This window comes from Nematolebias whitei, chromosome 1, assembly GCF_014905685.2.
Source record: "Nematolebias whitei isolate Nwh7 chromosome 1, NemWhi1, whole genome shotgun sequence".
NCBI classification, from domain to species: Eukaryota; Metazoa; Chordata; class Actinopteri; order Cyprinodontiformes; family Rivulidae; genus Nematolebias; species Nematolebias whitei.
Window position 1 is genome coordinate 61,685,945 of NC_056498.1, and position 53,143 is coordinate 61,739,087.

General features: G+C 39.2%; 5 protein-coding genes across 5 annotated transcripts in view; 2 read left to right on the top strand and 3 right to left on the bottom strand.

Annotated features, from left to right (window-relative positions):
- dachc (dachshund c) overlaps positions 1-4,070 on the bottom strand; it is a gene marked incomplete in the record, with an annotated part of 37,057 nt that extends 32,987 nt beyond the window's left edge. Inside the window, 1 exon segment of the mRNA XM_037697588.1 lies at positions 3,511-4,070. Coding sequence (XP_037553516.1) covers positions 3,511-4,070 — 560 coding nt within the window.
- A 14,622-nt stretch (positions 4,071-18,692) lies between these two features.
- mzt1 (mitotic spindle organizing protein 1) lies at positions 18,693-20,197 on the bottom strand. Its single transcript, XM_037679796.1, has 3 exons — positions 19,904-20,197; positions 19,504-19,649; positions 18,693-18,783 (listed from the first exon to the last, which is right to left on the bottom strand). Exons 1-3 carry the CDS (start codon positions 19,953-19,955, stop codon positions 18,760-18,762), a joined length of 222 nt encoding a protein of 73 aa, XP_037535724.1. The 5' UTR covers positions 19,956-20,197; the 3' UTR covers positions 18,693-18,759.
- A 394-nt stretch (positions 20,198-20,591) lies between these two features.
- On the top strand, positions 20,592-26,242 carry bora (bora aurora kinase A activator). Its single transcript, XM_037679786.1, has 11 exons — positions 20,592-20,747; positions 21,158-21,264; positions 21,420-21,465; positions 21,555-21,633; positions 21,744-21,788; positions 24,197-24,253; positions 24,355-24,617; positions 24,691-24,853; positions 24,925-25,448; positions 25,545-25,673; positions 26,213-26,242. The coding sequence occupies exons 1-11, from the start codon at positions 20,592-20,594 to the stop codon at positions 26,240-26,242; spliced, it is 1,599 nt and encodes a 532-aa protein (XP_037535714.1).
- Positions 26,243-26,778: 536 nt separating this feature from the next.
- dis3 (DIS3 exosome endoribonuclease and 3'-5' exoribonuclease) lies at positions 26,779-34,938 on the bottom strand. Its single transcript, XM_037679775.1, has 21 exons — positions 34,629-34,938; positions 34,367-34,524; positions 33,964-34,160; positions 33,790-33,863; positions 33,469-33,636; positions 33,167-33,331; positions 32,903-33,016; positions 32,644-32,781; positions 32,367-32,513; positions 32,165-32,281; positions 31,982-32,083; positions 30,073-30,137; positions 29,821-29,905; positions 29,482-29,609; positions 29,255-29,341; positions 28,959-29,115; positions 28,144-28,358; positions 27,861-28,029; positions 27,552-27,710; positions 27,341-27,463; positions 26,779-27,174 (listed from the first exon to the last, which is right to left on the bottom strand). Exons 1-21 carry the CDS (start codon positions 34,845-34,847, stop codon positions 27,106-27,108), a joined length of 2,856 nt encoding a protein of 951 aa, XP_037535703.1. The 5' UTR covers positions 34,848-34,938; the 3' UTR covers positions 26,779-27,105.
- A 687-nt stretch (positions 34,939-35,625) lies between these two features.
- On the top strand, positions 35,626-52,099 carry pibf1 (progesterone immunomodulatory binding factor 1; the record flags this gene model as incomplete). The annotated part of the gene is given in 14 exon segments (XM_037686197.1): positions 35,626-35,892; positions 36,016-36,116; positions 37,915-38,113; positions 38,223-38,342; positions 39,239-39,372; positions 40,441-40,549; positions 40,641-40,760; positions 40,864-40,925; positions 41,242-41,367; positions 41,607-41,705; positions 47,497-47,662; positions 50,480-50,630; positions 50,805-50,895; positions 51,997-52,099. Coding segments are annotated over 14 exon segments (1,848 nt in total), but the record flags the coding sequence as incomplete, so codon positions are not given.
- Between the last annotated feature and the right edge of the window lie 1,044 nt (positions 52,100-53,143).

Below are 53,143 nucleotides of genomic sequence, written 5' to 3' on the forward strand. Positions count from 1 at the left end.
GGAGGGACTGAGGTGGTGATAGGTAGCAGCTGTTTGTTTGTGTGTGTAGGAGAGAGAGAGAGGGGGAAAGAAATGAGAACTTGCTCAAACAAGATTTTGTTTGGAATACATTAGCAGCGGTTTACAGCTCCCCATCCTTTCAATCTGTGTTTATCACATGGGTTTGTATTCGCCGTCACGGTCCGGTTTGATAAATCATAACGTCGTCGCTGTTCCTGGGAAGACTTATGTTGCTGGTTAGAGAAAGGCAGGAAAGATTGATGTTGTGATCTTCCTCTCAAATTGAGGGCCGAAAAAGCTTTATGCGCCAAACGTTGTTAGGAAAGCCTGGGTTGATGATGTCACGAAAGAAGCAGGCAGGACAACACACACACACACAAACACGAACAGGACGTTTGATCACGGCGAAAAATCTGATCCCTTAAACTGATACTGTCGTGCATTCCTCTCCCACATTCCAGGGTCAAGACGATGTCAAGACTGTGTGTGTGTGCTTTCCATTAAACATGACACAGAAGAAGACACAGAGAGGCCCACTCTATCTCATCGTGCTCGTCTCTTTAAAACATCAAAAGAGCTTGGAGGTTAAAGTTGAACTTACCACCCCACCCTAACACACACACACACAACCCACACACACAGAATGCTGACTTTAGAGGGAGTTATGCTGTAGCAGTGGAGCTCAGCTTTGAGGAATTCACCTTTCCTGAGCACGTGCACACACACACACACGCCATTACACACCAACTTGTAAAGCCAAACTTGAATTTTCTGCCATCGCCTGTATATATTCAGCCAAATCAAAATGATGAGAAAATGTAACAAAATAGTTAATAAAAATGAAACGGTAGCATCATAAAGCCAAGAATGCATCAAACAAAAGCACCTTGGGCTCCATTGTAGAGGGGCTGAATAACATGAAAACTATCCGATTTGAAACGTATCTCAACTTCTTTTTTTTTTTTTTTATCTTTTTTTTAAAACAAAAAGAATCTCACAAACTTTCCGGATCCTCTCAGGTTCAGCGTGTGTGAAAGATTGACAACACCAAATTGAAAAAAAAACACATGTCGTAAACACGTTTGGTTAAAACAAGATCTTCCTCTTCGCCATTTTTACACCACTTTTATGTTATTAGGACTTGAGATGTGTGTGTGTGTGTGTGTGTGTGTGTGTGAGTCAACGCACACAGTTTGACCTGAGAGACTTGTTTGATGTGTGTTACTAACAGAGAATGAAACTGTTCCCTTTTGTGAGGCAGAAAGAAAAGGACAGAGGATCGGGTTGCCTCCTACACGCCATGTCCTCTCTGTGGAACTAATGTCATTTTGTGGCAAACACACAGGCGTGACCGCGCCAGTTTGTGCACGTCAGTGGACGATGGCGAGTGTGTGCTTATGTGCCACCTGTGCATGACTTATAACTAACTTCTGACTGAGTGAGGGTGAAGTCTTCATGGTTTGATGAGTCAGTGGTCAGTGCACAGCAGGAATAAATAGACAAAGGGAAGAAGGAAACACTATTATAATGGGAGGATACTTTATAAACACGATGTCAAGTTGTATCAAAATGAACAAAAGACTAAAAAAGGCAGACATTTATGTAAAACTTAAAACAAGTGTGTTATCACCTCCTGGAAAATAATAAGTGATGTCTGTTTTAATCAGTAACAGAAGCCTCAGAGAGCCGTGACGCTGTCAGAAAGCCACATCATCATATTCTTGGTGATGTTCTGAAAACGTTAAGGTCCAGTCCACCAGCGTCCCTTTCTTCAACAAGAACCATCTTGAGCCCCACTTTTTTCTTTTTTTTTTTACCTGCTACTGTTGCTCCAATCACACGAGGGATCACTTGAAACTTCTAATGCAGAGGGGGCTGATATACTAATGGCTACCGCAGCACATCTGAAGCCCTCAAACAAAGAATCAGGCGAGCCGTTTGAAGATTTCAGACGAGTGATGTTTTCAGATCTCATTAACTAAAGGCTGTTTGAGTGTTGTGTGGATAATTAGAGACGGGAGAGGCTGTGTATTTTCAGGGGTTGTATAACAACATTCCCCATTAACACCAGACACAGAAGAAATCCCAAAGCAGCCAGAAGATGCATCTGGATTTTGTCTGGGTTAGAGGGCTGCTAAAGCTTAAGCGCAGGTGATAATCTAAACTTGGATTCTAAAAACTACTTTTTTGCATGTTTTTTTGGGGGGTGGGGGAAGAGGTGCTCAGCAAGTTAAATCTTCTAAAACCTTTCATCTGGCATTAAAGTCTAAATAAAGCTATTAAAACTATATCAAAGCCCTGGTGAGCAAGTTGGCAAAAAGTTTCAAAATTCTGCTTTTCCGCCTCGTTTGTGTTAATCTTGGCACATCTTGATGCATCCTCAAACTAAAGTTAATGGCAGGTGTAAATTGGATTATCCATGTTCCAAGGAGCACGGATTAACATTCAAATAATATAAATTCCCTAAACTGAGGCTAATCCACTCTCCTCTGGATTCCAGCTCATGCTGTTATGAACATGTGGTCTGCGCAACAGCAGACTGAGGCACCAGGAAGCCACAAATCCCAGCCAATTTAGCCCCCTTTATCCAAACATCTCTGCGCCGCGCTGGATTGATGACCCATGTAGTTGGTCACCATCGGAGTTCTGCAAAACAGCTCATTTACATAATCGCATCATAAATACAGAGAATTCATTTAATCATCTCCTCTGTTCTGACGCTCAGGGCTAAAGAGTGTTGATATGATAAGACAGCAAGTTATTAAGGAGGAAGAGGGAGGCAGGGAGGATGGGAGAAGGAGAGAAAGCAAAGGGATCAGCAAGTGAGTGAGTGAGCTTGTCCTGATTTAAGCTGCCGCTTGGGGCCAAATGAAAATTAATTAATTTCTGTGAAGAATCAATTTCTCAGAATGACAGTGTCAGATTCAATGTGTGCATGAAGTGCGAGCGTCTCGGAGACAAAGCGAGTGTGAGCGTGTGCACTGCAAGTGTGAGACAGAGATCATAGCCAATGATAATATGACAAACTTTTGAGAGGGTTTTTTTTTTTTGAGGATTACTGAAATTCATTATCGTCAACATCACAAACGTTATCATCCATTAAAACGATAATTGGTTACAGGCCTCGCAGCAAAAGTGTGGCTAGTAAAACTGGGTTAACAGGACGTACAGTGATCAAATTGACTTCAGATACAACTATTTAAGTCATTTAAGCATTCAGTTGCTCCTTTTTTTTTCCCCCAGGGCATTTACTTTTAATTTAGTGGCTGTAAAATATTAGTACAACAAAAGCAAAAAAAAAAAAAAAACTTTTTTTTTTTTTTCTGTACAAATGCTGATAATAAAGCAGAAAGTAGAGACTTGGAACTTCTGATGTAAAATAAAAACGCATTAAAGTGAAGCACAAATGTCAACAATGCTGCTTTTAAATTTCAACTCCATCTGCTGCACCTGCCAGTACCCCTCCCTCCATGATCAACCCCCCCCCCCACCCTCCTGCACCTGACTCACCTGGCGTTGGTGCAGTCGGTGTAGAGCGTCTCGAAGTCCTGCCGGGAGATGAGTTTGCACCGGTTCACCCCAGGCTGGATGGCCCCAAGCCCCCGCAGGACTCGGACCTGCTCCACGTTGCACACCACCGGGCTGATGTCCAGCCGCTTCAGCTTGGTGTATACGGTGTGGAGCCCGCCGACCAGGTGTTTGAGAAACACGTCGAAAGCCTGGGGCAAGCAGATGAGCTCCGCGCCCTTCACCGTGAACGAGGCCAGCTTGGCCCCCTTCACCTCCACCAGCTTGCACTCGTTGTTCTGCGGCGTGCTCTCCACGGGCGACGCGGTGGCGTACACGGGCTTGGCGGCGGCCCCGCTCTTTAACGCGGTCCCGTTGGACAGCAGGAGCTCCGCCCGGAACTGGTGAAGCAGCGCCGGGTGAGCCACCGGTGGAGCCGGGGAGGAAGCGGCGGAGGTGGCCGCGGGAGGCGGGGAGTTGGTGGCCGGCGAGACGGAACTCGGCGCCGGGTGGTGACCGAGCGGAGCCGCGGGGAGCAGAGCCGGAGCGGCGGGAGTCGCCATGGTCGTCATGGAGCGAGATTAAGTGCGCAAAAGTAAACTTAAAAAAAAAAAAAGTCAAACTCGATTTAGGAAAGTAACTTCGGCGAGCGCACGCGGTGGCTTCGGCGGAGTGGAGCGCGCATTGGGCGTCTGGAAGAGGAGAGAGAGAGAGGGGATAAAAGAAGAGGAGGAGAGGAGACAGGGTCCGCGTGGGTGAGAGCAGATCACATTATTGAATGAGAACGAGCGGAGGCTTGTCTCACCGTGGAGATGCTCCTGTCACATTATCATAAAGAGGAGGAGCCGGGGCTTATTCTTAGACAGTGATGGCGAGGAGGACTCAGGAGAGGAGGAGGAGAGCAAAGATTAGCCTACATAAACTTTGGATCAGCTTATTTATGAGCGCTGGAAACAAATCTTCACAATAATACCTCTGATGAGACCTGACATGTTTGTGCCACGCAATTTAGTGGGGAGTTCATTAGATGTAGCTCCATGTTTCGTAAAGATTAACAAATGTATTAAAAGGTACACCTTGCAAACAATTCACCATAAAATTCTGAATCATATGTTGCATTTTTAAAAGGTTCACTCCACTAGTTTCACAGATATATTGATATGCAATTCTGAAATGCAGGTCTGCACTCAGTGTAAACACTTTATTCAACAAATCTGAGCATATGCAACAAAGTTGTTGAACTCCATTGACGTCACCTCTTTTGTAAATTTATTTTCAGTCACTTTAGCTCATTTTGTAGGTAATCAGACCATGTAGATGGAATCCATTTACAAATTTTACTTATAAGTTTTTAATTTAAGGACACATTAACTATCAATATGAGGGGGAAAAAACTGCAGATTTTGTTTCTTGCTTTATTGATATTTTTTTGGCAATGGGATTATTTTAAGTAAGATTTTTTTTGAGGATCCATGGCACATTTTTTTTCTATGTTTACACAATAAAATATAATTAGAATATTAAAATACTGATTATTGAGCAGAACTTGTTCATCACAGGATGAAATATGCAAGAGACTTAGCTGTTTTTCATCCAAGACATAAACCCAACTCAATTTGTAAAGGAATGCATACTGGTTTCCAATTAGTGCTTGACCTTTATGTGATTTGAGTGTTATTAATAAAAGCTTGCAGAAAAAAAAAATCAGGCTCTGTATCATTTTATTGCAAGCAAGAATACTAATAATGAATTGAAGGTCCAGCATTTCATGAAAAAGTGCATTCGGCCCCTCGTTTTTCACACAAGAATTTTAGACTTGATCATCTTTTGTTGTAAAATTAAAGCAAAGTTATGCACAATCATTATTGTGAGATGTCATGCACAAAGTTGGTGTGAATGTCTCCGCTACAGTATACAAAATTTGAGCGCAATATCTGTAAAACCGATTGAGTTGTAGCTATTTTTACGTTGGCCTATATAGATTAACCATGATAGCCATCTTATACAGGATCGAGTCCCAAAGTTAATCAGCTGTACATGTGCATCCAATGGTTACTGTTGAAAAGTTTCATTAAAATCTGTCAGTGTTTCATGAGATATTATGCTAATAGACAACAAGATTAATGCTAAAGTTTTAAGTAAAAACACAAACAATCATTAACACTTGAATTATAAGCTGTGAATGACTTTAAGCTACAACCACACCACATAGCACAATGAATGCAAAAGTGAATTATAAGTTGTTCTAACTTTGGCAACCCTCTTGAATAGGGTTGACTCCAAAAGTTAATCAGTTCTAGATGAACATCCTGTAATGTTTTCTCAAAATTTCATTCAAATCTGCTCAGTGGTTCATACAATATTTTGCTAACAGTCAGAATGAGTTGATTACAAATAGTTAAGAAGTAAACTTTTAAACACAGCTCTTGCACATTCGGTTAAAGTTCCAAATATCTATTGGGTATCAGTCTTAGCTACTACCACACAAAATTTTAGCACAAAATCTATAAAATTGACAGCGTTATTGTGTTTTGTAAGGTCAGTTACATGTGACGGCCATCTTGAATCAGGTTAGATGAAAAATTTGGTCAGTTGTACAGGTAGATGTTCATCCAATGGTTATTTTCAGCAAAGTTATTAAGAGTTGCTTAACTCATGAGATATCTAACAAAGTTAAGTCACGTCCTCTGACTGTCTGGATGGATTCCAAAAAATAAACAATTTAAAACTTTATTTTTTATTTTAAAGATTTTTTTTTTAATCCATCCAGTGGACCTGACTTAACTTTGTTAGATTTTTCTACCTGGATTATTGAGCATACATCAGGGTAACTCATGAGATATTTTGCTTATGATACAAAACACTTATCACCTTTGCCTCACAGCAGCAGACAAAAGTAATAAATATATTTTTTTAATTGCATCCTAGATGTCTCCTTGTAGTTTGTCATTCTGACAAATAAGCCCAACACATTCCGTCAGGTGTCTTTCTTAGAAGATAGTTTACTGTTTTCCACATTTAGAAGATGTAACAAGACCTCCCATTGTGATCTAAAAAGCTTTTTCTTTTCTTTTTTGACAAACTGACCTCTTTACCTGTTCTCTGCATGCTTCCTCATCAACACCGCACACACACACACACACACACACATTCCCATCATTTACATAGAGCTCGCAGTCCTTTCAAAGTGGCTTTCACGGAACATTGTGTTGATAATGATCTTCAGGGAATGAGAGACAGATCTCCAGAGACCATCTCACCATAAGACAAGGGGAAGAGGATAAAACTCTGACTGTTCTGCAACTCAAAGGACTCGAACACTTTTTTTCTTCTTCCAGCTACCCCCCCCCCCCCCCCTCTCGAATAAGCCCTCTTGTGTTTTTTAATTGGCAGAAATTAATCTTTAGGATGTAGATGGTAGATTTACATTCATTAAAAGTCAAGAGAGGAAGCCAGGCTTGATGCTAATCAAATCTGCTTAATTATGCTTAACATGAGTATCTCCAGGGGAAGAGAGAGAGGGGAGAGACAGAGGGAGATAGCTAACTCGAACTTTTTACTTTTTTGCCTTTGATAACTCCTGCTGAGTATGGCCTTTTCCTCGCCAAAAAGAAATGTCACGACTCTCTTCTTCCATCTGTAGAAAATAGGCAGATAAAGCCATCAGTGTTCAGCAGAGCTGATTTAGGTTGTAAATTCCCACCTTAACGTCTTTAATAAGTGTGAATCAGTTCAGTTTTAACTTCTCGGCTCACTTTGTTAAAGCTCGTGGCACCATCTAACTATGATATATGACAAACCCAGTTAACTTAACAACAGTGACAGAAACAAGAGGCTGATGAGTAATAAGCCACCTTTAAGAATTGTGCCTTTAACCTTGAATGCCGGGAGATAAATTAATTACATTTTGCTTTTTAGCTCATTCATCCACAATCTTGTCAGCAATCACAGTATAAAGATTGTGCGGTGTTAAAGTGACTTTGTCTCACAACAAGAAGGTCACAAATCTACCAGTCGCTGAACATGAACTCTCCACAATGAAAACTAAGGCAAAACCTTTTTTTTTTAGCTGCAAATGTAAAAATTGTTGAAGCCTTTATTCAAACTTTATTCAGACTGTGTCACACACGCAGGCTCTTATAGCCCTGCAACATGTTTCTCCTCTTGTCTTGAACATCAGCAGTTTTAACATAGGCTTATCTGAATTGCATCATTATTGCTTGTCACAGGCAAAGGCAATTAATAATGATACATTTGCATGTGTTTGTGTTAGCCAAAAATCTCAAATTGCCGGACAAATTGTAAGAAAACTTTCAGAAAATACTTCTTTTTTAAACATCTACAACTAACTTTTGTAGTAAACCTGATTCACAATGGATGCCATGGCCAACTAACTGTAAAACCACAAAAATGGCTAAAACGCAGTCAGTTTGACAGAGACTGACCTAAAGATCACTGTGGTAGTAGCTGAGACCGATCCCAAACGCATGTTTTGAGCATTAACAACACCTTCAAAATATTACCATTAATTATCTTGAATCAATTTTGTTTGTCTATTAGCTACTTCATAAACCACTGGTTGATTTTTAACGAACCTTATCAGAAATAAATATTGAATGTACATTTACAACTGATTAACGTTTGGAGTCAACCCAGTTCAAGTTGCCACAACTAACCAACATTAGCCAACACATAAATGACCATATCTCAGTCAGTTTAACATTTATTGTGCTAAAATTTGATGTTTTTGTAGCTTAGAGTCACTCACAGACTCCAAGTGATACTCATTAGGCAAGTTCTTTGCTTTAAATTTTAGCATTAACAGTTGAGATCAACACTTATTGTGTGTTAGCAAAATATTTTACTCACCACTGAATGGACTTTAATAAATCTTTCCAAAAGTAATCAATGGATGTACAGTAGTCACTCGATACTTAACGGTTCGACTTTGGCGGGCTCACTCTTTCGCGGGTTTTCAATGCAAGATTGGACACAACACACGATTGGCTGACTGATGGAAGGCGACCAACCAGAGCATTGTGCTGAGGGCCGGACTGGCCATCGGGAGCACCGGGACATTTCCTGGTGGCCTGGCCCACTCAGTGATCACTGAGGGGCCCCCCTCCTTTCTCTTTCTGAGGATGTCTATCACAGCAGAGCAGAGACACACAACAGGCAGGCATGCAACAACACTGGGGGGGGAGTCTGTCTTATAACTGAGTGAGCCACACAAGCAGCATGGATTGTTTATTTAAAATAATCAAGCACGACCCGAACTGACCTTTAGTCCCCTTTGGCGATCACTGAGCGGGCCAGGCCACCGGGAAATGCCCCAGTGGTCTCGATGGCCAGTCCGCCCCCGGGCACTGGTTGGTTCAGTTACTCTGCTATCCTTTGATGTGCTCTTTGAGAGAGTTTAGAACATTGTTAAGAATACTGCAAGAGTGTGATGGGTGATCACTGAGTAGGCTAGGCCACCAGGAAATGTCCTGCTGCTCCCGATGGCCAGTCCAGCCCTCAGCACAATGCTCTGGTTGGTCCAAAGCCTTAAAATATATATAAATACTAAATAAATATACTCTCTACTTCGTGGATTTTCACCTATCGTGGGAGTGTCTGGAATGTAACCCCCACGACAAGTGAGAGACTACTGTACACTTATAATTCATTAACTTTAGGAGTCAGTTCAGTACAAGATGGCTTCCACGACTAATCAACATACACAAAAACAGCTGTAACTGTGTTAATTCAACAGAGAGGTCAAACTTGATGTGGTAGTTGATGATAGTCATTCACAACATATAATCTGATGGTAACATCTGACAATATTGCATTAGGTAACGATCACTATAATGTTATTATAAGGTTTGACAAAAATGGCTGCAGCTCAATCATTTAAAAAATAATAATAATTAAAAAAAAAAAAAGACTCAGTCTAAAACTGTCATAAAAGGTGGCTTGTGATATACATTCCTTCAAGGAATGCAAGGCCTTTATTGGTTTTGTTTAAACGCAGGGAAAAATGGGTTCAGCTTGACTGCATTCACTTTTATCTGCCTTTAACATCTTATGTTGCCACTGAAGTTCAGCTCTAAATTGCTGGAGTTTTCTGTCTTTGAAGTGTCTTAAGTTCCTGAGACAGAGGAGGCCTATCTATCTTCACAGCCTTGCAAGATCCCCCCCCCCCCCTCCACTGAGTTAATTAATGTTTTATATCTTCGATTCCACTGATTGCTTCTGTATTGTGTGATTAAGTTTGAACCCCTGACTTTTGCTTCAATGCATGTTTTTTTTTATTTAATTTTTAATGAAATTTTATATCATAGACCAGAACAGTGAGTTTTTCAAATGATTTTCAAAGAAACACGCAAGTTGTGATCGTCATTATTTTGCATGTTTTGCTCTCAGAGAGACGGTAAAGCCCCACTGATCAATGTGTCTGCCATTCTGGTTTGAGACAACTTATTATTTTACTGTCTGAGGCAAACTCCTCTTCAAGGAAACCAAATCGGGCTTCAGTCTTCCCCTCTTCATATTTTATGTTGCCATGGTGTCCTCATGAGCCAAAGACAGAGATGTTGCTCATGTCATGTCTGTTTGAAAGCAAAGTCCCGGTCATCTCCACATGTCTGTTTTGGCCAGTGAGGAGTAGCAGCAGCATGAGGGAAATGTGTAGGTGGTTAGATCAGCCGATGAAGTGTAAATACCACTCAATCTGTTCTCATTAGAGGAGCAAAAACATACGAATCACTTCGCCTCTATTAAAAATGCCCCGGGGTCCTAGCTGAGTGTATGCGTGCAGATGTGTACTCATACATGCAATTGTGTGAAAAAAAGGAGGAGGGAGGGAGGAGGGGGGTGACAGAATGATGTTTTGGCATTTGGGTCTGCAGTGAGGATCTGAAATGCCACCACCATCAATGCTGTTTAATTCTTAGAAACAAACTGTTAATCTGAACAGACAATCCGTTCCGACAGCTTCTGTTATGATTCAAATCAACTTGGAGTGAAGGGTGTGTGTGTGCACTCTTGAGTGAGAGACTATGTCATTGTGTTTTGGTATGTGATTAGGTGTGTGTGTGTGTTCATGACCAAGACATCACACAACCATTGCACATTCCCCTATGATAATGTGGATTGATTATGGATATGATAATGAGAGGCCGGCTCGGCGTCGCGACCTTCACAAGGTCTAATTGAAACAAGCGTTGGTCCTCCGAAGCACTTATCAAGTCACACAGCACATCATTAATCACGGAGAATACAAGCTGTCAGTGTAACACACAAGCACACACACATTCCCCATATTATTATTTTTTTCTGTTTTTCTTACACACACAAAATCATCTATTTCACACAAACACACACACAATGCAAGCTGTCACCACAATATCCCTGGTATTGTCTTCTTTTAAAGGAAAGGGGACAGCTCGTCCACCCTCCATCTCTATTTTCTTCAGAAAACTTGAACAGGCTGCTGGAGTTAAACCTTGAAACAACCAAAAAAAAAAAAAAAAAAAGAAAGGAAAAAATGAGAGGAGGAGGGGAACTGTTAAAACATTTGCACAAATACAAACAGCTGTTCACTTTAGCCAAACTCGGCCGAAATTGAATTAGCTCAGGTTGTTTTTACTACCTGCTTTTATTAGGAGACAATTTAACAACCAAATGTGATTCCGGTGTCTGATTAAGGCAGCATATGGTAGCTACCTGTTAAGCATAAAGTGCTCAGTTTAACGCCTCAGTGAGCCACTGGAATAAACTAATAAACCCAATATCATATTAGTCATTACATAGTTCAACACACAAAACCCCAATCTGATAACAAAAAAAAAGATAGTTTCATTATTATCATGGAGGAAACACAAGGGAGTTGATACACTCCGTGTTGATACCATCATCAACTTTGTTAATTGTTATTCAATTAACCGCTTTTGTTAATGAAACCAATTATTACATTAAAACAAGCAGGGAGATATGTGATTGTTATGCATCTATGCAGACTGCAGCTAATTGCAACTGTAAATCAATCAATTCTACATTAATCAGGTTGGAAAATGTCCAAAAAAAACCCAACAAAGTCACTAAAAAGACTTTGGAAGTTCGTCCCCCCTCTCTTTTACATATTTTGATTGCCATATCGTTATCCCGTCTAATGATTAATAACAATCTTTTGAACAAGTTATGATTTAATTTTCTTGCTATGAATTTAATCGTGTCTTACAGTGTAAAGGTCTGCCCAGTATTTAATCAACAGTGATGTATCGGGGAGTGCTCGAACAAGGTCACAGAAACTCCTCGCGGGGCAAAAACAGTCCCCAAAGGTTCATGTCACTGAGCGGCTGAGGGTCAGCGAGACTTTATCAGTTACAGAAAAGCAATGAATCAGTCACTTCCTTGTAGGATACACACCTGTGAACACCAGGATCTGCACGGATGCAGCTTTCTGCTAGATGGCCTGCAGGTGTCTAAACCAGTGTTGTCATTCTTGAAACTTTCAATCTGAAATGCAAAATACCTTAAAAAGAAGTCAAATGGGACAAAAGGTCTCCTAATGTTGTACATTGCCTAACTTAATTGCTTTGAAGTTTTGTATGAATATGCAGCATTTCAATGTCATGAAGGGCTGCTGTGGAAATAACTTTGAATATAGTTTTTAAATCCATTATAAGTGAAATTAAACACAGCAAACCTGTCGAACAAATGGAGTGGAAAAGAATTATGAAGTTTACAGAATCCCTGTGAAGGTCACAGGGAAAGCAGTACATCATTTTGTTTAGAAGAGATTACATTTAATGTATAATGAAATACACCTACACTGAAACATGCCCAAAAAAGTTCAATCTGGTCCTCTGGACATTCAAAAAAGCAAAAAACAAAACAAAGCAAAAAAATCTAGAAACGTTTTGTCTCTCATCCAAGAGACTTCCTCAGTCTGAGGTGCTGTTTTCAGCTCAGTCTCCTAAATAGCACCTTCTCAGAGTGGATCAACCAGTTGGCTGCTGACAACCAAAACCAGCTGATCACATGCTCAAGTAGGACCATCAGCCTAACAATGGGTCATTAGCACACTGATGGCTGTTACTACTCACAGAGGGCTGAGTGATACTAGCAATCACAGCATTGTAAGAGGGGGACAGTTGAACCCGGAGGCCTCCACCCCTGTTTAATGATGGACGATTTATTTTCACAAAGATGACCTCCTTTACTCCTCTCTCAAACCATCGTTCCTCTCTGTCCAGGATGTGAACATCTTCATCCTTGAAAGAGTGACCGCTGGCCTGGAGATGAGTGTAGACCGCAGAATCCTGGCCTGATGATGTTGATCTTCTGTGCTGGACCATCCTTTTGGCCAGTGGCTGTTTAGTTTCCCCGATGTAAGACTGATCACAGCCCTCCTGACACTGAACAGCATACACAACATTACTCTGTTTGTGCCGGGGGACTGGATCTTTGGGATGAACCAGTGTTTGCCGTAATGTATTTTGGGGTTTAAAAGCCACTGGGACGTTATGTTTAGAAAATAAACGTCTCAGTTTCTCTGATACCCCCTCAACATACGGAATGACCACTGGTCTGGGTTCCTCCTTTTCACCTGATGGCTGACTGGAGTCCTGTTTGGGTTTCTTCTCTGCTTTCAGGAAGGCCCAGTTAGGATATCCACATTGCTCTAGAGCCTGTCTTGTGTGGGATTTCTCCTTCTGCCTGGCTCCAGAGCTAGTGGGGACGCTGTCTGCTCTGTGATACAGAGTCCTGATGACTCCTAACTTGTGCTCCAAAGGGTGATGGGAGTCAAACTGCAAATACTGGTCTGTGTGGGTGGGTTTGCGGTACACCTCGGTTTGCAAATGTCCTCTGTCAGAGACTGAGACCTCACAGTCCAAGAAAGCCAACTTGCCATTTTTTACATCTTCTCGTGTGAACTTGATGTATTTATCCACAGAGTTGATGTGGTCAGTAAAATGTTGGACTTCCTGCGATTTAATTTTAACCCAGGTGTCGTCAACATACCTGAACCAATGACTTGGTGGTGTCCCTGAAAAGGACGTCAAGGCTCTCTTTTCTACCTCCTCCATGTACAGGTTGGCAACAATAGGAGAAACTGGAGACCCCATAGCACACCCATGTTTCTGCCTATAATATTGCTCCCCATATGTGAAGTAGGTTGACTGCAGGCACAGTTTCAAGAGTTGACACAGTTGCTCTGTGGAAAGTGTGGTCCTGCTGCTCAGAGTGGTGTCTGATTTTAATCTTAAACTGACCACCTCTACTGCATCATCAACAGGAATGCACGTAAAGAGTGATGTGACATCAAAAGAGACCATTGTTTCATCAGTCTCCATGATGACATCCCTCACCTTGTCCACAAAGTCCATGGTGTTGTGTATGTGGTGTTCTGAGCTGCCAACTAAAGGGATGAATACAGATGACAGATATTTGGAAACATTGTAAGTGACAGAGTTAATCATGCTAACAATAGGTCTTAAAGGTACACCTTGTTTGTGGATTTTAGGTAAACCATACAGACTAAGTGTGGCCTCCCCTGGGTACAGTCTGTGGTACAGAATACGGTCAATAGCCTTGTCCTGCTCAAAATTTTTCAGGCAATCTATTAACTTCTTCTTGTAACCACTTCCTGGATCTCTTTTCAGAGGTTCATAAGTGTTTAAGTCACTAAGGAGTGTCATAACTTTCTCATGATAGTCTTTCTGGTTCAAAATCACTGTGCACCTTCCTTTGTCTGCTGGGAGAATGATGATGTTTTTGTCCTTGCTAAGAGTGGTGAGTGCATCCCTCTCCTCTCTACTGATGTTGGAAGGTGGTGGTTTGGCATTGCTGAGGCAGGATGAAACTTTGATTCTGAGCTGTTCTGCTTCACCCTCTTTCATTGTGTTGTTGCGGATGGCTGATTCTGTGGCTGTGATCATCTCCACCAGAGGAATTGTACTTGGTGCAACCGCAAAGTTCAGTCCCCTGGCAAGAATCTCTGTCTCTGGCTGGGTGAGCTATCTGTCAGATAAATTCTTCACCCACTTTTCTGTCTCCCTGGCATGTAATTGACTACTGGAGTGTTGTCCTACACTGAATGTGTTGTTATTGGAATAGTGATGGTGTTGATGAGTTATTAGCGAGTTAAACTTATTTTGTTGTCGAGTCTTGGACTTGACATGCTGTGCTAAGCGTGCCTGATCTGTACAGTCCAACACTTGCTGAAGTGTGGTCTGATCTAGACACATAGTTAGTTTCTGTTTAATGTGCTCTTCTTTGGCCTTCAAGGCCTCAATAGTAAAATTGGTCTGTCTCACCCGTTCATTCAGCAGCTGGGTTTCAGCTGGTTTTCTGGGTTCATTCAGCAGCATGGTTAAAGTTATTAATGCTTTTTACAAATTTTGGGAACTGGAGGTGTTGAAGATATCAATGAAATTAGGAGAATATCAAGACTTTTTTTTTTACCCAGTTTTAGAAAATGGTTATTAAAATAAAACTTTTAAGGAGGTTGCCCACTGATTCAGAGCTGCTACCAGAGTCAAAGTCTCTTTATTTGTGACATCGTGTACACAGGGTCCCAGTTACATCCAACAAAAGTATTAAAATGTAAAAGAAAAACAGTAATAAGATCTAAGATATGAACTAAGAAAAACGTTAACTAAAAATATGCTAAGCACTAGTAGCATAAAAAAACGATACGCCCAACAGCAGCACCAACATGAGTCTGTGTGAGTAGATGATAACAAATGAACACAGCAACATGAAATAAATCGGCAGCATGATGTAATTTTTCACAGTGGTTATGCTGGTTAGATATTCATGAGTCTAACAGACTCAGGGTAGAAGCTGTTCCTCAGTCTAGTGTTCTACACAATGCTCTCAACCTCCTGTCTGAGGGGAGCGGGGGAAAAGTGTGTGTGCTGGGTGAGTGGGGTCCTTCATGATGCATGTGGCCCTCTTCCTGCATCTGGAGGTAAATATCTGTGATGGTGGGGAGGCTGACTCCAACAGTCTTCTGTGCAGCCTTCACCACTCTCTGCAAAGCTTTTCTTTCTGCAGCTGTGCAGCCTCCATGCCACACGTTGATGCTGGAGCACAGGATGCTCTCCACTGCACACCTGTAGAAGGAGGTGAGGACTGAGCTTCCCAGACCAGCTCGGCTCAGCCGCCTGATGAAGTAGAGTCTCTGATGAGCTTTCTTGATCACGCTGGTGGTGTTTCCCCAAATGAGGTGATCATTCAGGTGCATACTCAAATACTTGTAGCTGGAGACCACTTCCACTGCAGATCCTCCTATTCATCTTCTTCACATTGATGTGAAGGTTATTCTATTATATTCTAATATTGTACATTTTCCTCTTTCAGCAATTGGTATTTTAAAACCTTATCATGTTTATGCTTCTTAACATTACCGTTATGAAGGATTGCTACATTTACTACCTTATTTATTTTTAGTTAACCAACGCTTGCTCACTCTGGAAAACCCTGCAGAAGGGAGCAATCTAAACTTGACACAGACTATTCTTTTTTAGCTGTTTTCTCATGGGGTTTCATGCACTCTACTTTCTTGTAGGGCATGCCTAAAATGTGGGAATGAAGACATATTGACCCCTGACCTGTCGTCAGATAGTTCTCCCTTACCACAGTATCTTTATACATCAATATTCTCTTATCATCATTCTGCTTATAAACACTTGAACACAGCGTAAAGTTATTTCCCCATTAGTTTAGATGAGTTCCAAAGTATCCACAAACTACACATTATTCATACAGTATGTACACATTTTTTCACTGGGGTTACTTTTTGTCTCAATTTATTTATTTATTTAGTTTCTTTAGCCCATGAATGTTTAGCCCCAGTCTCCCAATATGAAATGATCAAATAATTAGCAACAAACTCTTAAACAGACATGCCTTGTTTCTACAGGGAGACCATTAAATTCACTTCTTTATTGGTAACAGTAATTAATGACCCAAATGCAACATAGAGATCTTTGACTTTTGCTTTAACTTCCCATCAAATTAAGTTCTACTTTGCATTTGTTTTCACAGGACAGTAGAAGTGTAATTTAAATTTGTAAAAATATAAACAGACCATCCTTTCTTCTACATAAAAAAAAAACCTGTAATCAGTCCAGTATAAGAACTATCTTAATGATGGCTCACACCTGAACTGTAATTGCTTTACAGAGATCTTTCACTCTTAAAAGAGAATGCCCTCATTTATAAAATAAAATAAAAAAACCCTCAGCCTGGATAATTATCAAACAAATATAAACACCTTTAGAAATTTAGATGCGAGGACCTGCTTGCCTGTTAAGTTGATAGTCATGTGACCTGACCAGTGCCCTAGTTGAACACCTCTTAGATGTTTATGCATATATGGACGCTAATCTCAGTTAGGACTATGGGATTTGGGAATATTTTGTTTAACGGAGATCAAAGTAGCCGACTCAGATAAGAAAAAAAACCCTCCACACAGATCAAACAGAGCAATGCATCCTGAATCCCACGCCCTTAGTAGCCAATCAAGCCATGCATAACTTTTTCTATTTAAAAAAAAAAAAATTCTTGTTTTGCATCTGCCTCCATCAACATCTCAAGCACACTCTCCCCCCACCAAGACGGCAATGTTTTGGATCATGAACTATATCAAAAAAAGCAGCAACACCAAATCTGAATGTCTCTCAGTCTTGGCTAACATGATGCCGGCGTTCAGGAACACAGGGCTACTGTGTTAAGAGATCAAAGAAGCAGTGCAGAGATTTAGACTCACTGTGTGTCAGTCAAGATGGTGAGACAAAGCAGATGGAGACAGAAATGCTTACACACACACTACTGCGCTGGCTTTTCTGTGGTGTGCCTGTGAGGGGTGAGGCGTTCCTGTCAGATGGCTCAGGGGCTACTCATTTGTAGATGCATAGTGTTCACGTGAACCTTGCAACAAAATGCGGGGCAAACCTACACATACTGTACACACAAGCATGTGTGATAAGAGAGCACCCTAAGCTTATATACTGCCTTGTAAAAGTTTTGTACTCAGCATTTTCCCTTGTCTAGAAGATGAAGTTATTTTACAGACGGTGGAGAAACAAAACAATGCTGCCTGGTTGGACGTGTGATTGAGCGGCCTCCATGCTTGTGCATCAAAGATGGGCTGTTTTTTTTTTGTCAAGTTTGCAGTATCTCTCACATGTTTTTTGTGTATCAAATTTTGACATTAAGAGAGCAAGGATTTCAGATCAGCAGGACATCCTGCTGTTAGAACGACCTTTGCTCATTTCTTCTTTGTTGTGAAGTATGCTGTTGGCTGTGAATGCAAACCCCACTCCATTGTTTTTGTATTGTATTGTGCAGTGTTTACAAGTCTGTCCTGTTGATCTTTTCACCTAGTTTGACAGGAAAGATCATTTCCTTCATAAAACTTTGAAAAGAATGCACCCATGCTTATAAAAATTAAATAAATAAAAAATTACATTAAACCAAGACATATAAATGATATTTAACAATGGGATTTTAAATGTTCCTGATCAAACTGTTTAATTTGTTTATTCATTAGGACAACTTAAAATTGCACATTTCCTCACATCAAATGAAGATCTGTACCCTAGATTAAATATAGAAACACACCATCACCTTGTGGCCACAACTGGTAACAATTTATTTTAGTAAACTACATTCTTGACAGTTACTGTATATCAATAAAGAAAATGACAAAATATATTTTAATTTGTGGGAACAAAAAAAAAAAAAAAAAAAAGTAAAATTAAGCAAGACACCAAATCATGCATATCTGAAAATGACAAAAGTGTGCACACAAAAAGTGCAATTGGTCAAAAAATAAAATCTTATTCTTGTATGGATGCAGGAAGTCGTCATTAACTTGGACTAATCCATCTCACACCCTTACACAGATCACATAAGTGCGCATAAATCGTACATGAAATGGATTCAGTACAGAGGAGAAAACAATATTGTGCTTAGAAAGATAGATTGGGGTACCTCTTCAAAAACTCCTCAATAGAAAGCCCAAGTACAAAATGAAACACATGAGGGCACATGAGTCAGAGGAAGTACAGAAAACACAAGTGCCAAGTCCCAAATTTAGGTGATATGACTTTCCAACTTCTGCGATGGACTTGCAACCTGTCCAAGGTGTACCCCGCCCCTCGCACAGTGATTGATGGACATGGGCACCAGCGACTCCCGTGATCCAAAATGGAAGAAGCGGGTAAAGATAATGGATGGATGGACTTTCCATCTTCAATTAGTACAGTTCTCAGAAACCTAAAAAAAAGAAAGGGAAAAAAAAAAAAAAGAATTTCAGGATCAGAATAACTTTATTATCACTGTACCGAGATACGACGAGTGTATGTCCATACAGTTGTCCAAAAGATGGGCATAGTGCACGTGTGCACAAATGAATGAAAAGACAAGTTATAAAGTAGTTTACCACCATGCATAGGCTAAGAATGTACCCGTAATTCAATTGCATACAACAAACAACCCAGTTGTATGCAAATATTTTCATAATTTTTACTTTGCAGTGTCTCCTTTAAAACCATGAATATAGAATATTATGAAAATATTTTGTTGACTTTATTATTGCTTACTTTCAAATCATGAAAAGCTGTTAATAGATCACCTACAATTGAGCAAATACACCTGGATTATCACTTGTTAAATTGACTTTAAAATATGTTAATGATCTTATTCTCAAGGTAATTAATAAAATGTTATGTTTTAGCAATATGGGAGATAGCAAACCAGAGATACTCACATCCTTCCTGCATTTTTTTCTTTTTAACTAAATGCTCGTATATTTTTTTAATACTTAGATAAATGATGGCTTTAATGAAGACAAACCAGAGAACCTAACATGCCACTTTGAGCTGCATTTATTGGCAATATCACTTCCCTTGTACTTTAGATACAACATGTATTGAATATGTACGTTATTTTATTTATCATCACTGGTGTTTTGTTAGGGTCAGCTTGGTTTAGTACCTTGAGAGTCTCAGAAGCTTTACGTAGCTCTTTGATAACTGCAGAAAGGGCTTCAGGGTTGATGCCTTGCTCACACAGCCTCACACAGATGGACAGAGACTCCATGTCCAAACCAGTGTTCAGCAACCTTGAGATCTCCAGCAGAACTGTTAAAACAAACGATGTGTGATAAGCTAAATGTTAGCAGCACATCTTAATGTTTAGTTTCTTTTCACACTTTATCGCTATTGGTGGATGTAACTAACTGGGATCCTGTATACACAATTTCGTTCCACCTCATGTACCACATGTGATGCGAATGACGATAAAGAACCTTGACCTAATGAAAAAGCCTGAAAGTATTTTACGAATTATCCGCTTGGTATTTAAATAAATAAATAAATAAATAAATACAACTTACCATCCATTGTTTCCCGTACTGCGTTTAAATTAGCATTTGCTGCACTGGCCATAATGATAAATTAATAATTAGCTTTGAACGGCTAACCAATTTAGGGTTTTTATCGCAACAAATAAAAATAATAACTCGGAGATGATAAATTCTAGCAAAATATTGGCTCGACTTTACATAATTGTTAATTATTTTACACAGAATATCATATAATCTAAGAACGAAAAATAACTAACGTCAACATTAGCAGCTAGCTAGCAACCAAGTATGAGCGAGGCTGTCAAAGGAAGTGACGACACAAAAATCTCCATTGGCTCGCTATCACTTCCTCTCACTTCTTATTGGCTGATCTGCCTTGTGGGCAAAATTGAAATGAACGTTTGGATTGTTGCTGCTGTGCTGAGTCTTCACTAAATTTGTTGTGTGGTTTCTGTCGTCGAAGTCTGACTTTTTAACAGTTGTGAGTACAAACAAAAAATCTTTTTTTTTATGTTTATATATTGTTTAGGCAACATGTTAAATGTGTAAATGCATTGCGGAACGTTTTGAAGCCGAATTTCTTCCCAACGTGCGATACTTAATTATCACCTCACAACAAACAGAATCTGTAGAAGTGGTGGATTATGTCTCGTTAGTTTTGTGATTGAAATGTGCTTTTCTTTTATCCTGATGGAAGTATTTGATGTTTTCAACTAAGATGGGGGATCATAATCCTACTGAGCCACAGTTCGCTCCAGAAACTCCGGGCAGGCCTTCAATTAGAAACCCATTTGAGAGCCCCAATGACCACCACCATCTGCGGGAACCCCTGGTTCCGAGTCCTTCTGTCTTCAAATCAAAGCCTTGCAAGACTGTAAGTTAAAAATACATCTTCTATCCTTTAGACCCATCACATCTTGTGCAAATCTTTTAAACCATGACCACCAGCTAGACTGGATTGTGATCTAAAGTGTCTATTTCTAATAGTTCTACAGTACTAAGTTACAATCTGATCTCACAGTAAACACAAACTTGTTCATTACATAAAGTTATGGAGGAAGGGAACTTTCAGCATGTGCCATATTTTTGGCACTAGTGGAAGTTACCTCATATTATTCTAAAGTGTGTTGCTCCCTCAGAGCAAATAATAAAATAAAAAGTGGACTAACTAACATTAAGACTTGTGCTCAGATTTGAACATTTATCTGTGGCTAAATGCTGTGTTGACTTTTACTTGACTGTATGGTATTTACGTTTTATGCATGTCATCTGTGTCTTTCCCAGACTCCTCCTGAGTTTAACTGGTCCATTGATGAAATGGCCAGTCTTTTACCAGTACACATAGACCCTGAGGAAATCCAGCGACAATCTTTTTATCTCAGCCAGACAAAGTATGTGCTGAGAAACAAAAATATATTCTGTGAAAATGTGAAACTACTTGAAGGAAAGTTGATTGACATAACTAATTAAATCTCAAATCCACTGTGCAAACTTGAGATTTTTGAGAATATCCATCCAAGTAGGACTTTGTTTTGCTTTATTTCAGGAGGGATTCTGACGTTGAAGAAAAATGTCAAAATGCCATTGAGCAGGTATCCAAATCTATTTGTTATATAATCTTTGATACAATCTTATATTTATTTCCTGCTTGATGTTGTAATATGCATCTTTCCCAATAAAGTTTTTCACCAAAGGAGCCATTGTGCCTTCCCCCTGGGCTGCACCAGAAAGCCGTAGAGTCCCTCACCCATACAAAAAAAGTAAGTTATCTTATTGTTCAAGTTATGTTTTAGCCTTTATGATTTGTAAATGGTGATTCTGTACATTTTAAACCTTCCCAGTTTCTCATATATTTGTCCTTTCCTTGAAGGCCCGATGTCTGCAATAATTTCAGAGGAGACTGAAAAAAATTCAGGTTTGCATGCCTTTTAGATTTTTAAAAAATATATATTTGCTTTGTTTCTCTTAAAACATGTACAGGTCCTTCTCAAAAAAAAATAGCATATTGTGATAAAGGTCATTATTTTCCATAATGTAATGATAAAAATGAAACTTTCATATATTTCAGATTCATTGCACACCAACTGAAATATTTCAAGTCTTTAATTGTTTTAATACTGATGATTATGGCATACAGCTCATGAAAACCCAAAATGCCTGTCCCAAAAAATTAGCATATCATGAAAAGGTTCTCTAAACAAGCTATTAACCTAACCATCTGAATCAACGACGTAACTCTAAACACCTGCAAAAGATTCCTGAGGCTTTTAAAAACTCCCAGCCTTGTTCATTACTCAAAACCGCAATCATGGGTAAGACTGCCGACCTGACTGCTGTCCAGAAGGCCATCATTGACACCCTCAAGCAAGAGGGTAAGACACAGAAAGAAATTGCTGAACGAATAGGCTGTTCCCAGAGTGCTGTATCAAGGCACCTCAGTGGGAAGTCTGTAGGAAGGGAAAAGTGTGGCAGAAAACGCTGCACAACGAGAAGAGGTGACCGGACCCTGAGGAGGATTGTGGAGAAGGGCCGATTCCAGACCTTGGGGGACCTGCGGAAGCAGTGGACTGAGTCTGGAGTAGAAACATCCAGAGCCACCGTGCACAGGCGTGTGCAGGAAATGGGCTACAGGTGCCGCATTCCCCAGGTCAAGCCACTTTTGAACCAGAAACAGCGGCAGAAGCGCCTGACCTGGGCTACAGAGAAGCAGCACTGGACTGTTGCTCAGTGGTCCAAAGTACTTTTTTTGGATGAAAGCAAATTTTGCATGTCATTCAGAAATCAAGGTGCCAGAGTCTGGAGGAAGACTGGGGAGAAGGAAATGCCAGAAGTCCAGTGTGAAGCACCCACAGTCAGTGATGGTCTGGGGTGCCATGTCAGCTGCTGGTGTTGGTCCACTGTGTTTTATCAAGCGCAGGGTCAATGCAGCTAGCTATCAGGAGATTTTGGAGCACTTCATGCTTCCATCTGCTGAAAAGCTTTATGGAGATGAAGATTTCATTTTTCAGCACGACCTGGCACCTGCTCACAGTGCCAAAACCACTGGTAAATGGTTTACTGACCATGGTATTACTGTGCTCAATTGGCCTGCCAACTCTCCTGACCTGAACCCCATAGAGAACCTGTGGGATATTGTGAAGAGAAAGTTGAGAGACACAAGACCCAACACTCTGGATGAGCTTAAGGCCGCTATCGAAGCATCCTGGGCCTCCATAACACCTCAGCAGTGCCACAGGCTGATTGCCTCCATGCCACGCCGCAGTGAAGCAGTCATTCATGCAAAAGGATTCCCAACCAAGTATTGAGTGCATAACTGAACATGATTATTTGAAGGTTGGCGTTTTTTGTATTAAAAACACTTGTCTTTCATTGGTGGGATGAAATATGCTAATTTTTTGGGACAGGCATTTTGGGTTTTCATGAGCTGTATGCCATAATCATCAGTATTAAAACAATTAAAGACCTGAAATATTTCAGTTTGTGTGCAATGAATCTGAAATATATGAAAGTTTCATTTTTATCATTACATTATGGAAAATAATGACCTTTATCACAATATGCTAATTTTTTGAGAAGGACCTGTAGATGACTGTCTTATTATTATTATTATCGAGTCAAACTTGTGTACTTGAATGATGATAATTCTGGGGCTTTACTTTAGTGCTTGCAATTTAGCTGTCTCTGAGTTGTAGTGGTACAGGGGACAAAACTTGTATCAACGCTACTGTTTTCCTCATTTGCAAATTGTAGATCTACAACTAAATGTTAGCATAAGAAAGATGAATTCAAGGGTTAGACATTTTTTCCTGTTATCAAGTCTTTTTAATACTTTAAAAGAAGAGGGGAAACAGGTTATCAAAATCAAGAAGGTGAGAAGTTCTTACAGTGCAGTTCTAAGATCCGTCTCCCTCATAAATGTTTATGTATATCTTAACTTGCATAACAAAATGGAATAGAATATACTTTATTGTCCCCTAAGGGAAATTTGTCATGGACTCAGAAGTGTATATAGCATAGTAGCAGCAGCTGCCCAAACAGTCACTAAATACACAAGTCATACAAATACAATTCATATAAACAGCTAAAAACCAAGATTACAAACACAACCGTAATAAACAACAACAGAGAACACCAAAGTTCTTGCACCTTAGCAAATGGCACAGAAATAAGGTCTCAACAGTTTAAATAAAAGATTAGAGACAACGATACTTATAATGTTAGGTTTTTGGTAGAGAGATGTACCAGTTACATAATTCAAAATCAAAACCACCTGTTTTTGTTTCACTTTTATACATTTACTAAATTGTTTAATTTGATTTACAGTTGCTTGCCAGGCGGTCCTTTCGCTACCTTTGGCTTTTGATTTAGAAAAATTACTAGGTAAGTGTCTGCTGACTACCAACAGAATCAAAGTATGAAATTTTCTTTTAACACTGGCTGAATAGTTTAAGCAATGAGTCACAAGGCTTTGTTATTTTCAGGAGAACATTACAGATGTGAGGAGCCATGTGATGCAGTGCAGGAGAGCTTAAGTTCCTCCTCCCTGAGACGAAAACTCTTTATTGATGGTCAGTTCAGTTACAGCGGCTCCGATAGCTCCAACCCACCGAGCCCAGAAAGAACTAATGCTGGGCTGAAAAGACCGTCTCCACACAGAGCTGGAACAAGAGCTGAACATCCTGAAGGGGAAGCTCCATTTACCTCTCCTTTGTCCTGTGGCTTGTCAGTCCCAACACCCTCTACGGTGAGTGGTAAAGTGAAATGAGAGAAAATAGACCCAAAAGAGCAATAATTAATTTAGTTTCTTTTAAATTTAGGGTCAGTTTTCATCCAGTCCTATCCAGCAAGGACGCATCAGAGACTGCAGCCTCGGCAGCATCAGCAGTCCTCCGGTTCCTGATAGGTCATCTCCAGCAGGCCACATCTCTCCGACTATTTCTCCAATTTTTCCCCATTTGGCGCACACTCCCATTGGCACAGGTAGACCATCTACTTTGCTTTTTTTTTCTAAAAAAAAAGTTTTATTGAGTTTGACTATTGTAACTTTTTAGGTGAATGGAAACCCATTTTGAACCCACATGGAACTTCGCTGGATATAGATGTTGCTCCCTCTAATGCGAGTCCATTTGTTGAAGGTTGTTCTCCCATTCGTAGCTGCTCCCCACACCAGTTCCACAACCAAAACGAGCCCCAGCACATCTCAAGACCCAAGCACAGACCTCGGGTTTGCGGCTGGGCTTCCCCTCCCCTCATCTCGCCAATCCTTAACCCAAAGCTGCAAGACAATCAGGAGGGTAAAGAGCACCCTCCTTCCACTTCATGGTCTCACCCTTATATGGAATTGGCTCCAACATCGCCTCAGACCCATCCTGTTGCCAAAGAGATCCTTCATCTGGATTCTATTGGAGCTGTGAAAATGGAGATGGGGATAGAAAAACGGCTGGATGAAGGCGGGGAGCCTTCAGAACAGCTGACCAGCTCTCGTATGGTAAATGTGTCGGCGATAGAAGGCTCTCAAATGATTGTCTCTCTTCTGGCAGAAGGAAGTAGCATCCGCTATGATTCCAGCATGCAGGTTTGTGATGGAAAATGGATTGGCAAAGCTACGTTTGGCATTGTCTTTAATATAAATGTGTTTCTGATTGAATATTTATTGTTTGTGTGCATTTAGGTGGATAGTGGTTATAACACTACCTCAGCTGGCACCGCTAGCCTGATTGATGGCCACAGCTCAGACTGTCAGACCAAAGAGTTTCTCAGTTCCAACCAGGTGGAATTCACTCGACACAGTAAAGTTAAAGTAAGATTAACCCTTAACACACAACTGCAGGGCAGTTTCTGAGTTTCATTGTTCTTTTGAACCAGCTAAATTAATTTCAGTCAGGTCTGTCTTGTAAATGAGTCCTTGAGGCTCAATGGGATTTACCTGTCTAAATAAAGGTTGAATGAATGAAAAATTTTATAGCATTTTGAAATTATTCACATTTTGAACCCAAGAACTCAGTTAATTTAAAGTTAAATTACCTTTTAAACTTGGCCCATCATGTTTTGGCAAGTAGGGTGAAGCAACAAGTCACATAAGAAGTTTTTGATTTAGTGAAACAATCTTTATAATTAAGATTTAAAATAGACTTCAAATCGGAACAAATTTCCCAAGACACGTTCAACAGCAAGTCAAGGAGCTAGTTTATCTAAAACATAACACAAAACAGCAATTTAAGAAATACTTGGTTTTCTAAAAAAAAAAAAAAAAAAACGTCCCTGAAACCTTAAAGTACTGGTTGGAAAATTAATTTAAAGTTTGAGGTCTTTCACTAATTTTTATTTTATTTTTTTCAGATGTTTTATCCTCACCATGGAGTGTCCTGATTTCTACAAGAAAATGAACAACTCTTCCAGTAGAAACTCATAATTTTGCATTAAAAAAATATGTTTACAGTGCTGGAAGAATTATAGTTTAATTTGTACTGAACAGCTGTAAGAGTTAGTTAAGATTGATCTGAGGGTAATGATACCTGACTGAAAATCTATGGCTATGTTTTGTGACGGGGACTTCTAACCCAGTTTTTAACTCTTCAAGAATTTTGTATTGAAATTTGCACATAAATCAACTTTCTAAGTGCTGTAAGTGCCAATGGCAACATTTTAGCTTTATTTTTGGTGCTAACATGATTGACCTGAAAGATCTTGATTTTTTTTTTTATTAAATCTATATTTATGTTTTGTAGAACTGTTAACAAGTATTTTTTTATTCAGGTTACCTGTGGATCTTGTTAAATAATGCCAGAAGTGAACTAAATGTTGAAAAGTTTTAATATTTTGCACAGAAGCTACTGTGTATAATTGTCACATTAAATTTTATTTTTTTTTACCTTGAAGAAACACTATTTTTAGTTGCTGCGCTAAACATTTTTGGTTCAGTTCACAATAATTTTGGTTATGTTTGGGGTTGTTTGTTCATTATTCTGGTAATTTCCTGTTCACTTGTAGAAGTAATTTAGCAAGAAAATGCATTTGAGGGAGCGGGAATAAAAAAAGCATATCCATGATGATAAAACAAAAAGATCTTTATGGTCTGTTTGACCAAGAAATGCTTCAAATCATACAATTATTTCATCAGGGATGCACTTGAGATGGGAACAGTGAACCTTTGTTGTGAGCTGGTTTGCATACCCGCTACAGTTAACTGTTTGGATACATTAAAATCTGGTAAATTATGGTTCTGCTTCCAGTCAGCGGTCCAGTTTCTGTATCTTGGCTTGTGGTTCAGCCACAGGAGCAGGAACACTAATGCCAGGGATCTTAAAAAGACAAAAAAAAAAAAAGGTTTTGGTTTGAGCAAATGCTATGAATTGTCCCAACAGGACTCACAAAACTATGAAAATGTACCCAAATTAAAGCCCAATACTGTACATTTTAATAAAAGAACAAATGGAAGAACATATTCTTGTATGAGTTTGTTCTTACCACAGGTTCTGTTAGAGCCATGCGGATCTTCTGGTGCTGAATGTTGGAGGAATCTAGACTCACGGTGACCTTCACCTTATCAAACATGTGGAATGTGTGCTGCTCCACCTTTAGAGTTGGACCCTAACCATTACACAAGATCAATTTTAAACAATAATTTATGTACAAATAAAACCACTGCTTTTGACAGAAATGATTAATTTGTTCATACCTCTTCATCAAAAACAAGGTTGGGGGAAACTTTGTCTTTAGCATCAAAGAAGACCGTTCCCTCCAGACCAAACTTTGGGATGAGAACAATGATTGCATTCTTTCTCACAAACAGAACAAATCCTTCTTCGTTCAGTATTCCTCGAGTCTTGAAGAACAACTAGAGGACAGTAGATTGTGGTTAGGACAGTAAAATGTGTTTGCACTTATTGGCTGAAAACTGCATAATCTTTTAAAGCAAATGCTTCTTGTGCCTAAAGTTTTCCTGATGTATACATAAACAGTCATGTAGGTATATGTCTGTGTTTACCTGTGTGTGGAAAGCCACAGATGCTCTCTGTGCATACTGAGCCATTTTGTGTCTGTAGTTGATGTTGAGGCAGAGGGCTGACTGTTTATGCTTGTCCATCAGATCAGGGTAGGTGCTGTCAGCAGCTATGGTCACTGCCAGCAGGCGATGCACTATTATATCTGCATATCTGTGAAGCAATGCAAAAAACAAGTAAAGTTTATATGCAGGTAAACCAGAATATGGATTACAAAGAGGGTCAGTTTTTTTCTTTGTAAAAATAAAAGATGGTTATATTCCAAACCTCCTAATTGGTGAGGTGAAGTGTGTATAAATGGGTGAGGCGAGACCATAATGGTGGAAGTCGCTGTCCATGCCAGAACAAAAATAGACCGCTTGCATCATGCAGCGAGTGGCCAAGATGCGCAGAAGTGTGTTGAAGTATGTAAAGCCGTCCACTTTGGCCACATCGAGGGAATCGGCGAGCGTCTTGGCTGAATCTACGTGGATCTCCACATTCTGAGAAGAGATTTAAAAAAAAGGTTTATATAAAAGGCTTGAGCATACTTAGCTTTACATTATGCGCAAGTTTGGAATAGAAGAAAGCTTTCTGCTAAATGATTTATTATTGAACTTTGAAAACTAACACACCCGTGTGTTCAGAGTATCTGTAATCAAAGAAGCAAGTAAAGCCTTATGTTACTGATACAAGTGCTAAAAGAAATAGCTAAATACTCCGGCAAAGTAAATGAACAGTTCACACATGATGGTAATAATTGATAAAATGAAGAGTATGGCATGGTAGGTATTATTGCCTCAGAATAATTTCACACCATTCCTATCTAAACCTATTTGTATCCTAGATGCAGAAAAGTGTTTTTCTTTCCTTCAAACGATTTCTTCTTTTATTTAGCTTGAGAATTTTAGCTCTAAGGTTCCGTTTATTTTTTCCCACTCATCTTTTGGAATCACTCACTACACGTAAATACTGACACCAGCTCAAGTTTTGTGGTTCTGCTAAAAGTTAAGGTCTCCCGAGTTGCATTTAAACTGCAAACATTATTTGAAATCACAAATTTAAGGATTCAAATCAAATGAAGCACAACTGTGTGGACTAACTTTGGACTTCCCAGCCTTGATCAGGATGTCATAGTTGGATGGAGGCGGTGCTGGATGTTTCCTCAGCAGAGCACACTCTGGAAATTCATCATAAATCTTTTGTGCAACTGAAACATTGGCCTGCAACATAAACTCTTCGACCATGGAGTTTGTCTCCCTGAAAAACCAGAGAAATTTATATTTTTTAACACAAAACTAAAATCATGGGATGACTCACAAATACAATAAAAACATGCACGTTATGTTTATCAAATATACGATTCTGTGTCATTTCTGTTCTTTTAAACATTACCCACATAAGTTCTTTTGTTTGCAGGTCTATGGGGTCGTGGGTTTCACTGTCCATGTGGAACCGAACTTCTAAGGATGACAGTGTCAGTGCACTAAACAAGAGTCAAAACACTGCCATTAACAACCAGTTAATAAAACACACACACAAAAAGTTTTTTGCAAATGCATCGTTTTGTAGCATTACAATGTGCCATACAACCTTTCTTTCTAAAGTAAAATTCTTATTCTTTACCCCTTCTCAATCCTTCGCCTCTTGAGGATTTTGGCAAGTTTGTTGAGACCACGCAAGCTTTTAGTGATGTCGTCATTCTTACTCGTGTCATCTATCCTCATCTGGGCCTCAGCATATGTCAGAGATGCCTGAACAAAATTCAACATCAAAGGATAAAAATATAATTTATAAAAGAGATGCAGATAAATACTTTATCTTGACATGGTGATTTAATTTTATGCTAATAGTTAAGTGAGAATAAAACTATTTGAAACATCCATTATCTTTTACCCGCTTCTTACACACTGCAAAAATATGTATTTTTTTTTTAATTACTTGTTTTTTGTGATGGTACTTTACCTTGGAATTGATCACGCTTTTTGTGAACCGAGTCTTTAAAATTTCCGCGTTGTGGTTCATTTCCCAAATACATGAAAAAGCAAACCTAGTAACATAAAAACGAAAACACATCCAGAATAAGTAAAAAAAATATATATTTAATTGTCTTTCTATCAGATAGATTGGGGATAAAAACACAGCTGAATGTACAGATTATTAATTCAGTTTATGTGAGTAGAACATTAAGATGTGATTTTATAGATGAACTCTCACCTTTCCACATTAGAGCGTAGAGAACACAGATTGGAGCTGAGCAGCTCAGGAACCATGTCTATCCTCTGTTAGAAACAATATTAAACAATTTGAGCACATTTTCACATTTTATAGAGTAAAAAGATGAAAAGAATAGTAAAAAAAAAAAAAGTCAAGACATTATGTCTCTACAGGCAAAATGTTTGAAACAATTTCTTCTATGGTGAGAAGCTAAATGATGCTCAGCTTTTTAAAGGGCATAAAGCTATGAACGAAATATTTCTGTAATTTTTCAAAAAGTTTTACAACTTTAAAATAAAATAAAAAATAGATCCAAGCAGAAAACAGGGCATCCTGGTCAGTTATAATCAACACCAAAAACTTTGACAAGTATTTCAGCTTTTGTGCTGCTCTTCATATGTTCGCTCACAAACTTCTTAGTTGACACTAATGTAAATGTAATTTAAAAAAAAACAACTCACTGTGTTAACCTCACTGCCATTATGAGCTCATTTCCCATGAAACAGACAGATCGTTTTAATGAGAGCTTTTGGTTCAACTGACATCTGGGTTTTTGAAACATCCGAACTCACTACTTTGATATCTTCCTTTATCGAAAAGGAGTATTACTCCCAGAACTCGTTCCCATGAAGATAACACCATAACAACCCTTTGTTTAATGACATTCCTTTTCAGGAGATGGACAGTGACGACACCTTTGGTAAAACATTGTATGTTTTAAGTTTAATCCTAAATATGTCATACCTGAATATTTATTCATGAAAATGTGTTTTAAGTCATCTTTCTTTAAGATAATACATTTGTCTTATTTTCTCTTTTAAAAGGAAAACTTTTAAGGCAGAGAAAAGGGACTCTAGATTTATTTTATAGGCCTTTATGAAAAAAACACAGCCAAAAGTTAGGACCACCCCCCTGAGGTGGGCCTTCATCTCTGTTCTACACAGACAGTAAGTGGCACTTTTTCTAAAAAAAACTTTGGAGAAAACACACACGCTTTGAAGAGACACTCCAAAGAGAGACATGCTTCTGCACAGAGAACTGGAGAGAGAAGAAACCCAGCTTCTGCACTTGAACTCAGAAAGGAGTGAAGCATCCTTTCCGCAGACAAGAGAAAGATACAGAACCAAACCAGAACCAGCTGAATGGTAAATCCCAGCTGACTCCCATATGAACCCTCGTCCCTCTAACGATGACAGGTGAACTTGAGGAGACTTCAGCCTCTCAGTCACCGGAACATCTGAGGCTGGTACCATTTAAGCAACTGTCGGAACCATGCTTTGACATCCTGGTAGGAGAGACTTTTCAATGCCTTTCTGGTGAACCTACATCACAACTTATCAGACAAACTTAGCTCAACTTAGATACAATTTTAACTACTTCACAAACAGAAACCAGTCCCAAGTCTGCCCTTTAAGTTTCACTAATTTGAATAATCAATTAGACCTTTGATGCAAAGCTATTTGTTATTCAGTTAACTTTTGTTATGCATAATCTTCATCATATATATCACAGATTATTATTTTTATAATAAAATATATAAAAATCAACTGAATTTGTGATTATTGTGGCATATCTGTGTGTATTAATTGATTTGATGCCCTTTAAACACAAGAAAAGGACTCACGTTCAGATTACATTGATTTGGGGTAAAGAGAGACTGATTTTTTCTCTCTCCAAGAGATGTGGTGCCCAAACAACGAGGTTATTTGCATAATACATGCATATCTTATGAGCTTAACTCATAACTGATCGTTAACAATATATATATCCAGCCCCATATCGCTACAACATAAAGAAATCCTATAAGCATCTAAAACGTTTTCATTACGCTTAACTTTTTATTATCATTGCACTATGAATTAAAACGTTAAATGTTTGAGTGAAACTAATAGGAGTTTGATTTTCTTACTTTGCCGCACAAATACACTGTGGTACCGCGGTTGGCAGCCTCTCTGTCCAGCGCATTGCCAGGTCTGATGAAGTGACTCACATCAGCGATGTGAACACCCACCTAAAGATTACAAGTACAGTTGAACACAGATATAAAGAGCTTAGTACTGCCACTAAGGGTGTAAATGTGCAATATGTGCACCTCAAGGTTTCCATTTTCCAGTTCTCTACAGTGTAGCGCATCATCAATATCTGTACATCCTGGGGGATCCACACTGCACACCACCAAATGCCTCAGGTCCTCTCTCTGCGCCATATCCTGTAAAACACACAAAGACACATCTATTTATACAGATCCACAAAAGAAAAACAAAACTGGAATAGTGCTCTCCAGATAAGTTCACCTCTGGAGTAATGGTCCATGGCATCTTGGGAAGGAAACTGAGCACAACCTGAGAGAAGGCCTGATGTGGAACGTCATGCTCCAGAAGCAGTACCGCCTCCTCCGTTTCCTTCTCTCCTGCATTTCCCAGACTACGGACAAAGTGACCCTGACACACACAAACACAACGTTTACCCCTAATGGACCAATTTGCTGAATTTATTACAATATACTTGAAACATCTATTTTTAATTAAACAAAAAGATAAATTTGATGCTAAATTTTGGGAAACATCTCACATTTGGATATCTGGAGTCTTTGGGCCAGCCGTCAACAGCCACCATGATCCTTTGGCCTGCAAGTGTAGAGGCCTGTCGTGTTTCAATGCGAATGCGTGGGATACGGCGGTCTGCCGGGGTGAAAAGATGGCGAGTGGACTGGATTAAAGAGGAAAACAAAAGGGGCAGTCAGTGCCTGAGTTATGTAATAGCAGTAGGAGAAAGTCGCCACAATTTTGAGCTTTACAAGTTCAAAGAATATGCAGCAGTTTAAACTTACCTCTTTGATTTGGGAGACATTCAGCATGCCGCAGAATGGCCTCCAATTCCTTTTGATGATTCCCACAACTTTACCTGTGGGTTTCCTGGCTGCCTCAGCTGCTGATAACTTCAACTAAACAAATGCACAGAAACACGGTAATCATTAATACACAGAAATAACAACACTGTTATTGAGTTTCATAGTTTTATTCTCGCTAAAAACACCCTGCTGAAGTTTCCTTCCATATTTTAACTATTTCCATGAAATAAAAATAAAACTAACCACTTTCTCCTCTTCATCCTCGTCAACATTATCGTCCTTTGCTGTGCCGTCATCCTGCAGCACAAATGATGAAGGTGACACCCACTGATTCCGTGGCAACAGTTGCACGGCAACCACATCCTGGTGCACAGCTCTGTTGAGATTTTGAAGACCCTGGATGAGAATCTGTGAACAAGCCAGATACAACAGGGAGCTTTTAACAAATGTTAAATAACTTACACAACTTAAACTTCAGAACAACAAAATCCAGTCCCTACTGCATCTTCACAGTCAAATGTCCACACAAAGACACACACACACACCTCCGTGCTGTCCTCTCCCTCTCCCTGGACAAAAACTGTGGCCTCCAGGTAGTTGTCCCTGCTGGCTCTGAAGGAGCCCTGGATGAAGGAGCCACTTTTGATTCCTGCCTGGATCTTAGACAGAGGAAGGTGTTCTGGAAACAACACTTTACTGCTTGTAATTTCATTCTGTGGGAGAAAACAAAACAGTTAAAACAGACAGAAGAACATGATGTCCCCAAAATAAAAATAAAGTGTAATATGAAAAACTGAATTTTCACTTTACCTACAACTAGAAACAGCATTTATTTCTGTGCACAGCTAGCATAAACTTGTGCTCACCTTATCATCATTGGACAAAGCAAGACGGTCCACAAGCTCAGGGTTTGCGATAAGACTTTTGATGTATTCCTCAACTAGAATATTAGAAAATAAATAACTGTGACAAACTGTTCAGCTGATACCAACTGAAAGCAAGCTTAGTGACAAAGCCTGGCTGTACAATGAATGAATTACATCTGTAAGCCACTAAGCTGTCCTCCAGTGCTTTCTGCTTGTTCCCTTGATCGTTGGTGAGGAGGACCACTTTGAGACCATCTGGACCCGACTCGAGCGTTTTCAGATGATGGTTGTACCACTTGACTGCCACGCGGATTGCACGATCGTTGCGATCATTGGCACTCTCCCCTGGTTCACGCTCAATGAAAGTCTCTCTGGAGGAACAGATTAAAGGAATGAAAACTGAGTCAGATGGGATTAAATTGTGTCAGCATAAACAGTTGTCCAATCTTTTTCTGTGTAAGTCTTTAAACTGTAAGTTGTGTCAGTATGTTTCATATAACACAATAATGCAATTGCCACGTTGTGATGCAATTAAACAAACAAATAAATCAATCAAACACAGTGGTGTATTTATTACCTGTGGTGTTCGTTGGTAAAAGTGTAGCAGTGTTTCTCTTTTTCATGTATAATATCCTTCAGGCGTTTATAAACCGGTGCACTGCGGTGGCGTACCTCCTGCAGTACAGTCTGAAGAATAATTACATTACGAATCACTGGATCTTCCAACACGTCAATCTGTAGAAATAACATGAGGAAGAATGTTATTGGTAAACTGATGCTCCAGATAAACATGCAACAACATAATCTCGACTGCTAGATATACATAAGGGTAAAAATACCTGATGTAGAACCACATTTGTGTCAGGGACAATATAATGTGGATAAGAGCAGAGATTACTTTCAATACACGCGTCCGTCTGTAGTACTGTTGTCTCCTGTTTGCATTCAGCGCAAACCTCACTTCCACACCAAATATCATCTCTGAGGTAATGCTCACGCACTACTTTCATCACCCCACCTGACCGGGTCTTCTTAACGAAGGTTTTTGATTTTAACATGATGAAAATAAAAGCTCGTAAAGTATAAATTCAGAAGATTTTATACAACTACTTGAAGACGCCAGGCAGTTCTGCTATGGTTCTACTGCCCATGTGTAAACTAACCAAGTGGCACAACGACAACGTTTTCCTGAGGTTTAAAAAAATCTATGGCGTTCTACAGTAGGTAATATCAACATATATATTATTTATGTTCACCATTTTGAATTCATCAAAATAATATAAGAAGAAGTAAAATAAATTTTACATTTTATTAAAATAATTGTATAAGCTCACGGTTAATTTTGGTTGTTCATCTTTTTTTGTCGATGAAAACAAAGCCAAGGAAGGCTGGAGACGAACGGACAACTCAATTGTATACCGCCCCTTAAGGTTGGAGGGTATATTGCAACACGTTAAATTTTATCTGTAGGCAATGAGGCGCAGTACACGGAATTTATCCTAGAGGGCGCTGTAGCTAAGACCACAGTACACAACTGTCGAACGGTTGGCGGTTAGCAGGCAGCTGAGCTCAAAGCGGGACCCTTGAAAACAAAAACAGTTCAGTGTGTAGCCTACTGTTGTAAGTTTTCGGATGCTATTTCAGCTGTATATTTTATTTATTTGAGTACAAGTATGTAGGTACTCATTTTAAAATGGTCTAGTCAGGATGGCGCTGTAAACTAGCATTTAGATAGCACTTACGGCGATGTCGCTGAACTCTTAATTCACTTTATTCTAATCAAACATTTTACCCAGTTTGCAAGTTGGCCTCTGGAGGCGAACAGAACTAGACAAAATGCCTGCCAAGAAGCAGCAGCTGAAGCCGACAGCAGCCAACGTGTCCAGCTCCTTGGACTTGGAGTCCGAGGACATCAGTCTGGAGACAACCGTGCCGACCACGGAGGACGTGTCCTCGTCCGACGAGCAGCGTGATGCCTCCCAGAAGGTGACCCGTCAGCTGATCGAGAGGAAGGAGCTGCTGCACACCGTCCAGCTGCTAAAAATCGAGCTTTCTCAAAAGAATCTCATCATTGACAACATGAAGGCTGACCATATGTCAAAGGTATGTTAAAAAAAAGCCTTTGGCTCTTTAAAGCAAAAAAAAAAAAACATACTAGAGGAAAAGTCTGAAAGTTCTAGTGTCAGCCTTGTGTTTTTCTGCACGTGTCTATCTGTTCCGTTTCAGACTGAGGAACTGGAGGAGAAACTCAATGATGCCCTGCATCAGAAGCAAGTGTTGTCCTTAAGACTGGACAGCCAACTGAAACTGGCTCAGGAGGAAAACAGGTGAGGAAAAATGTCTATGAAAGACTGAAATTTTGAACTTAAGAGTGTTTAAATGGCTAAAAAAAATGTTTTTATATGTGATGATAGCCACCAAAGTTGTTATAACTATGCACTTACCTACAGGTTGTGCTACAATTAGATTTGAGGCTTTGCTCTTTGCTGTAGTTTTGAAACCATGAAAGCTTGGAATTAAGTAGGCTTTAAAAAAATGGTAACACTTTACAATAAGTTACACAAAATTTGATTAACTACTAGGGAATGCCTCAGGAACGAATCAGGGACAAACCAGGAGCTAATGGGTAGTTAACCAGTACTAACTGGGGAACACACAGCCAAGCCTTATTAGGGGACTACTGGTTAGTTACCTGGGAAACAAAGAGGAACTAATCAGGAACTAATGGGTAGTTACCATGGAAACCAAAGAGAAATGAATCAGGAGCTAATGGGTAGTTAACCAGCACTTACTGGGGAACATACAGCCAAGCCTTATTAGGGGACTACTGGTTAGTTACCTGGGAAACAAAGAGGAACTAATGGGTAGTTACCATGGAAACCAAAGAGAAATGAATCAGGAGCTAATGGGTAGTTAACCAGCACTTACTGGGGAAAACACAGCCAAGCCTTATTAGGGAACTATTGTTTTTTTTCCACAGAAACAGAGAAGTTATCCATTTGGGTTCTAAAGAAACCCTACACCAGTGAGGTCACACCCCAATAATTTCAGTCAGGTCATCTGGACAGTTTCTTTTCTTTTTTCTGAAACGTTTTACCTTCCATCCAGAAGGCTTCATCAGTCAAGGAAACACACAACACAAAACTGATTCTTTCCCCATCAGCTTACTCCAAAGTGGAACAAACCAGTTATGTTGGTGCTAAGATGGTCTCTTTGGCACGCCCCCTCCTCCAATGCCGGCCCTCGTCAACAGTCATGTCAAACTGGTTCAAAACCAACAAAGTCTATGCTCAATAATCCAGGTATACAATCAAACAAATTTCAGTCAGCTCATCTGGACAGTTTCTTTTTTTTTTTTGGTGCTGAAATGTTTCACCTTCCATCCAGAAGGCTTCATCAGTCAAGGAAACACACAACACTCTGGAGTAAGCTGTTGGGGGAAGAATCAGTTTTGTGTTGTGTGTTGTTATTTTGAACCATTTTGGCATGACTGTCAAGGAGGGAGAGGGCCGGCACTTGAGGAGGGGGCGTGCCAAAGGGACCATCTTAGCACCAACATAAGTGGTTTGTTCCACTTTGGAGTAAGCTGTTGGGGGAAGAATCAGTTTTGTGTTGTGTGTTTCATTGACTGTTGAAGCCTTCTGGATGGAAGGGGAAATGTTTCAGCACAAAAAAAAGAGAAACTGTCCAGATGAGCTGACTGAAAATTGTTGGATTGTATACCTGGATTATTGAGCATGGACTTTGTCAGTGAGGTCACAGCTCATAAAACATTGTGAAAAACTTGTTTTCTAGTGATTATTGATTTTATTGGATTCTTACCACCAATCAGTGGTAAGAACTGATTTCATAATCTTGTACTGCAGAACCCACATGGATAATTACTCCTCTGTTTCTGTGGTAACAAACCAGTAGTACCCTAATAAGGCTTGGCTGTGTGCTCCCCAGTCAGTACTGGTTAACTACCCATTAGCTTCTGATTCATTCCTGAGGCGTTCCCTAGTAGTTAATCTAATTTTGTGTACCTTAGGTGTTACCAAAAAAATTATCATCTTAAAATGTTTTCTTAAACATTGCATCATTTTGGCTTAGCTATTAAAATAAATCTTACAATCTCATCATCAGGAAACAGCAGGCTCTGCGTAAGCAGGAAATGGAGGCCATCCTTCTCAGGCAGCAGCAGCTGGAGGAGACTAACCAACAGCTCTGTGAGAAGGCCGGAGAGCTGCGGAGGTCTTTCAGGGATCTGGACATCTCCCAGGACAGGTACGAGGAGCTCCGCTGTATCCCAGACGATAAGGTGTCCGTACAGGAATACGTAGCTGTAAGTACAAGCGCACATGTAACTACACCTCCACGTTTAAGATGAAAGATGAGATGATCACACGCTGAAGTCATCTAATGTGACTTTCTTCTTTGTCTTGTGTGCCTAGATGCGTTTCTACGAAGCCGTGACTCCTCTGCGAACTCAGCTGACTCAACTCGGTGAGCAGAAACGCTATCTGACTGAGGAGCTGGACTTACACAGAACCAAGACCAAGGATTTGATGGAGGTACAAGACACAAGCCCCTACTACACCACAGTATTATTGTCTTTCGTATCCAGGTGTTTCTAAATCACATGCTGTGCTTTTGGTGTCTAAATGCTAGTTGGATGTATGTTTTTTTAATACAAACCATCACAAATCCTCACTTTAAATAAAGTCAGCTCCATCCATCATCTTTACTTGTTTCTTCCTTTTCGGGTCGTGGGGGTCACTGGTGCCCATATCCAGCAGGCACTGTGCGAGAGGCAGGGTACGCCCTGAACAGGTCTCCAGTCCATCACAGGGACACAGAGACAAACAACCATTCACTCTCTCACTCACACCTAGGGACAAGAATGAAGAGAAGACATTTGCACGCTTTAAAATTGTGTATAAAATTGTGATGCAGGTGGGCGGTTTAATCTGTTTGAAACACATGTACTGGATCTATTTAAACATTTTTTTTTAAAGAAGCTTGTGAATTACAAAACAAGCCATCCAGTCAGCTGAACTCTGTAAGCATAAATGGCAATATGTCATAATGAGATAACGATGCAATATAAAGGCAAAAGATAAAACCAGGCAACTTGTGCAACAATCTTAAGAATGTCTTTAGGAATTAATTTAAATGCTTAAGAATAGGGATTCTGAATATTTTGACGCAATATACACACTCAATTATGAAAATATAATGTTTTTTATTGCATAAAAATTTTAAATGACCTACTAAGAAAAGAAGGATGCTGGAAATTTTGAATTTCCACTTTCAGTGTCTGCAGAAACTGTTGAAAACTTACAAAACAGGAAGACGTTTTCAGTCATTTTCCTGATAACCGTACTAAATAACTGCTTCTGTTGAGACGTTTCAGATGTCTGTGCTGTATTTGAGGTTATCTGCTGAGTAACTAACGTGTACCCCATAGAGCTACGAGGAGGAGCGGCGCCTTCGTTCAGAGCTGGAACTGAGGAGCCAAAGGTTGACCTTAGAGCTGGCTGACACCAAACAGCTGATCCAAGAAGGGGACTATCGCCGAGACAACTACCCACACATCAAACGGTGTGTGTCTGTGAGGGTGTGTGTGTCACAGAAAAAGAGAGATTATTCCTCACTCAGAAACCTGGTTTGAGTTCAAAGAGTACTGTTCAGTAAAATACTCCAAATGAGGTAAAAATACACATCAAACCTTAAACTATTTAAAAAAAAAAAAAACTCTACAAAAGGCCCCAACAATATATTTAAACATAAAACGCTGCTTATTTCTGTTTAGTAATGATTAAAAGACACATTTAATGCAGTGAAATGTTAAATGTGTGAAAATTTCTAGTTTTTCATTTAAAATTTGTTGAAGCATCAGCATTGGAAAATGAAAATTAAGCCTACATGAAACTTACAAATAAAAATAGACACTTAAATCACAGCTTCTAATGCACACACATGCTCATGTAGTGCTTTTATTTAACAGACATTTGGAAAGTTTTTAACAACATCATTTTGTCTATCCAAATAATTAAAGATGCTTTGCTTGTTTTTTGTTGTTTTATTATGTCACACATGTCTTTTAATGTTTTAAATTATCAGTTAGGCCTGCCGCGATAACCAATAAATCAATTAATCGCATGATAAATTAAAATGAGGTTTATAATTTTCATTTTTTGGCTTTTTTGTTTCTTATTGATTACACTTTTTGTTTATAAAACTGGCAGTTTCGCCTGTCTTCTCTATATAAAACTAATGATTATTGTTTTTTGAAGGGCAGTTTAGTTTTCAGACTTCACGATCCGTACTGTTTTGGTTGAATGTAGTTTTCATTTCCATTTTGTTTTTTGATTGTATTTAGTTTTATTCAAGTGCATTTTTTGTTAACGGAAACTGAGAGTCCGTTTTATTTTTGTATTTGGTCGTTTTGTTTATTTTCCAGTTCCAGTGTAAAGTATTCTTTTGAAATGACAGTTTATTGATCTTTGAGAGAATGTACTCACATTATTATGTCATTATCATTACATTAGTTTAAAACGGTCTCCAAGCAATATTATCGTTTATCGCAATAATTTCTGAGTCAATTAATCGCCCAGCAAAATTTGTTATCGTGACAGTAGAAATGAAATATCACCTGGTATTTCACAGTGAGCGGGACAACTTAGAAGTGGAGCTGAAGGAGTTAAAGAGGAGATTTGACACTGTAGACTTGTCTCATGCTGCCCTGACCAGAGAACGAGACACGCTCAGCAATGAGGTGCATCACACAAACATTGACACATTCTATGTTTTGCCTCATTGATCACTGAAGCGTCCAGGTTATGATGCATATTTTTCTCGCCCTGCAGGTGGCGACGTTGAAGCAGTCAGCCACTCTCCTGCAGAAGGACAAGGAGTACCTCCACAGGCAGAACCTGGAGCTCAGTGTTCGCTGTGCACACGAAGAAGATCGCCTCGAGAGGCTGCAGGTCCAAACTGTTCATCAAATAGTAGCTTTGTCTGATCAATGAGACATTTAGAGGCAGGATAAACTGACCCTGCTTGTTCCTAATTCTTGTTTTTGTGATCCAGATACAATTAGAAGACACTAAGAAGGCCAGGGAGGAGGCCTATGAGAAATATGTAGCGTCCAGGTCAGAATCTGCCTTTCTAATTCATTTCAGTTCAGTTTATTTATTCAGCACCAAGTCACAACAGAAGTCATCTCAGGGCACTGAACAGAAACATTCGTATATAAAAAAGTAAAAAGTAAGTTAATAACATTATCTTTCCACACCAGCCATGAACAATTTTCTTTACCAAGCTCTACCCAAATAATGCCCAACTTCATCACAGCAATCTATCTCCTAATCTGATCCAGATAAATACAACCTTCATCAAAAGTGTAAATCATTGTATCAAAAGTACTTTCTGTGCTTTGGTTCGTATTCTGCCGTCTTTCTCCTGCAGAGACCATTATAAGTTGGAGTACGAGCACAAGCTGAGAGACGAGCTGGAGAACATCAGACTGAAAACCAGTCAGGAGATCGAGAACCTGCAGAGAACCTCCAGAGAGATGTACGAGAGGGAGAACAGGTATCAAACTAATAATAATTTATTTTGTTCAAACTGAACGTTTACATTTTTAAGACTGAACACCTGTTTTATCTTAATTTCTAATTTGTATGACGGTAAATTGTCATTGGTATTTACAGCAGAAAAAAACTTTGAATTACTAAACCGATTTTGCAATACTGTACACCGCATCATAGTTCATACAGATAGCTTGAAAGTAAATGAGAGTACTTTTTAACAGTATGTGTTTATTTATCCAGGAATTTGCGTGAGGCGAGAGACAGCGCAGTTCTGGAGAGAGACAGAGCCGCAGCTGCAGAGAGAGACGCTCAGTCCAGATACGACCAACTGCTGGAACAGTAAGTTTCATCGGTCGTGAAGAAGACACAGTCATGGAGACAGCGTTCAGCGTATTTGTTCACTTCAGTTCAGTTTATTTATATAGCGCCAATTCACAACTGAAGCCATCTCAAGTTAGTCATGGAGTTCCTCAAGGTTCAGTGCTTGGACCAATACTCTTTTTTACTTTATATGTGCTCCCACTATTTGTTGAAATATAAAGAACTTTCAATAAGTGGGAGGAATTACTTTTTTTCTTGTATTTCACCAAGCAGGTTTTCTTAGTTTTTAAAACAAATTCATTTAAATTTACTTTATGAACTAAATTATTTAATTTCAGAATCGCCTTTGTTTGTCAAACCCACATGAGTCAGATTATTTTCCAAAAAGAAACTTCAGTCACTTTATGATTTTGTCTTTGTCAGAAGGTGTTTTATTCAACACTTTAATATAAGTTCTTGGCCAAAAAATACTTTTCATATGTTTTTTTTTTCTTCCCCATTTGCTGTTTAGGGCACACCCTGAGCATTACACTACATATTTTTCTTATTGTCTTTCACAATGGTTAAGTTGTTTTGACCTCAACTTAAACATTGTGAAACTCAATAAAAAGTGTCAGCTCTAAACCAGCTAAGAATTTGTTCCCCACTTGAACCAGTTTTCCTGGCTGAGAACTAGTTTTCAGTGGAAACACAAAGAACTTGTTTAAGACAAGGTGCTTGGTGCAGGCCAAACTGCCTTGCTCTAAAAGGAGTTTGATTAAACTAACCTTTCACCTCAACTCCAAATGAACAAATGTAGCACCATCTCAAGAAAAAAAAAAACACTAAAAGTTAAAATAGATACATTTATGTGTTGGTTAAAATTGACCATCTTTACGTTAGATTGTGTGTTGAGGATGAGTAACACCAAATTTGATCTCAGTTTCTGTAAATCTGCCTGAGTTATAGCTAACTTTGCATTTGCTAATATCAGTCTTGCTGTGGCAGTCGTCTTGAATAGGTCTGACTCCAAAAGTGAATCCTTTGTAGATGTGCATCCAATAATTTCTGAAAAAATATTCAATTGGTTCATGAGGTGTTTTGCTGACGGTACAGACAAACAACAAAGATGCACACATATCAAAGCAACAACCTTATCCCCTCTTTGCTTTTGACGGTGAGTGGTTAAAAAAAGTGCCAGTAACTATTATATTATAAGCTGCTTTTATTCACTGTTGTAAATAAACCTGTCAGTATAATTTACTTCCATAAATACAAATAACTTGGTTTTCTTACAAGAATATGTTGTGTTTTTCTCCCTAAAATTTACAACATTTGAGAACTTAATTGACCCGAGAGGGATACAAATTCAAACAGCTGCTGCAAATAAAAGAAGCATGTCTTTTTATGCGATGTAAACTACACCTGAAGGCAACTGAGGCCAAATTCACATTGTGCCACGTCATCACTCCAAGTAATTCTCCCAAGCAGCGGTGGAGCAATGTGTCGTCGGGATAGCAAAAGCCAAGCGAGCGTGACTGATACCGAGTTTGGAATCCTGCGTGTTTCCCTAAAGAAACTGTTCCTGTTCTGATGCTGGTGTGTCTGAGCCTGCTGCAGTCTGTCACTGGTGAACGTTGTGGGCATGGCTGGCTTTCTGTACCTTTCTAAATATCCGATAAAAATCTCAAACCCAGCCGGTCGAAGCAGATGGCCGCTTGCCCTGAGCGTGGTTCTGCTGGAGGTTTTTTCCGCATGAGGGAGTTTTTCCTTTCCACTGTTGCCATTAAACTTGTTTAGGATGTGAGACTGCGACAAAGTGAAGACTCAAAGCAATCTGCTGGCTCCCTAGACAAATAACGTTATTAACTGACTTTTTATGTACCATATTTTTTTGGCCCATAAGTCACAGGTTTTTTTACATAATTTGCATGCCCTGCGACTTATACACCAAAGCGACTTATTTATGTTTTTTTCCCCATATTTATAAACCAATTTGTGGCTGAAATATGACCGTTTTCATTCATTCTGACATTGAAAATATTGAACACTACCATTTTCAGCCACTAGATGGCACTTGAGTAGTATGGCATGCCATTGTGTCATGTAACAGGTAAAAATGGCTATTAATTACACAATCAGCTTGCCATAGTCTGCCACCTTCGTCTAGCTCCGGGATCATGCCTGAAGCAACTGTCAAATCAGCGTCATTTCGCTGCGCCGCCCCAGTGAAATGACGCTGATTTGACCATTAAAGTGCATTTATTAAGGAAAACTTAGACTGAGGCACATCTTTGTTATAATTTCGAGCAAATGAATAATTGTTTTTGAGTGTTAATCTTGTTAAATTCTTGTTAAAGTCCTCCCGTGCATGCTCCCGCGGCCACCATTTGGCAGCCAATCGATTTTTGGCACAACACTGGCCCACATTTCAGGTTGTCAGCGGTGACGCATAATAGATGCGACATATTTATGTTTTTTTCCACTTTATTTGACATACTTGGACTGGTGCGACGTGTACGGCAGAAAATACGGTATGTGAATGTTTCTGTTTAGTACTCTGAGACGACTTCTGTTGTGACTTGGCGCTATATAAATAAACTGAATTGAATAAACACTTTGCTGTAACTCAGGAGAGCGCATTGAAGTCAGCGTTTTCCTGAAAGTGTTCAAAAGTTGCTCTGTCATGAGCGTCAGCTGACCACAAAACAAGAAACAAGCAGTTTCTCAGAACGCTTAATGATTTCAAATAGCTTTTGACTCACTTTTCAGCTAGTGTTGTAAAGGTATTTGAAGTTAAAGTTGCTTTAGATCTGCATCATTTTGTCCTGCAGGCAACATTTTTCATGTCAGGATTGCTTCAAAAGGTGCCTCTGGGTCACGGCCTTCTAGGAAGTTTCAGATCTTACAAGCGAACTGCTATGAACTCGCACATGCACAGATCTTTTTTTTTTTCTTACTGCTGAACAATAAATGCGAACAATAAAGTTTTGACCTGTGTGTATATGTTAGCAAAATGTTACATGAACCACTGGACAGATTTTAATGACACCTTGAGGAAATAAACATTAAATGTAAATCTGCAACTGATTAACTTTTGCAACTAACCCAATTCAAGATGGCTGTCACAGCTAACTGATATTAGGAAACTCAAAAATGGCAGTAAATCATTCAGTTTTACAGATATTGAGCAAACGTTTGTTGTGGAAGCAGCTGAAAGTCATTCCAAACACATTAAGAGCTCAACAGATTGCGCAACATCTTTGTTTGCATCTTTGACAGGTGAAACAAAGAATGCTACTTTCATTTATTCATTACTTTTTTGTCATTTATAGTTTCCATGTTTTTTTGCGGGGTGGACCAGAGACACAGATAGGCGCACACAGCAGCAGCAGTAGTAGTAGCGTTCCTGTCCTGGGTTACCGCTACATACCAGTCATTTGTCCAAATCCAAACCACCAGCTGTTGACGTTTACACACACACACACACACACATTTCACTCTCCCTTCTGCTCTCTCTACTGCGATCGCATTCCTTCTTTGCGTCGCATCGCAAGCCAGCAATGACAGATGCTAGCCTCAAGCCCTTAACCCCTAACCCTGCGCATGCCTCTATTTTGGGGGCAAAGAATGAGGAGGACAAGCTCAAAATGGCGTCAGATGATTAGAGATGTGTGTGAATTAAAGACCAGTTAAAATGTGAGTTTTTTTTTTCCTTGAGTTAAAAGCAGACCATGTGATCAAATCATCTAATAGTGTTTTCGCTTTCATCTCTTAAGCAAAGCGAAAGTTAGTGACAAGTTGGCACAAGCAAAAATGTTGCTGCAGATTTTGTCATTAATTTTGACATTTAGAATGACAGTGAAACACATCGGGTGACGCATCTCTAAATAAAAAAAAATTAAAGCCTTTTTCTCCCTTTTTTATTTAAAAAAAGTTCATTGCATATAGATGGCAGCTGCCGTTTATAAAAGAAGGAATAAAATGTCAGCCATGTGTACATGTCTGTCCCTGTGAGCACATAGCTCAAGCCTGCACACTGTGGGTGATGAAATCTTATCAGGTCAGCTGTAATCGAGTTATTAATATTATCCAACCCTCCACCGTGGCTTCATAGAATTTGGATGTGCACGCTTTACAGCAATCATTGAGCTTAAACATTATTTAAGATCTGCTGCAATTTGCAAATCAGTTTGTTCTCAAATCTGTTTTTTTTATCTATTAATTAATTGTATGAATTTTGATTCAGTGATTGTATACCTATTGTTTTTATTTTTACGTTGCCTGCAGTCTGACTACTTTTGCATGCTTTGTGCTATTTTAGCCATTCCCATCTCAAAACGTTTACCTCCTTCAGGAGATGGGTGCAATGACATTGGGGTTTTGTAACTTTTTCACTTTTCAAAATAAATATTTTCCCATAGAAATGGATTGAGAGCTCTTCAATTCCATCAAAAAACATTTTCTTTGAAATTAGCTTCTTCTAACCTTGCATCATGAAGGACCCCACTCACCCAGCACACTCACTTTTTGCCCCGCTCCCCTCAGGCAGGAGGTTGAGGAGCATTAAGTGTAGAACCACTAGACTGAGGAACAGCTTCTACCCTGAAGCTGTTGACTCATGAATCCCTAATCAGGATTATCACTGTGAAAAAAATCACTGTAATGCCACTTGATTGTTGACTTGAATTGAATTGAATATGTGCTGCTGACTATCCATGCTGCTGATCTTATGCTGCTGATTTATTTGACGCTGCTGTGTTCATTCGTACTCATCTGCTCACACAGACTCATGTTCGTGCTGCTGTTGTTTGGCGTATTTTTTTTGTACTATTAGTGTTAGCGTATTTCTAGTTTAGTGTATTTCTTATCTTTATACTTATGTTGGATATAACTGGGACCCTGTGTACACAATTTCATTCCACCACATGTACCACATGTGGTGTGAATGACAATAAAAAACCTTGACCTTATGCTACTTGCACGTTTTAGCTTGCCTTTTGCTATTTATAGCTTTTAGTTACTGCTTTTCCACTTTTAGCTTTTAATTAGCCTTGTGTTACTTGTTGCTAGCCTTTCGCTACATGTTTCATTTTTTCTTTTGATACTTTTAACTAATATTTTGCTACTTTTGCTTTTAGCTAGTGTTTTGCTTCTTTTAGCTTTAGCAACTCACTCGTAGCACTTCAGCAATATTGAAGTCATTCAGCTCTCTGCAGCTGTCATCTACAGAATTTTTTTTTTTGTCTTTCAAATTAAGAATCAACACAAAGTGATATTAGACATAACAGAATGTAAAACAGACCAGATTAGAAATGTTTCCTGTTTGACAAAGTGAAATATGTAGTTTATTTTATTAAACGATGACTTCTGAATAATCGTGACGCTCATAATACTTATAAGACGGTATATACAGGAAAGAGGCTTCATTTCGGCTGCCTACAGTATTTATTGTGGCTGCATCTTGTACTGAAAGAAGGTGAACGATGTATTCTTTCTTTTTTAATTTAATAATTGGCTGAGTAGAAAAACCTTTTTGTCGATGCCAAGGAGAATCACTAAAGATCAAATGAGGTTAACCACTGCTTCAAGCAATGTTGAGAAATGCTGAAATAATTTAACACTTGGCTTTCCTGCTTGGTGATCCAATTTTATTTTGTAGTTGCCAAACTGCTAGATGCCACTTCAGGTCTCGGAATCTGTATATTGTTCAAAACACAGGAGATAATAAACTTTTAACCAATTGTCAATCATATTTATCACCTTTTCTGTATTTGAATTCATTTTATGTGAAGAACTTTGCGGGCTTGCTTATCTGCTCGTCCTCTAGGTTTCGACAGCTCCAGCTGGGCACCGACAGCCGGGTCGCAGAACTGTCCAACCAGGCCAAGCTGCACGCCTTCGAAGCTGAGCGAGCTCAAATGCTCAAGGAAGAGACAGCTAAGGCCCTGGGCCAGTGTCAGCTGGAGTGTGAGAAACAGCAGAGGAAACTGGAGGTACCCAGAAAAAACTGCTTTAGAACTGTCACTCTGTTTGAACTGGCAACAACACCTAATATTGTGGTCAGAATGCAGCGTGCTTTCGTTTAAGCTTATTCTGAGCATTTTAAATCTGTGTAATTTAAAAAAAAAAAAACAACAAATGAGTTTCATCAGAATGTTTTAGATTTTGTTGATTTACTACACCAAGTCCCTGCAGATCACTAACATGCACATCATTTTCAACTCAAAACAAGCTCACTACAATATTTAGCTGAATCTTTTTTTTATTTATTTAATTTCTCAGCATCTGATCCCAGTCAACAAATAAAAACTGCTTAAATGCCTTTGAGCAGTAGCTTCTGCTTGCTGTCTGACATATTTTCACCTTCCCCTGAGAGTAACCAACAGCTCACTTGAAGAAGACATAAACATTCTCATTGTCTATATTTAAACCCAGCATTACAATACTTTCTTCTATGCTTTACCTTGATGTGCAAATAAACACACAGCAGGACATCAGCAGGCTTAATGAGATTTTTGTACAATCATAAATCCATTTAGTGACTTGAGTTGAGTTATATCGCTGTTCAGATGTGAACATGTTTCAGATTCACCTGAGTGACACTTTTATTGCACTCTTTTTTTTAACCATCTACAAGCACAGACTTTTGAGATGACTTGCTAATTTATGGCTTCAGTTTGTTATTTGATGTTTTTTTTCTATGTCAGACGAAAACAAAATTAATATTTCTGCTTGTCATGTGAAAGTTGTTTCGGTCTGACTTTTGCTGCCATCGGGAAAATAAACAGGAAAATCACGTCACTTCAAACCATTTCAATTCAATTCAAAAATACTTTATTAATCCCAAAGGGAAATTATTTGTTGTTGTAACTCATCATCCTCATTAAGAGATGTTATAGATACTGATGGCTGTAGGCAGAAAGGATCTCTTGTAAAGGTCCATCCCACAGTGGATCCTAAGAAACTGGCTGCAGATGCCATCCAATCCGTCCACCCAGACTTGGCTGGCCTCTCAGGTCCCCCGGGCTGTAGGACCGCCTGAATGCCAGGCAGAACTCCTCCCAGAGAGATGGCCTCTCCTCCAGCAGTCTGCCGAGGGACGGTCCTGTCCTTCCGCTGTCATGAGCCATGTTTCCTGCTAGTTCCAGGATCTCAGTGGTCAGGCACTCGAGCACAGCTGACAGGTAGATGAGAATGCGTCCACAGAACATCCTTTTCAACTCATTTGAGATTTGGTGCTGTAGTTGAGATATTATTTGAGCTTTTGAGATGTTAATCAGCTGCTGTTGGTTGTAGAAAACTGCCTTGTTGCCATGGGTACGCATCATAACAAATGTCCAAAACTAAAAAAGTTTCAGTAAAAATCCTTCCAGCTGCACAGCATCTGATACCAGAGGAAACAGTCATCCAAAAAAATGTGACTTACATCCAGAAAAAGAGGAATTAAAGTTTCCAAAAGCAAAATCTCAGAATGAAAGTAACAGAGCTGCTCCAACATGCAGCCACCTTGAGTGGCGCAATTTAGACCAGACTGTGTGTTCACTGAAATAAACAGAATACAAAGTCAGGTTTTATGTGAATTACTGTATTTTTCGCTGTATAAGTCGCACTTTTTTGCATAAATTTACATGCCCTGTGACTTATACACCGAAGCAACGTATTTATGTTTTTCCCCATATTTATAAACCAATTTTTGGCTGAGAGCTGATGATTTCATCCATTCTGACATGGAAAATATTGCACATTACCATTTTCAGCTGCTAGATGGTGCTCGACCTACTGTATATGGCAAGCCAAGTGTCTCATTAAAAAGTGGCTATTAATGAGACACTTGGCTTGCCATACCAAGTCACTTTTGTCTTGCTCCGGAACTCCTGGAGCAAACGTCAAATCAGCTACATTTTGCCGCACCGCCCAGTTGAAATGCAGCTGATTTGACCGTTAAAGCGCATTTATTAAGGAAAAGTTCAACTGAGACACACCTTTGTTATAATTTCGAGCAAACAAATAATTGTTTTTAGGTGGCTATCTAGTTAAATTCTTGTTAAAGTCCTCCCGTGCATGCTCCCACGGCTGTCATTTGGCAACCAATCGATTTTTGGCACAACACCGGCCCACGTTTCCGGGTTGTCAGCGGTGACGTGTAACAAATGCTGGTGGTGACACAAAATAGATGCGACTTATACGGCGAATAAACTTTTTTTTTTCACTTTATTAGACATGTTTGGACTGATGTGACTTACTGTATACAGCGGAAAGTACAGTATATATCCTTCAAATTTTCAATGGCTCTTTACTAAGTGTTTTTTTTTCCCCCAGAAGAGAACAAGAAAACATCCTGATTGAAACTGCTGCTTGTTTGGAGTCATGCCAAATGAGGAGGCGGTCCCTTAATGTGAACCAGGATGGATTTCTGTTCAGGCTCTTGTAAATGTGGCTTAAGCAGTCAGACTGAAATCTGTACCGAGTTCTGAGCATCTGGATTGGCCCCTGGCTCTTAACATCTCTTCATTATCATAATAACATTTCAAAGAAACTTCTGTAAATGTGCTTACTCACTGTAAGCATCTCATTGTTTAATAAAACAAAACTAATTTAGTATTTTTACTGTGCCATGCTTTAGTATACATTAAGAAACTGGAGCATTTTTCTCACTTTTATTTTCTCTTTTTGCATTTTTTTCCCCACTTAATTGGTTAAAATAACATTGCCGCATGCTTAAAAAAAGGTAACAATATTCAAATATTTTTTATGACTTTTAAATTCATCCGGTTGGTTAGCTGTTCGTTTCCTCTTCTTTCGTCACACAGCTTCTCACACAGGAGTTTTACCGACTACAGACGTCATCTGAGAGGCGCGTGGCGGAGCTTCAAGCTCAGAACGCCGAGTGGGCATCTCGTCTGGAGACGTACGAGAAGCTCGAGCAAGAGTTGGACCTGGTCACCATGCAGGCTGCTGAAAGTAATGGTTAAATACATCTCACTGTGAAGTCAGAAAGACAAAAAACATTTCACATTTACTAAACTGATGCTTGGGAGCAGAGAAAGTGAAACCTCATATTCAGTTAAAATGGAAACCGTTTAACTTAATTTAAATTGATATTTATGCACTGTTTGTTTGTCTATCTGTGGCCAGTTGAGGATGAGGAGGAGGCAGAGAGAGTTCTTTTTTCATACGGCTATGGAGCAAATGTCCCCACAACAGCCAAAAGAAGACTGAAACAGAGGTAGAGTATGATATGTAAAGCATTTCATGAACCACGATGATTCCTGTTAGAAAGCTTCCTTTTAAATTCAAATTCAAAATTACTTTATTAATCCCAGAGGGAAATTATATAAGAATAATAAGAACATAAGACCTTATAATATAGTTTTGAAACCTGCAACTGTGTTCATTTTTACTTCCTTTATTATGATTTGATTACTTATAAGGATTCAAGGATTTTTTATTGTCATACCAGCTCACATTTTCATGTTTATGAATGTTATGTTCTGTTTATGATCAAGAAGCCTAACTATAGCTAACTATAATACAGGTATATAACTATAGCTATATAGACTTATAACTATTAGTATAACTACTAAGACTATTAATATCACTTTTATAAAATAAACCAAAAAAAACCTTCACAAGACAATGTAGCTGTGTGCATTGCAGTCACTCATTTTCTTTTCTGATCTTTTCAGAAGCATTCAGTCATTTTTCAGTCCAGTTATATTTTGTGTTTTGAAGTGACAGCAGTTATTTGATTTTGGTTTGTTTCCCTAACAATGAAAGTCTGACTAATTAATCTGGATTATCCCTGTGAAAAAAATCACTGTAATGCCACTTCAATTGTTGATATGTGCTGCTGACTATCCATGCTGCTGATCTCATGCTGCTGGTTTATTTCATGCTGCTGATTTATTTCATGCTGCTGTATTCATTCGTACTCATCTGCTCACACAGACTCATGTTCGTGCTGCTGTTGTTCGGCGTATTGCTTTTGTACTACTTAGCGTATTCTTAGCTTAGTGTATTTCTTAGTTCATATCTTAGATCTTATTACCGTTTTTCTTTACACTTTATAATTTTATTCGATGTAAATGGGACTCTGTACACAGTTTTGTTCCATCACATGTACCACATGTGCTGTGAATGACAATAAAGAACCTTGACTTCACATATATCCATGTAAAATAATTATAGCTGTAAACGCAAACTTATTCCACTGGTTCAGTGCCGTAAACTTTGGAAGAAATAACACAGGAGTAGACACAAGTGTGATCTTGTTAATGTTGTCATGTTTTGGAATTTCAATAACTGTGTTTGTTTGGCCGTTGTGCAGCGTTCACCTGGCCCGCAGGGTGCTGCAGCTCGAGAGGCAGAACACTTCACTAAGGAGAGAGCTGGAGAGCCACAAGTCACAGGCAGGACAAATATCTCAGGAGGTACACACACAGTCTGCCTCGGGATCATCATTATTTGGGTTCAATTTTCATGTATTATTAATTTTCATTAAAACAAGACGAGTCCACACTTGCCAAACACACTTGTTTTTCCCACCACCACAACTCTCCCACAGTAATTCAGATTATAGCTGCTCTGCAGCTTCAGTCAAAGTCACAGTAATTTATTACAATCAACCTTAACCCCCAACTCTTCAGAATCAGTATAGTCAAACTTGATGGGTTTTACTTTGTTTGCACACCAGTTGCCTTCTTAAAATATCACAACACTGCTTTGATGGAGTTCTGCAGACAAGAGATTGAAGACTTACTGGAAATAAAAACAAAACAAAATGTACCTGCCAGGAAGTAACATTTTATTGTTATTTTTGTACACTAGTCATGTCATTTTCACAATGCTTACCTTATGATAAGAACGTGAAATTTTGTCGTATTTATAATAATTTTACCTTAGAAAAGTGGAAAAATGATTCACCATAGACATTTTTCTTACATTAAAGCAGCATCTCTTTATTGCCTGCCAGTGAAGGAGAAGAAAGAGCAAAAATGTTTGTGCTCATGTCTGTGTCCATGTATTTGTTAGTCTGTACAGTTGGCAAAATATCTCATGAACAATTAAAGTTTTTTAATGAAACTTTCAGAAAGTACTGTAAACACTGTTGATATCTGCAACTGATTCACCTTTAGTCAACCCATTTCAAGATGACACCCATAGCAAAGTAATCATCATAAACATGGCTATAACTCATTCAGTCTTACTGATTTTGAGCTCAAATTTGGCGTAGCTCTAGTTGAGACTGATCCCCAACGTATACCCAAACGCTAACTAGTCACTGGATTCAACTTTATTGTCATTTACATCACATGTGGAACAAAATTATGTACACAGGGTCCCAGTTACACCCAAAAATAGCAAAATATAAAGTGTAAACAAACAGTAAATAAGGATAAGGTTGAATCATGTCATCTGGACTTCGTTTTTTTGTTAAAAAGAAACGTTTCGCCCCTCATCCAAGAGGCTTCGTC

Excerpts from the sequence above, each read along its gene's own strand:
- mzt1 (XM_037679796.1), bottom strand. The coding sequence starts at position 19,955 with ATGGCCAGTGCAGCAAATGCTAATTTAAACGCAGTACGGGAAACAATG. Across the intron at positions 19,650-19,903 it reads AGTACGGGAAACAATGGATG|TTCTGCTGGAGATCTCAAGG; the intron begins GTAAGTTGTATT and ends TTGTTTTAACAG. Across the intron at positions 18,784-19,503 it reads AAGCTTCTGAGACTCTCAAG|GTTTCTGAGAACTGTACTAA; the intron begins GTACTAAACCAA and ends TCTTTTTTTTAG.
- dis3 (XM_037679775.1), bottom strand. The coding sequence starts at position 34,847 with ATGTTAAAATCAAAAACCTTCGTTAAGAAGACCCGGTCAGGTGGGGTG. Across the intron at positions 34,525-34,628 it reads CAAATGTGGTTCTACATCAG|ATTGACGTGTTGGAAGATCC; the intron begins GTATTTTTACCC and ends TTATTTCTACAG. Across the intron at positions 33,332-33,468 it reads AGGGAGAGGACAGCACGGAG|ATTCTCATCCAGGGTCTTCA; the intron begins GTGTGTGTGTGT and ends GCTTGTTCACAG.
- bora (XM_037679786.1), top strand. The coding sequence starts at position 20,592 with ATGGGGGATCATAATCCTACTGAGCCACAGTTCGCTCCAGAAACTCCG. Across the intron at positions 24,854-24,924 it reads GCACACTCCCATTGGCACAG|GTGAATGGAAACCCATTTTG; the intron begins GTAGACCATCTA and ends GTAACTTTTTAG. Across the intron at positions 25,449-25,544 it reads GCTATGATTCCAGCATGCAG|GTGGATAGTGGTTATAACAC; the intron begins GTTTGTGATGGA and ends GTGTGCATTTAG.